The sequence below is a fragment of the Thunnus albacares genome, chromosome 2 (genome assembly GCF_914725855.1).
Source record: "Thunnus albacares chromosome 2, fThuAlb1.1, whole genome shotgun sequence".
NCBI lineage: Eukaryota > Metazoa > Chordata > Actinopteri > Scombriformes > Scombridae > Thunnus > Thunnus albacares.
Genome location: NC_058107.1, coordinates 22,893,661 through 22,965,749, shown reverse-complemented (window position 1 = coordinate 22,965,749; position 72,089 = coordinate 22,893,661). Strand labels below are relative to the sequence as shown.

Below are 72,089 nucleotides of genomic sequence, written 5' to 3'. Positions count from 1 at the left end.
ACAACAGTCAGGTGCCCATATGAACACTGAAAGAGGTTTTCCTCGCCGTAATCATTCCTTCTGTCTGGCTATTAAAAGATCCCCTTCAAATGTGCTTTCAATGTAAGTGATGGGGGACAAAATCCACAGTGTGTCCACACAGTCGTTTTATGCAAAAATGCATTTAATAGTTTATCTGAAGCTTATATGAGGCTTCAGTAGTCAGAGTTAGTCATATCAATTGGATATCTACCACATTTACAGTCTTTTTAGTATAAAATTCCCTCTTTGTGTTCCCTCAGACAGTGTTTCCTTGTTAAGCTGAGTTGGAAAAATAGTAACAAAAAGAGGAACTAAAAAAAAGACTGTAACGTTGAAAGATATCTACTTGATTTGACCAATTTGGTTGAGTGACGTTTCATATTAACTTCAGATAAACTTTTACAAAAGTTTTTGCTCTGAGGGAGGCTTGTGGATTTTGTCCCTCATCACTTACATTGTGAATGAACAGGAGGAATGATTATAGCAAGAAAAAACAGTTTCAATGTTCATTTGAGCACATGATTATTATTTTAAGACAGACTTGAAAATTGTGAACCTGTCCTTTAAGATCCAAAAACATAAATATAAGCAGACCATACAAGTCATAATAGTAAGTCATAACTCATATCACAAAAGGCCACCTGATAATTGCTCCATTATCACTTTATCTATGTTATATTAATAATATAACACAGCTCCTGTCCCTTATGTAATCAGCTTGTGTTGACATTAAATACAGCTCTTCCATGCAGGCCATCTTAAGCAATCGCAAACATTTTAACCAGGGACTCAAATGACAAACATAATCTTTCACATTTGGCCCAACAGAAACATTGAACATATGACAACATTCTTGCTTAGGATCACTAGAGGAACAAGAGCCTGCAGACTAAACACTTCTTCTAATTTGAACTACAGCTCTCACTATTAACTGTGGTTAATAATGGGAGGTTGGGTGTTAGAGAACACGTACTTTGCATTTAGAAAACATGCTCCAAATAACACGCACACAAGCAAACTGAGAAAAACATTCACAACATGTAAAAGGTATGAAGAAACGTGCTGCAAATAGGAGAACATGAGCAGATACAGAAATGCTGAAAGCATAATATTAACAGCTAAGCAAAAAACAACAGAAACGAATGAAACCAGTAATACAGCAATGCTGCAGTTATAGTCTGGCACTATAATATTTAACTAAACAGTCTGATGACACACCCTGGAATAATGACTTCTCTATTTCAAAACATTGTGCTTCAGTGCTTCTATTGGCAGACCTTGCACATCCGCATGATCATTGTTAAACAAAAGTGAACTCTGATCTGCAAGTTTGCCAGAACTGGCCAGGAAATCACACCAAAACAGGAAGCACATTCTTATGTCCTTGATGCGGGCTTTAGCGGAAGGTTATGGGAGGTGGATGCTCTTAGCTAAAACTGGCTTAGGTTTAAGATTTTTAGCGATAAATTTGTAGTCTCCAAGCTCAAGACCCCCCAAGACCCCAAGACTTTAGACAGGTCCCTCCAGATCCACAGAAAGACATTTAACAACAGTTTTCATAAGGTGGGAAATATTCTTCCTGCTTTTTGTGTAAAATCAGTGGAGTGCCATATGTTGTTTGCTTTTTGATAACAACATGCTATTTAATCACCTTCAACAGTGGGGGAGGGAGTGCACGTCTTCAACAACATCCCATAAGCACCTGTGTATATGTGAATATTACATGTCCTTTTAGGGTTCTGCTAAAAACATTGTTTTCATAGGGCTGCAACTGCCAATTATTTTCATTATCAATTAATCAAGTAATTGTTTTGTCTATAAAATATCAGAAAAATGCCCATTATAATGTCTCAGAGCCCAAGATGGTGTCTTCAAATGTGTTGTTTGTCTCATCAACAGTCCAAAATCAAAAGATATTCAGATTACTGTCATGTATAACACATAGAGTTTCAATTCCTCAGATTTGAGAAGCTACAACCACCAAAAGTTTGGCATTTTTCCTTTAAAAAAAAATGACTAAAACTATCACTCAATCCTCAGTTTAGTTGCAGATTAATTTTCTGTCAATCGACTAATGTAGAGCTGCAATAATTAGTCAATTAGTTGCAGTATGTCCAAATTATCTGATTCCAACTTCTCAAATGTGGATATTTTCAAGTTTCTTAAGTTCTCTTTGACAGTACACTGAACTCTTTGGGTCTTAGACTGTGGTGGACAAATTTGAGGACATCTCCTTGGGCTCTGAGAAACAGTGATTGACATTTTTCACCATTTTCTGACATTTTATGGACCAAACAACTAATCAATTAATCGAGAAAATAATTGATTGCTTGATAATGAAAATAATGGTTAGTTGCAGCTCTATATTAATCGATTATTCAACTGTAGTTTTTCTTATTTACAATGACTGTTGATATAGTGACACCTTATAATGATTGGTAACTGTGGGGGCTGGTCTATGTTTTACAGCATGTCTAGCATCACAACAATGAATGGGCCTGAGCGTGTTAACAGTGTCACCACCACTTCTTACAATCGTTTAACAGGCCGGGTTGCTCCTTTTTTACTCTCTCTGTGAATTTGCTATATTTATCAGATTGCAAGGTTTGCATGGGAGGAGATGCAGAGATTTAAATGCATGTAACCATCATCAGCAGCAGCCCGGCGGGAGACCAACAACTGTCAAACCCAAACGTCAACAACGCTCGTCAAGCCTTAAATCCAGCCTAGCTTAGCTCACTGAACCGCCGCTCGTAAACAGCGACGTTAATAACCTCTGCGACATTAACATCAATAAAATATATTATATCTCCGTCTTCGAGCTACAAAGGTCACCGGTGTTCAGAGGAAATAGCCGGCTGTGTCCGGCGGCGGTTGAGCACCGGGGCGGCGGACAAACACAGTCGCCTCCAACGTCCGTTTAACGTTTCGTACGTTACCTTCAGCGGATTCCCAGAGTCTCCACCGAGGCCGCTCCGTGCACACACAGCTGAATATATCTCAGCTTTGTGCTCATACGAATTATTATCGCCTTAATGAGGATATCTGTAATTGTACAGTGGTACTGAAAGCGCACTGAGGTAGCACCTTGTGTAGCACTGACGCCAGTATTACACCTCTGTGACGTGGAGCCTCTTTTTCCTCCTTCGTCTCTTCCGCGTTGCGACGACAGCAGCGGACGGGCGGCGAGCGTGCACAACGTGACGTCCCCTCCTCCTCCTTTCTCCCTCCTCATCCTACTCCTCCTCCTCCTCCTCCTTTCTCCCTCCTCATCCTACTTCTCCTCTCCTCTCCTCTCCTCTCCTCTCCTCTCCATCCTCCTCATCCACTTCCTCGGCAACCACCTCTCTCCTCCTCCTCCTCCTCCTCCTCCTCCTCCTCCTCTCTCCATCCTCCCTCATTCCGCAGGTGCATGGATGACAATTAAATATGAATAAATCCATTCTCAGGTGTGCCATTGAAATTTAATCTCCTTATACAACTGCAGGTAGGTTCGTAAAATGTATCTAGCCTAATAATCTGGATTAAAATGTGTTCGATATATGTTATATAGGCCTATGTTATGTTATGTTAGGTTAGGTTAGGTTATGTTGTGATAAATATGATCATTTTGGTAATGTATTAGTCAAGAGCATTGCTGCAAAAAAGCTTCAGGATCTGTTGTAAATCATTCCATGAAGATATTGCATGAAAACAGATTAAATTGCCCAACAGCTGATAAATAAGTTAAAATTAGCTCCACTTAGACCAGCTGCAACATAAAAAAAAAACCCTTAGCCTATCTGATTATGCAATAATTCAGTAATATGATAGTCTAGACGATAATACAACTCTGACAGGACCCTGAAGGGCCTTGAAGTACATTTTGCTGGTAATATTGTTGCATCTTTACTCAACACAACACAACAGAGGGCTGTGGATTTGTCGCCCATCTCTTCAGTGTGTTCTCTTCTCTCTTTGTGTTCTGACTGAAGGAAACAAACTTGTGGATTATTTATCTCTGCAGATTTAAATACATTCAAAATTACTGTTTGTTTGCTTAATGTACTGACAAATATGATACTGATACACTGTAATAGATTTATGAACCTGATGAAAACAGAAATTCTGCAACCTTTTAACCTCTCAGTATGATGTGTTTTATGTAGTTTAATAGATTGGATTTTAAAATACATAAACAAATGTCCCACTGAAGCTGAAAAGAGGCATCATAGCAAAACATAGCTCAATATGTTAACTGCTTTAAAAAAAGTAAAGATTTGATGAGCTCACAATCACAGAAAAGTAAACATCTTAGGTGATATTATTCCTATACTATATACATATAGTAGAAAATCTTAAAGCAAAAACTGAGAGGTTGTGTTAATCTCTTACCAGTTAACTTAGAAAACGTAAAAACAAAACAAAACATAATTTTCTGAATAATATTAAAGAGACGAAATAGATTTAAAAACACACTAGTTTTATTTGACGAAATCCCCACACAGCAAATTAAAAAGTGTAGCATTTCCAGGAATCAGAGCAAAGAACAATATTTTCACATCTTTACATACTAACACATACAGAAACCCTCGACTTACACACCACGTCCAAATCCTCTGGAGAAACACACACTGAGACAAATGCACTGTCACTAATTTAGAGTTTGTAAAATTCTTACTGCAGAAGAACATTTGGGAAAAGAAAATCAAGCAGTGTTTTTGTATCAAGAGGAAAACCACAAAGTTAACTATAAACTATTAACAGTGCAAATTGTCTTAATAGGCTTAACGTCTATCTAAACTGTTTTCCTTTGTTCTACAGCCTGTTAATTAATATTGCACACATATTTATTATACACACCTGCAGAGCCAAACCGATGCTGACATGCTACAGATCTTTTAAAGTGCTAGCTTGGGATTAGATTGAGAGCCAGCCTGCGACATATTTGGTTCTAAATTCACTACTGAAAAGCAAAACTAGGATGCGTTTTTTTTTTTTTCTAGCTGTCATGTTGAGATTAGAAGCCTTTCACCAAATTTCTATAACTACATACAACGATGCTGTGACTCCTACCGATAGAGGTCACCTTAAAAACAACGAAAAGAAGAACATTCAGCTGTTCAGTAATTAACAGGAATACATTCCGTGATGGAAATAAAAACCGTGAACCTGCCCTGCCAAATTCATAAATGCATAGACATGTTTTAAAAGATGTTCAAACAGTCAGTTTTAAAATACAGGAAGCAGGGTTCAGGTTTGTGATCTCTGAGGATTGCTGTGAAAATAACTGACAGCAACACTAATGAGACAAAAATATGCACACGGTCAAGGATAAATATTTCATTTTGAGACTGCAGATAGTTTCTGTCCAGCTAAATGTAAGAGATAGATTTTTATTAAAATGTTTTGAACCAAAAAAAAAAAAAAAAATACATCATGTGCTCCATACTTGATAAAGTCTATAACCAAACATTTAAACCGACTAATCAAACCAACACCACAAAGAAAGAAGAGGTTGTTAGTACCATTTTAAAAACACTCCTTTGACAAAAGCAGCTGAACAGGGTTACATTATTTTCCACCAGTAGTGTTACACGTCTCTTTCAAGTCCACAAGCGAGCACCAACTAATAACATGAACATTTAAGATGTATTTTATTTCACTGAAAATAATATCTCTGGATTAATATGTACATGGAAGTTAAAATCAAACATTTTGAGAGATCAGCTTATTACCTGATGTTAAAGAGAAGGCGGAGATATTAAACTGACTTTTTTTTATGAGCAAAAGCTGTAAATCAAACCAAACCTGTTTCTGTGGAGGAAAAGGTACAGTAGTTAAGGTTTTCCAGGCCTGACAGATAGAGGTAGGTAGCATTTGGGCCCCGGTCAGGGCCAGAAACCTGAGAAAACACACACACACCGAATACCATAACCCTCCAGAAATTAAAATATACATGAATTTACAAACAAACCCATGTGCAAACTGTGTTTTCCCAGTGAAGTGTCTGCCTGGTGTGCTCTCTTAAGACTAAAATATCTGAGCTGATTTAAAACAAAGCCGATCAACCACTTAGATGTCTGTCTGATAGCCAAACTCACCAGTGACACACTAATATGCTACACTTCATGTGTCTGCACTGAAGTAAACGGTGGTTTTGATATCAAAAAAGGTACTGAACAGCGTGTTTTGTGATAGCACTTTTTTTGGAAGAACCTGAAATTGTGTTTTTTTTTTTTGTTTTTAAAACTGTGTTTAAAGGCTGCTCGGCTACAGATCTGTGTGTTGCACTTAAAGTCAGCACCAGAACCAACGTGCTTTGGCTATTTGTAACAACTGCAGCTGTCAAACTGATGTTGACTACAAGTACACGATGGTCTGGTACTTGTATAGTTTCATGATGTTTAAAGTCACATTCAGTGCTGTGCAACAGACGTAAGAGTGCAAACAGTGAGAGGCTTGAAGGAACCATTCCAGGATTAACGTCGCAAGTGTGACAGACACTGTGAGACATTGATGTGCTGATTAAATCTACGACATTAAAAAAGTGAAGAAGCAAACTAGGTAGTGATCAAATTGTGATGATTGCTAACATGTGCGAGGCGTCATTCATCATATTGTGCAAAAACAGCTGACCGTAACTGTGACGAAGAAGAAAAGTAGTGTTTTCTGTGATAGTCGTGAGTAAATATGTAATTAACGAGCCACATTGAACACCATTAACTGTTATAATCTTGACACCAGTGTCTGATTGAACTACACCTACAGTAAAAACACACATACAGTATTTAAGCTGATAAGTCTTTTTCTACAATGCTTGTGCAGTGACACACCAACATCTGCTTGCTAGAGCAAACAAAGTGACCCATTTCCTAAAAAAAAAAAAAAAAAAAGGCACGAAGGCGCTAGCTTCAAAAGTAGCTACAAGGCTACAAGGCTCTCTCAGGTCCACTAAGATTACAACAAAACCTATGCTGCTACGTAGAGACAAACAGTTACAGCCAAAAGAAACAAAGACCACCCAGTAAAGTGATTAATAATTACACATATCTATAAACATAAACCTGGCAAAAGAGGAAGTTTCAGTGTAAGCTCAAAGGCGTTTCATGTTAAAACAATAAGGATTTAATGTGGCTGCAAGTCTAACTTTGCAGCCAAATTCACAACATTAACAGCGGGTTATAGCTGGCAATTAAAACCAAGTCAAATACATTTAACAGTTACAGAGACTTTGGTATGTAGAGAAGAGCTGTCACATCTATACCAACCTCTCAACACCTCTGTATGTGGACACTAATATTCAGAGTCATACATTATACATACCAGCTCTAAATAGGCCAGTCTCTGGCAGAGATCCCATTTTCACATTAAGGACCAACATCCTTGATCACATCTGCCTCAACTGACCTTCAAAAACAAAAATGGTTTGGATTGTACTCCATCACCCTGTCAATAAAACCTGCTCTTCCAAGAACATGCCAATGATTAAACAGATGCAGGTCCGAATGTAGCGACATACTCCGTCGCCTCCTTAGAAGGTCAGTCTCTTGGCGGTGATGAACTCTTCCAGTTGAACCTTGCCGCTGCCCATGAGGCCGAAAGCTGGATACATCGTTCCTGAACAATCCACCTGCCTCTCGTAAAGGCACCTCATGGTGTCGGCGTCATAAAAATACACCCGGCATGCGTCGTAATCTAGACATACACCCAGGCGTTGTGGCATAGGAAGCACGCGGTTCCCAGGGTCACCGGCCGGTGCAGCTCCTGTGGAAACGGAGGAGGATGACAAAGCCTTGGGGATGAAGAGTTTGCCCATGCCCAGGGTGAGGAGGGTGAAGGGCTGGGAGAGCTCGTAGCATGTGTCCTCGCTGCCGCTGTCATGCCCGCTATCATGATCGTATCTGGTAAAAAAAAAAAAAAAGAGGGACAAAAAGGGAGATTTTTAACAATTTGCATCAGAAGATTTAAGTCAAAGTCGGTTATAATCATGTTAAATTTGAAGCAGAGTGAGAGGCAGCTCCAATTATTCTATGAATATTGAGTTTTGGCCATTAACTGTTCAACACTGAGTTCAAGTAAAAACTAAAAAATTGTTGATCTTCAGTAGTTTAGGAATTGGCAGAACCAATTTTCTTTTTTTGTGTCAATAAATCACCAAGAAAAACTGTAAACAATATTACCCATTTCCCTAAAACAAACACATTTTTATAGTCTCAGAGGAAAAAATGCATACACACGTTTAAATGACTAAGTGCATGCTGTCTGATGTATACAACCTTGCATGCATTATGTAATTACTATAGAATTTAAATGTATTTGTGTAAATAATGTGTTCCTTTACATGCTTTTACATGGACTGATCCAGTGAGAAAGGCAGGCTTTGTCTTTGAATAAGCTCTTTACGAGTTTATACTGGCTCTCTTACATCACAGGATTAGGTATGACTCAACACACTTATCACTGTACTGAGACTGGGAGAGTCTGGTGTGTGTCGCAGTCATGTATGAAAAGGTAAAGATATATAGAATTTGTGCAGTTTAGTCTCAATTTCACTACATGACCATCGATTATGGACAGATTGTAAATGACGGGCCCTGTGTTATAAACACAGCTCACGTACCTTGGGCTGCTGGTATCTCTAGGATTGTGAAACCACTCGATCAGCTTTGAGTCAGAGGCCACTCCGACTTTAACCATGTAGGACTGCGGTTCCACCTTGAAGGCCCAATAGTGTCTGGGAAAACAAACAAATCAATTCCACTTTTTACCACAGTTTTTCCATTTTTACACATTGTCTGATTTGGCTAGGTGTATAAAATTGTCACAGTGATCTCTTTGTGGAGCAGAACAGTGTTTGTCAGTTTCTGGCATACCTTCCCTGAGAGATGCCTGTGTCCCCAATTATGTAGTCTAGTGCAACGTAGCTGCCGGTCTGCACGCGCTCCGCTGCGAGGAGGAAGGCCATGCCCGCTATGCTCTCCACAGTGTCCCGTCGTTTGTTTAGAATGAGGCGCTCCGTGCTGAATCCACACTTGTCGCTGAACAGGAAACCGAAAGCTGTATGTGCAGAGGTACGGGAAGATTGGGCCAGAGGATGGACGTATGAGCGAGAAGACAAGAGGACAGAAAAGTGAACAAGACAAGGGAAGAGGGGGTGGAGGTGAAAGAGATAATGGGACAAATAAGACATCAGAAATGGTAAGAGGAGAAAAAAAACGATCACTCACAATTCATGACAAAAGTAATTTATTCCCTCTGTTATATGTTCAGAACTGTGTAAGTGACAAAAGCTGACACATGAGGGCGCCATTACACAGTTTTTATAGATCCACAAAGGCAACCGGGAGAATGACAGCCTAATGAAACTAAATCCTCGCTCCTCATGTGCAGCCTTTATATTCCTCATCTGGATGCAATTAAATGCATTCTATTTATAGTTTTTGGGCCAAAGGGCACGATCACCATAATCTATGATACATGTAGGCTGACATGATTATGCTTGTTCACTCAACCGTCCCACACAATCTGAGTACTATAGTGGGGAAGACCAGTGTCTAGGGAAGTCCTTATTTAACTAGGGCATGATAATGATAATAGTATAAGCCTGCCTACAGGGTTTACAGACCGCAATACAAACATATAGCAGCATAGAACTGCTGCTATATAGTAGGGATAGTTATCAGATATTTTGTAAATATCAGGTTATAATGGAAACTTAAAATCTGATACCAAAAGCAGTATGTAAAAGTGTCAGGAATAAAAGCCAACTGGCTTTATTTTCTGCATTTTGGGAAAACAAAAGCTTGTATTTCTCTGATGATGGAAATCTTAATTTGATCAAAATTGTTTTTATTCACTGGCATGAAACTGGTGGTCTTAGTGCACTGTCCAAAAGTAACAGATCAGTTCAGTACTCAATATTGGTCAATTTTCAACTGTAGTATTAAAAAGTGATAGCTACATCCATATTGCAAAGGACTTGCTTTGGTTGAATTACTTTAATTTCAAATCAAATGAAGTGGCTCTTTATCAAATGGCAATTTCTTTACAGTATGTTAAAGTTGACTTAACAGCACCTGGAACAATAAACTGTGTCTCAACCACAACCAAACCTTGAAATCTTTTTGACAATGAGTCCAGTAGTCTCGGCCTCAGAAAAACTGATTTGTTATGGACACAACAGGCACATAAGCTGTTGAATATACCATACAGACAGTGAAGGACCTCCTCACAGAAAGACTTTATATCAAGACTGATTAACATTGAGAGGCAAAGATCTACGTCTTTACGTGTTGTTAAGTCTTTACAGTGAAGGTCTGGCTGAAAAAAGAAGTCTGAGCCTCCAACTGTGTCCGCTCGTGCTCTGTCATGTAGCGGTGGGTGTGTGTTTGTGTGTGTGAGCACGTGCATGTTTTGTCCTCTGTTCTTCACCCTGGTCTGAAATTCCTCCTCATTACTGACGCGCAGTGAATCCATCCGCTCAGTCTTACACGAACCACAGAGCACAGGAATGTGGAAGCTCCAATCACAACACAAATGACGAGCCTCGGACAGGACACAAATCAAAGCACAGCCGTGTCAGAGCGGGGAGTGACGTGTTCGCGTTTGCATTTGTGCAAAAACGACTGATTATGATGCAAACTCCTGCCGAGGGAGAGGGAAAGTGTGCATTCTGAGAATAGGCCGTGTCAAACTGGGACGCTGCCACAGAAAACACCTCCGCAAAACCCCAGATTTTTTACATTTATGTACAGTAAGTATAATCACTGCAAGCGGGGAGAATGTGATGAATGCCAAGCAGATATGATTCATTGATGTAGCCCCCTCACAGGGAGGATAAGATATGATTTCAAGTTCAGCAGATGGTTGGGGATGATGATCGTTTTTAATGAATTCCACCTTGCGTCTGCCAGGCAAGCTTAAAATGTCAGCAACAGATGCCACTGCAGGTTTCCTCTCCAAGCTCTCAAGATGTAAAAGATGAACAACAACCCTCCACTTTCACACACACCCACACACTCTCACACACACCCACACACACACACCCACACACACCCACACACACACACCCCCACCCACAAAAGCTATATTGGTTTCAGCCATCTGAAACACAAAAGCCATTACCATGGTGATCAACCCAAACACCATTGTGCTTGATTACCTCTATCGTGCAGGCTACAACAGAATTTAGACTTTAAACAGTGAGGCATCTGTCATCTGATAATCTTCCTAAAATCCAACACAATGCAAAATCTACTCAGACGTGCTCTGAGAAGTAAAGGGGATGGAGGAGCTTAGTCATTGCTTTGGCCAAAAAAACAGGGGCTGGTTCTCCATTAGTCAGGAGCTTAATCCTGTGCATAACATTTTATGGATTAGCTAATTAATGCACTTAGCATCAACAAAAAAAAAACAGTTTAAATTGATTAAGCGCTTGAGAAAATGTGAAATATTTCACTACATTTCTCAGACTTACTAGGTGCAGGCGGAGTATGGAAGGTGACCTCGGGGCTGTAGGGGCTGAACATGGAGTTCCTGCAGCTTCGGACTCTGAAGGAGTACAAGCTGTCAGGCTCCAGGTCACATACCACAGTGCTGGGACCGTACACCCTGTCTGTGGCCCTCCAGACCCCACTGTCCTCACTGTCCTCTTGAGACGGGGACTGGCTCGGTCCACCGAGTCTGGAGAGAAACAAACACGGTCAGATCGTTTCGATTTTTCTACGTACATTGTCTGTTGATCTACTCAATACTCCTCCTCGCTTGTGGTTATGACTTTGTATGTTGGCACCCACCTGCGGTACTCTAGCATGTGGTGATCTGTAGGTAGGTGGTCATCAGACAGCCTCCAGCAGATTGTGGCCTCGTTGTAGACTCTGCTTTGGGACAGGTCGATCAGAGGAGGGTCTGGGACTGGAGGGGAGAGGAGAGGGAAAAGAAAAGACACGTAGGAAAGACCAGAAAGAGAATGATCAATTATAAAGCAAGACAGTCGGTAAAAAGTACACAAGATATGGCAAGAGTCAACGCAGATCATCCTCCGACAAATGTATATTTAAATTTATCTTCTACGTGATAAGACACAGGAAAAACTTTTGTAGCGATTAGCCAGATGTGACGGGTCTGATGCATAAATTGAAAACCTACGAGCGCAAAGGAACTCCAGTAAAGTCCTTTTGTGTCTTAATCATGCTTAGTTCTGTACTTTAGCTCAATAACTTGGATTTAAGCAAATGAAGCAGTATTAAGTGTGGTAGAGATTAGATTTGCCGGGAACAGGACTATCCACTCACGACAATGGACAACAAGACTGTCTTGCATAATGGAGCCTGTTAAGAGGTTTTCACATATAGACTTAACTGCCAGGAAATGCACTTTGTAAAAAGCAGCACCACCACTACCCCTCTCGCACTTTACTCCTTCCGCTTCTTTAACGTCTTCACACCACTTTCCCTTCTTCATTATACTTTCTCATCCTGTTTATTGTCTTTTCTCTCCTCTTGGTGGTTGTATATAAGCCACACTTAAGATTCATCGACATATCAACACTTTCCATCCGTTCTCTCATCTATGTCAACAGCACCCACTCTAATGATTCCCTTTACCTTCTCATTTACAGTCCTCTCAGCTCATTTTTCTCTAGAAACAGAATCACATTACTTTAATCATGTAGGTCACTGTCTTTCTCTGCAAGATCAAAGCAATGCTCGACACACTTCCATCCCTTCCTCTGTGAATTCCCATCCTCATCTTTCCTCATCCTCTGCTTTCTATTTTCTCCATCTTTTCTCCAATCCCTCTCCTAAATCCGTTTTCCCCAACAGACGGATTCCCCTCACTGACCAGTATCACCGCTGCCATTGAGCTTTCTGATCCCCCAAAGTCACTCGGCTAATCCTCCCTCTCCAAAGTCTGTCTGTCCCTCGCACAGCTCTCCTTCGTGAGCTTGTGTCCTCTTGTAGTTCTGTGTATTTTCCTGTGCAACTGCATTGAGATGTTGCTAACATACTGTATTTGCAGACACAGAGAGAGTGTGTACCTAAAAAAAATGTAGAAAAAAATTATTAGATTTCCTATCTGTTGCTATGTTGATACATTTTGAGTTATTTTAGAAATAATGCAAACATTATCTGATTCCAGCTTCTCAAATGTTAATATTTTGCTTTTGTTAATATTTTATTTTTAGTTTCTTCTGTGACAGTAAACCAAATACCTTTAGGCTGAGGACTGTTGGTCAGGACAAAAGACTACATTTGAGGATGTCAACCTGGTTTTGGGAAACAGTGACCGACATTTTTCACCAATTTCTGACATTTTATATACCCAACAACTTATCGAGAAAATCGTCAGATTAATCGATAATGAAAATAATCGTTAGTTGCAGCCCTATTAGCAGCCCTAGATGAAATGGACAAAATTAGACATCTACTCCAACCCTGCCTCATTCATACCATTTGATGATCAACAGGCACTGCCCCTTACAAAAGACCATAAAAAAAGTCAAAACACTTTTTCTTAAATCCCATCACAAATCACCTTTTTATTGCTCGTCTAAACGTTCCTCATTCCCTCCTCCTAAACCGCTGAAACACCCACCCTTTACTCTCAGTTTCCATGAATAATAACCATGAAAAGTAATTAGTATTCATGTTAAATGTGATCTACTGTATTTCACATACAGCCATTCTTTATAAATCAACCAGCAGTTACACTACATGTAACAAATAAGACTTCATGTTTTCGGCTGTTTCCAACAGATGGACCGACAGGCAAAGACAAAATGGGGCAGTCAGCCATCCAACGCAGCAGGCAGCAGGTCCCCCGAGTTCAGCGACTCAGAAAAACAACCCTATTGATCACATACAGTTCAAGCTGCTGCCAGACAGACTGACACCATGGCCAAGTTAGACTGCAGGGAGCAGCTTTCTCTCAAGTCCATTTTCATTCCACAGCTCCCTCTACAAATGTGAGAGAACTAGACTCTTGTCTTATCTGCTCGCTGCACTTTATCCTGTTTTGTGATATCTATTAAGAGGGAGTTTGCCATTTTAAGTCAGTGTTTTAATGCAGTAAAGAGTTCTCATGTTCTCGTCCTGACATTTTGAGGGATCTCCGATTTGAAAGGGACATTTACACTAAACAACACATTCTTTCACAGCCTCTTGAGAAGCGGAGCATGGGGTCAAAACCCTCAGTAAGGCCACAGCTGGGTTAGGATGGATGGAAGAGCACAAAAACGGCATTGTCCGTGTTCTTGAGTCATCTCTTCATCTCTTGGATAAGCTAAAGGCAAAGAGCAAAGTCCAATACATACAGCATCATGCCCCAACAAGATGGCTGTCACTCATATTCAAGACCTGATGGTGGGACATTGATTTATATTCTTCTATGACGCTTAAGTAGAGAAAAAGACTTCTCGAGGATCACAGATGATAGAAACATCTTTACAATCAGCTGAGACGCAGATTTAAATGAGTCTAGTTCTGAAAAGTTTTTTTTCACCCCAAACACCCTTGTAGCTAAACATAAACGAGTTTTCAAGTTTCCAGTGTTATGATGGATGGGAAGTAAGCTGTGTACTGCATAAGGGCTTAGGGGCACTATCCAAAGATACTGGAATGGTTCACTGCTGTGTCATCTGCCAAGACTTCAATTAAATTACTGCAGTATAATAATGCACCTACAGCTTCTTTTCTCTCTCTGAGCTCCGACTAAGAGCATCACTAACTCCCTCAGGCAATTTAGATTAAAGACACACATCAATATGACCGCCACCTAACTGCTGCATGCAGCACTTTCCCCAAAAGGGTGCAGCAGTGATTCGTTAAGGACACATTTTTATATGAAGAACACATTTTCCGCAGTACAGGGATTATACAGAAACTGATGTCTAAGGAGGCATTATGGACACTTCAGATTGACAGCCCAAGATGGAATAAATTATTGCTGCTGTTCTGTTCAAAACCTGCAAACAAATACCAACAGAGTCATAGAAACAGCAGCATTAATTATTAAGTTTTCTATAAAAAGGTGAAACCAGATTCATTTCCTCCAATCCTCTTCCACAACGTTCTGAATGTTTTATACAATAAACAGACTTATAATTTCCTTCTTTTATTTAGTGTATCCTCTTCATAATTGATGCTCCAATTAACAAATTTGCCTGGAAGGGTCTTCAAAAACAAGTGTTCACCTGTCAAATCTCTTCTGTGAAACTGGACTTCACTTCCTTCTTGAAAACAGTACCATTCAAATCAGTTATTTACCAAACTAACGCCACTGTAATTTGCATGATCATTAACCAACTCCATTTGATAAGCAGTCCGCTTCCTTTCCACCGGTTCGTTAGTCTCGACGGAGCCAACCGTAGCCTCCGAGATAAATCTCACATCACTGATTTTAAACAAGCTAACAGGGTAGCTGTCCAGTGTGGCGACAAAAGCCCACAGCCACAAACTCATGTCACTCCCCGCTTTGTTTGTCACCAACGGTCACTGAGAAAACTGTCAGTTGTTTAGTTGCATCCACTTGAGGGATAATGGCTCTGCGCCAAAGGACCTCAGCTGTGTTTGCAATGTTAGCAATGTTTAATCCCTCTTTTTTTTTTTTTTTTTTTTTTTAACAATAAGGTCCGGTAGCACAGCTGCTACTCAAAACTAAAAGGTTTTGCTTTGTACTGACACTGACCAGCTTGTCATTAACGAGGGGCTGCTCTCACTCTTCAGGACACCCTCAAACACCAGTCAGTTGTCATTAGCTAACTATTGCTGGAAGAACTGTCACAACTAACAATGACATTCAGTCAATGACACGCATCATGTTGTCAGGTTAGACAAGTCAGACCAGAGGCATTTAAAAAAAAAAAAAGAAATGCCTCGACCAAATGTCAGGGACTGTCACTCAATGGAAACAATGTCTCAGTCTCTTACATGTCGTGCGCACCAACAATCTTATTATTATGTAATTAGGACAGGAATGTGAGTACTTTGCATAATTTGAGCCAATGTAAACACCACATGCAAAATCGTCTATTTGGGGTAAACAAAATATTTGATGTTTAGTTGTATTATATAGTACTAATCTCAGGTTTGACCAAATTTTGCAAGGCTGTTTGCGATCTTTAGGATACATGTCCAAAACATATCTGCTTTTAAACTTTTTAACTTCCTTATTTAGACATTTTTGGAGCTGTCTTAGTTATTAGAAGACTTTTGATCTCTGCTCTTGGAAGCTTTTATTGATAATTTGTTTTCTTTTTTATTGATATATCTGATAACATTTTAACCCACAAAGTAATTCGATTCTTAATAGATCTTTGAGATTCTTGAAATAAATTGAAGACTGATTTTCAAAAGTCTGTATTGTAAAAATGATTGTGCATGCACCCGGACAGTTGAAGGTTATGCTGCAATATCATCGAACACATGCATATTCCTGTTGGCCGAGTAGCATAGTCAGCTAAAACTTGTTTCTTCTGCCTTCCCCTCTCTGCCACTCCACACTGGGTACATCTAAAATAATGTAGAATAATCCTTATTTATTAACTTCTGTCGGAAAAAGGCAGTGTGTTGATGCGGTCGCAGAGGTGTGTATCCTTCCTACTACTGCTGGGAAACCACTTCCTGAGCAGTCCGGTAAAGAATAAGCCTTTGTAAAATCAGCAGACCAGAAAAAAAAACTTCACAGAGGAGTAAAATCCACTGCGAGCGTATCCAGGGTTATACCTGTTTATCCAATTTAGCTGCACACAGATGACCTCTGACCTCTTAGCACAGCTCAGATCACAGGACCCTGCATGTGATGACTAACGGTTTATTCCGACCATTTTGTCTTTTTAAAAAAAATTCGTCTAAACTATTTCGTCAGCTTACTTTTTAAAAATGGAAATGATCTGTGCTGTCCGGCCAACTTTTGCCATGGTCTAGAGGACACATGAACAAAGACCGACTTCATCCTCCGAGATGAATAGAAGCAGAAAATGTCACCATATTTTCCTGACGTGAACTGTTGGTCACTTTTTCCAGGAACTGTCACTGCAGCGTGTCCTTTAATACAGTGAATCTTTAATAAAGATCATGCTAGTTTTCATCTCACATCATTTGATTGAAATAAATGGGTTGTACCTCCGCCGAAACACATCTCTTTCAGCAGAGTCTCTTCTCTGGATGTGTTCAGCACAAACTCATCAAAGCAGGGGTCAGCTGAAGGGTGGAAAGTCCTCAGAGACTCGGTGGCCTTCTGGATTCTGAAAACATACATGTAAAAGACATAAAATGATGAAACTGGTCTCACCCTGGCCTGAAGGCTGATCTTGATTGGTGAATGGCAGCATAAATGTACTTTTGAGATCTCATTATAAATCAACAACCAACACATTCAAAACATAACTTCAAAGCTTTAAACAGCTCTGGTTGACAATTTGAGCTTTTCATTTTTACTTCAGTACTGAAAAATATATTAAATATGGACAGAGATTCAGAGGTCTGGACCAGACAAAATACAAACAACACAAATAACTTCAGAGTATTATTGCAACCCTGAAAATGTGTTTCTTCAATTATATGAAGTATGGTCCACCATCATATTTCTCATCAATCTTGTACTCTGGGGTCTTTCAGGTATTTGTACCTATATTTATATTGTCTTTCATAAGTAAAAAACAGGATTAAAAATCAAGACCTTGTCAGGAGAGAACTGTACCGGCCACAGTATCATGTTCTTGAGAGTGAAAATGTGCCCTGATTATCCAAAGCTGCTAATGGAGATCAGTTAGTCAGCTTAGAGCAGAAGAAACACCAACACACAGCGTTGTCTGGACACAGTCTTTCCTTAAATGCCCTTGAGTTTGATAAGCTCTGTGCACGTGGCTTTGTATATTTTAACACCTGACACACTCCAGTTACCCAAACACATAATCAGATTGATGCTCTCAATGCTAAAATAAAACAGACTGAGTGCCACTTGTGAAATCCGCTGGGAAGCAGTAAGCATTGCTAATGATGAGCTGTATGTATGTGGACAACACAAATGAGTCATGACAGACTTCAGTCTGGAGCTTGTAAAATAATCACATTTAGCTTCTGTAATTTGTTAATTAATTTTCATCTGATGATCATTACTAAGCTGCTTAATTATTAACTTGACAGTTTACTGCAGTTTATGTTCAGGATTTCAGTGGGTGAAAGCTGTGAATAACATTACTGTCAGGCCTGGTTCAGCTTCTTGTTAATAGGTTTAAAACACCAGCGATATGCAGGTTCACTGCTTGGCTATTCCACAGGCAAATTATTGTGATGCTTAGGTTTTGTGTTTAAAATTATCTATGGGTAATGTTATTGTTGAACTCAGACCACCATCTGAACTGACAATTACCTTTTAGTATTAGGATGTAGAAGCTAAATCCATTTTTATTCACATAAATATTTGTATTTTGTACTGTATAGTTTTGTTTTTCACAATAAGGCTTCTCAGTTACACATCGATGCCACCACTTTGCTTTCATTTGTTTTTTTTCTGACAAAAAATAAGCAGATTTGTGATATGAGAACTAAATATCTTTTTGTTTTGGTTGTTATTGTCATATAGGTTAAACATTGTTGTTCCAAGGTCTTAATACATGGTACAATTTTCTGAACTTTTCAGTCTGTTCCCTCTGAATGAAAGAACAACATATTGATCTGCTTGGTCATCATATCCACATTAATAATTATGACTCAAAATTTCTTTTGTTACCAAGTATTCATCCTCAAAGTACCATCACATTATTGCTCAGTGTCTTGAGTCAAAATATAATAAATGATTCTGTCAATCCCACCCAGGTGTACCTGACATGCAGCTGCTTTGCAGTCTGTACGAAGCAGGACTGATCCGTCTCTTTCAGAACCTCCTGAGCGTAGCCCACCAGACCACTGTTCTCCAGCATGCCCTGGTACTCCTCCACCTGGAAAATGTTTTAAATGTTTTGTTATTTCAAATCATTAAACCAGAGGCTTTATATTGAACAGTAATTTTGAAAAAAAAACATAAAAAAAGCTAATAGTATAGTAAGTAAAGGAAGTGTGCATTTCTGTAGAAGACAGTCATTACAAATGAAATTCTGTCTTTTCACTGCACGAACATACCTGGGACCTGAGTTGGTCCAGGCGTCGGTTACGGGACTGTTCGATGGATCTCAACATCTCTGATTTCCTCTCCTGCAGCGTCTCAAACAGACGCTCAAAGTGCTCGTTGGCTCGACGCTCTGCTAGCTGGCCGTTTTCCTTTAAGAAGGAGGAGTATTTATTTTCAATGTGTAAAAAAAAAAATAAAAATCATACCCTCCCTAAATGCAGAAATAATGTGTACTATACAAAATATTGTTTTCAGCAACAGCGCATCATCATTATCAACCATCACGTAGTTGACAATAATCTTATAAAAATATTGAACTGTTTTTTATACAACTACAGTTAATCAATGTTATGGTCGTGATTTTGTTGTATTCAGCTTGTGGTTTGACACCAGCTGGAGTTAAATGAACACAGTTATCAGATTTTGGATAGAAATCATCAAAGATTAATGAACCAAATGTCTTAAACAAGGGATAACATAACAGACATCACACACATCAAAGTAAAGGGGGAACATGATGGATGATCTGATCTTGATGATGTCTGCTGCACACCTGTGTTTAATCTGGTCACTGCCTTGATTGTCTTGTATACAAAGTGCCTTTTTTTTTTTTTTTCTAAACGCTTCAGCCATGACACATCGACAACGCGTCAGCCATGATATTCTAATAAAATGTGCAGCTCTACAGTCATTGTTGGCTTTGATGGCGCAACAGCTTTTTCCACTTTTGAACTAAAAGGAGGAACAACCTCAGAGGCCGAAACCCAGACATGTGCAATAGAAACCAGTAAGCAAATCCTGTGTTTCCTTGTTTGTATGGTTTGCATACTGTTTGTTTAATGACCTTCCTTATACACAAAGTTTTTCCTCAACAGAATGGTTTCACTGTACACACACACATATTTATAAATGTGTTTTATTTGAGAAATACCTATCTACAGATATAACAACTGAGCTATTACTCAAGAGACTACAAAAGTGTGATTTATCATTTTCTCATTTTGTTGTATTTTAAGATATTTTAATACAATTTATGTGCTCCTCTTAGTGAGAGGGTGACTTTGTGGTCAGAATGGGATCCTCTCCAGCTTAGGGGTCAAAGTGGTAAAAGCAAATAAAGATGATACTTACAAAATAAAACATTTAATAAGTGGTGTTAAGAAATGCTAAAGTCATTTTGCTTGACATTAAACCAATAAGTTAAATGTACGGAATGTGAACTGGACAGTAAAAATTTATTTCATACTCAGGGATTGAAACAAAAATACAGGAGGGGAAAAGGACAATAAAAGAAGATTTGATGAATAAATAAAAAAATCTGCAGAGTGTGTTATAAAAAAGTTTGGCAGCAGAATGAAAAAAGATGTTGGAGTTGCAGCAGCATGAGTCAGCTCTCTTACCTCGGTCTGATTGATGAGCAGCTCAAGATCGGTAATCTGAGTCCTGACCTGGTCCTCTTTGCTGATGAGGTAATGGATACTTTTGGCCAGCTTCTCCTGGTGAGAGAGAAGATCAGCAGCAAATAGAGTGGGTTTTATAAAGATCTTAAAACACTGACGCATGTACTCACACAGCAGTGAGACGGGAAACCAAGTCACTGAGGGGATATCTGCCCTTAAATGTGTAAAAATGACAAGGTATAGGCAGAGATTTATCAATTTGTATGAGTGATTGTGGGTTCATTCCCAAGCATCAGCATCAGATCTCACACGAGTCAACGTTTTCCTGTCATCTCACAGCATATAGGACTGCAGCTGCAAGTATTTCCTTATGAAAACATCTGTGTGTCCTGTATGACGCAATGTGAGAGCATGTTTCAGTATGTGCAGGATGTCCAGCAGCATTCAATATACCAAACAATGTCACGTACAATGATATGACAATGCATTACAGTTCATCACAGCAACTGAAACCTGAGTTACTTCCTGGCTAATGAAGGGTTCCTGGGCCGCTGAGGACATCCGATACGCCCTTCTACAATTTGAAAATACAATGTACACAAGATCATGAGGAACAAATGGTCTCATTGAATATTAAAAGCACATCAATGTTAACACACCCACAGACCAGCCAAGTGAATTTCACACAGATACTGCCTCAACTTGCTGAGCAACCTGCCACCAGGTTGGAGTTCATACCTACAAGATCAAATTACTGTTCGATGTACAGTATTTCACATATTTTCCAACCTTTTCTGTTCAAAGTTTGATGTTTTTTGTGTTGCCTGGCACTAAAATCACAATCTCCTGCCATTTTTGTCTTCACAATAGTGAAAACAAAACACTCAAACTGATTGAAAGGAATTCCACAAAAAAATCAGATGACCACACGCAAGGCCAATTAGTTTTAAGCCCGTCAGGCAGCCTGAGTTTCAGTTTCCAAACAAACAAAGGGATTGGTATCTGCGGTCGGGTACATGCCAACACAGGTACAGATCAGACATTAATATTACACAAGGAGATGAAAGATTCAGGCACCAGTCAGTGGGTGGTCAACAAAACAATAAGCCGGCTCTTAATGTTTTTTTTATTAAATACTTAAGCTTAATGAGCCAACACTAATCCCACTGAAGAGGAAGATATTACTCATCAAAAAAAAGGCTTTCAGGCTATTAAATGCAGATCTGTAAATCTAGTGACACCAGGTTGACCTACGAAGAATCAACCAGCCTCGAAGAATTTGAGAAACTTTAAAAAGAGGTTTAGCATGACGGTCAAAATGCACTTTCTCGCAGCTATATACAAACATGTTGCTCTATAGGAATTCATTGGGAAAGGAAAACGCCTTGTAAAGTATTAAACTTTAAAACTTACCGAATATCTGCACAAAATTGTAGTTACAAGTAATTTTAGTATAAAATATAAAAAGGCTGTGGGCTCTTTGCTTGGGCTTGACTCCATTTCAAGCTTTTGTTAAGTGTGCCATTGTGTGCAGGCTCAGTTTAATCCTTGTTATCATAAGTCAGTATTGTGCAAAGCTCCAAATACTCATTTGTCACCGCAGATAGCACCAAAGCAAATTCCAGTGTATTCAACAGACGACCCCCCTCCCGGCCCCCCCCCGTGAACGCACAAGTAACCAAAATCATTTTCTCTGAAACAGTAACAGTGTCTGAATGTGGCACCTTGAGGATCTTGTAGGCACTGCTCATGGATGTGACTTTGTGGTTGGCGTGGGATCCTCCCAGCTTGCAGAGGTGACACACGGGTCGTTTGCAGACTTCACAGTACATGTTCACTTTCTCCATCTCGTGCTCGGGACACATCAGCACCTGTGATATTTCACAGAGCAAGAATAAATTATACACTGCGTTGTTTGACAGAACAGATTACTACATGTTGTGTTCAGTGATCAAAAACTAGCTGAAGTGAGAAAGGAACATGACCTATACTTCTAGACAGCTCTGTCAGCCATTTCCTGAAGTGTCTTAAAATAGGAAGCTAAATTTAGCTCATTTTTTACAGCCACAAAAGTTAGTTGTTTGATGAGAGGAAGGCAAAGTGAGATATATTGACAAAGTTTAAAACCCAATATCAACATGTTAAGTTCAGTTGGAGGTACAACTTGAGTATTACGAGATCAATAAGTCATCAGATGGTCAAGAAGGCTGGAATTCCAATCAATTCAGCAGCCACAGGAGAAGATGCAGGGAAGATTGACACATTAAATTGAAATGTTTATGATTGAATGTTCATAGTTTACATCATATTTAGTCAAATGTCCCAACCTTAATTTGAATAATTAGTGGGTCAACCACCATGAATGAGACATTCACGACCATCAATTAATGATCAACAAAGACTCAGAGGGATCAAAAAGTGATAGACTTTCATTGACAACATCAGACTCCATATCAAACATTTCAAAACCATTTAACCTTTTAAAGACTGACCAATGATTAATCTATACAGGCTACTGTTTGTCCTTGACTCGTGCAACATCTTATCTCCTGAGAGGTGTTCATAGTCCAGCTGAAAAAACGATTTTGTTTGGGGGTAGAAACATAAATACAGGAAAAAGAAAATACAATATTCTACAGGGAGTAACTGTACTTGCCTTGGGCCTAAAGTTTGTAGTGGGGCCGACGTACTCGTGCTGGGCTTTGGGCGTGCCCCAGGGGTGGTGGAGCTTGAAGCATTCGTTACAGTAGCTAGCCTTGCAGTCCATGCAGCTCTTCGTAGCCTCCTGCTGCTGCGGAGGCTTACAGATGTTGCACATGATGGCGACGGCTGCGCGGGCCGCCTGGCGGTAGCGCTCCACGATGCTCTCCAGGGTGAAGTTACGGAAGAGCATGCTGATGCCGCGCTCGCCCAGGTCGATGTCATGCTGGCAGCCCGGGCATGCGATAGTGGTGACCCGGGGAGTCACAGATCCTCTGCGCCACCCCGGGGATGAGATGGAGCCTAGAGGAGGGAGACAGGCTGAAGTCAGAAAAGATCATGTGTACTATAGAGTCATAGCCTTCGGGTCACCCAGTTTCAAATGTTGCCTGAGGCCCTACATGTGAACAAAACATGTCTGTTAACTTCCAATTACGCTGAAGGAATAGTTTCCAAGAGAATAAAATATGGCCAGGAAAAATGTATAGTCTTGTTTGTGTTCGACAGATTCTGGGCCGACTTACACAAAAGCCACATTACATCATTTCCTGACACGCCAAGTATGATTTTACGGCAAAAATGACCACTTGAAATTTTGATTTGAAATTTGACAAATCGAGCCTTCACAAATAGGGCCTCAGCATGTCTCCTCCCTTTGTGCTTTATTTCCATGATGACCACTTCTAGACATGGATGTATGTAGCAAAACCACAATACAGGCAAAATATCAAGCAGCTTGTCATTCAGGGAGGGAAAAGGGTCGAGGAAGAGAGACCATCCAAGAGTACTGGGGCAGATTGCGGGAGTGATGAGAGAGAGTCATGAGGAAGATGGCGTCCTTGGAGCTTATGAAGAACATACCGTCTCTATGAGAAATCCATTTGAAGTCACTCAACATTTACTACAAGAGTGAGGAGCATTTCACAAGTGCTGATAATGATCTGGACAAAGGAAACAATTCAAATTTTCTAATAATGAGTCATCAAGAAAAAAAAATGAAATGGCACAACAGCATTTTTACATCAAATAGTGTAACTGAATTACACTGAGTAAAGTGCAACTTAAAATGTTTTAAATTAAAAAATTTCAAGCAGCTGAACTTGAATATCACATGTCCAGTTCAATGCATCAACACTTATTTCCAGATAACACGATTCCTCTTAAAGCAACACTGCTTTCAAGAGTTTCTCACAATATGGTGCTTGTTACTGATGCAGCAGCATCATAACAAGTCAGCGACACAGTAACATGAGGTGGAAACAAAAAGGAACTGTTACACAAGGTCACATCACAGACGCAAGCAGTGGGGACGGCCAAACACTGTCACCACACACACACACACGTAAATAAAGCCAGCAAGTCACTACACGGCAAAAATAAATGACAAGAATATTGCTTCACGTTTTTGGGGGACAGGGGAAGTGAGGAGTGCTGGATTTATCTCAGTTTGCAAGCCAGTATTTCCGCTTCGTTTCCGAGGACCTGAAAATTAAATCAAACACTCCTCAGGTAAGTGAAACACGGGGAAACAACTTCAAAAAAAAAACAGCACTTTGAAAAAAAGGTGCAGCTTGAGGGAAAAGCGGTGGCAGGACAGTATAACATATAAACGTGTATGTGATACGTGTAGCCAATGTGCATGCCGTGTGATCCAGTGATGTGAGCGGAAGTGGCGACTGACAGTGCAGGTACGGTTTACTACCTAGAGGTGAAAATCTGTGAAATGATCTGACTACGAACTGAACTACTGAGCTTTGTTTAACACTCGACAGCTACTCCTGCAAATCCATGTGGTAAAAGAAGGTGAAATTAACATTGTGGTGTGACATCATGATGAAGAACCGAGTGTGATGATGTTGATGAAGGTGATATGGTTTTTGTTAAGATAAATAAAATTAATTGGATGAAAGCAGAGATCTGGCATAAAGCGTTGATACTGAAATTAATGGATGACACATAAGATCGGTTTCTAACCCTGCAGATGCGGTGCGTGCATGTGAGCGTACATTCGTGTGCGTATCATGTTGGGACACCGCTCAGTGGCCGGCATATTTTTGGTCAGGACAGCAGGTGTGCGCCAACGAGAGAGGCAGACAGGAGATGCCTGCAGCAAAGTGTGTGTGTGTTGATGTGCTGATCTGCTGAGGGAGGCAGAGTCGAAGGCAGAAACTGACGAGTCACTGCAGAGCTGCTACGCTCTGGTTGTGCAAAAAAGGGGCTTGGTTTTTTTGTTGTTTTTTTTTTCCCCTCCCCACAAATCTGCGGCCACAGTTTTGACGTTTGAACAGATTTAGCATTTTAATGTTTCAATCAGTCACGACAAAGACAGTCAGTGCGTGACAGGGAGGGATTTGTATGACTGTAATTCGTGTTTAATCTAAGAATTAAAAGGAAAATCCAAAAAAATATTGTCTCATTTCCTATTCAAATAAAAACTGAATTGAATGTTCATACATTTTCAGTAAGGCTGAAAAAAATAGGTTTAAATTTAAATAGGGTTTCAAGGTAGCTCCCATTTTTGTCCATTCTTTGAGGAAATTAGTATAGAGGCCATTTCTTAAGATAATAATTCTCTTCTGTGCTTAAAATACAGAAGAAACATTTTCTCTTAAAAACATCCACTGAGCACGTCAAATATCTGAATTCGTTGGCCAAATCTGAAAAGAAAAAAATGAGTTCTCAGTCTTGTTTTTTTTGGCTGGCAACATGACATATCTCACTTCATCATTCCCAAAATGATTAGCAGCTTGGCTGAAACAGGTCTGTGTTTTTAGTGCAGATAAACTGTTTCTCAAGTCCTGATGTTTGTCAAGTCAAGCATAAACAGAAGCCTAAAGGCGCACAGATATCAGTCAGAAAATGCGAGTTAAGAATCTAAGCAAGCCCGAACATATTGTAGGTTTTCCCTCAGTATGTGTGTGTGTGTTTAAAATCAGAGAACGACAGAGCCCTACAGTTCTCCGTCTCAAGAAAGCTGCTTTTCTTACCACCATGTTTTACGAAATGAATGCAAAGCTTAGCAAGTGTACAGACACACACACACGCGCGCACACACACACACACACACACAAAAAACACCAGAGCGTCAGGGGCATACACACACATTCCAGTTCCTCTCTAACTCCTAGGAAACATCCTCACCCCTTTCGAGCCAATTTTGGCTCTTTTCAATTTCTCTTTGTCACTTGCCAGCCTCCCGTCGAGGTTTCTATCTTCCTATAAATTGAATTTCTCCTGCTTCGCTCCATGTTGCTTCTCTTTTAGTTGGCCTCCTTGTGTGCTGACTCATCACCACTTCCAGCTTTTCTCTGTTCTCTTTCCTTCAATTTCCCTTTTTTTTCCCTTTAACAAAATTAAACACCAAAAATTTGGAAGAGATTACGGAGAATAATAATAACCTGAAGCATTTTGCCTCTTTCTAGGCATCATTTTTGTCATCTTTCTTGTAATCTGGATTCATCTTATGCTCAGTGGACATTTTTAAGTGGCCTTTTGAGCTCGACTGTTGTAACCCAGCTGCAGTAAGTGTCTAACAGAGGTAAACTAAATGACGTTCTTTACAAAAACAAACTGCAGGGACTGTAGTAGTGTGAGTTTGTATGGTAGTGTTGACAAGGCTAAAATAGATTAAGTAGAGAAAAAGTAGAACCAAACTAGGGTTTCACAGGGGTTCTAGTAACACTGTACTCACTACTACAGCTACTCAATACACGGAGGCCGCGTCTACCTCGACTTCCAAACGACCTTCGCACTGTGGCTGCAAGCAATGAACAAAGAAGTGAGGTGAGACCAACAAGTAAAATGAAACAATACATAATGTGAAGTGTTTTTTAAACATCATGACATTTGGAGAAACAAAAACCAACTCAACAGTAAACTGAAGGAAAACTTGTAGTTAAAAAAAAAAAAAAGAAAAGAAAAATCTGGTTATGCAGTTCAGAGTGAAATACAAAACAGAGCGTTTAAAATATACATACAGGATGTGAACAGTAATTTAAGTACAATTAACTCTTGAATTGTGCACTTATGGTCTTTATTGGAGCACAAATCCATGCAACTTATGTTTGTGAAGCATCTTTTCAGAACCAAACAAATGCTTTGGTAAACCACATCACTGTAATGCGAGTATACTCGTCAGACATGTTTTACCAGGCTCTGGTTTACCATTTGCATGAAGGGAATAGTTTGACATTTTAGGAATTATGCTTAATCATTTCCTTGCAGAGAGTTAGTTACTACTCTTGTGTCTGTAGCTAAATATTTAGTTACAGCCAGCAGCCAGTTAGCTTAGCTTAGCACAAAGCCAAAGTAGGGGGAAACTGCTAGCCTGGATCTGTCTAAAAGGTTAAAAAAGAAAAAGAAATGCCTACAAACCACTCTAAAGCTCACTAACTCACATGTTATTTCTTGTTTGCTTTTTTTTTTTTAAATTAAGTATAGTGTATCAATTTATCAGGGCGCAGCAACTTACCAGAATCTCCATTGTTCGCCTGGTACACTTATGACCACAAGACCTCAGGGCAACTTTTTCACTTTTTTTTTAACAGATAAAACTAACTAGATACAACATATTAATTTCTGAGCTTTACAGGCACCGATAGGCAGATTTTATTACCTTTAGATAAATCCAGGCTAGCAGTTTCCCTCCATTTCCTGTCTTTACGCTAAGCTAAGCTAGCCGGCTACTGGTCATGAGACTGTTATCAATCTTCTCATATAACTCTTGGCAAGAAAACAAATAAACATATGTCTCAAAATGTTGAACTACTCCTTTACGATCACTTACACTCTAACTTCATAGTGCACCTGTCAAGAGTTAGCTGTCGAACATACTTTAAATGCATCATGCTGTTTGAGCCCCGGTGACATAAAAAGAAGATGAGGATAAGAACAGTGCTAATGAAGTTTATTAACCGCCTTCCTCTGTCCCAGCACAGCAAGGCCTGTCCAAGCTGCACTCTGATAAATATAGCCAAGTCTTTTCTTTCTCTGCCTTCACCTAATCCCTTATTCATTCCTTACAGGCTGGTTGCGTCACCATGACTATCAATGATCTGATCTCCCCGTGTTGAAGGCGGTGTGCAGAATTAGTCGGTTGTTCTGTTTGAGAGGTAATGTGCTCATAACGTCCTTCAAGGTTTTCTTAATATTCTTAACACACAGAGAATTTGTGTTTTGTAATCGGGTGATTAAATGCACTTAACACGGGGACAACCTTACTGAATAATCCCCAAGGGAATTCCAGTTGTATACAAGCTGTGAATACTTCACATTAACCTAATGAATTTACAGTTCCTTGATATACGACACTGCTCAATTACCTGAAATCACATTTTCAAATCATTTAACATATCGTACAAGAATTCACCATTAGTCAGAGAATATACAGTGAGGGAAGAGTTGAGTGGTTTTCAGCATGCAGTGAGATTTGTTTACCCAAAAGTAGGATTTGGTTATTTCCTGCGTTAACATATGCAATCCTGGCTGTGAAGAATAAGCTCATTCAGGTTGAAGAGGGGGGACTGAATGAGGGATACTGTGTCCGAGAGCCTGGTCTCAGCAATTTTGAACCACGGCTGAATGGCGTTCCCAAAAAGTTGTTCACCTCGCTGTGCCCCTAGGATCGTTTCAGATCTGGTGCTCTGCTAAGGCTCTCTGTGCTGCTCCGAGGACACTTGTCATTTCAGCTGAATGGATACTACTTAACGCCAGCTGTCACTCAACTTCATACAGGGAACATTTAAACATACATTTAGTCTATTTAACACCATCCTGACTCACAAGGAAATCACTTATTGTGTCCCAGTTCCATACTACATGTGTACTGTATGTACATAGTCAATATGTACTATATACAGTAGCCTTTATGGTGCAACCTTTTAATCAGTTAGTATACAAGAAATCAATGTACTTAACCATTTACCAACAAGAAATTATACAATACTTGATCGCTGGATGTCGATCAAGCTACAAATTTAGAAAGCCACTGCCAATTAAATGTGAAAAAGACACAAAGAAATGTTTTCAAAAAATTCAGTAGTTCAATAGTTATTTTGAGGTTTTCCTGAAGCTGTGTCAGCACCACCCACGATTAATTTCTCAGCAGTCAGCAGCTCCTCCGTTGTCTTTGTGCATTAGTGCACATAAACAGTAACACTCAAATCAAGCATTTTTCTGTATGTACGTATACTGACTGATTTGATTATTATTTATTTTGTCACTTTTACATTGTGAATGCCCAACATACTCAAAGCCTGCTAAGAATAAATGTGTAGTATGGAACTGAGACACAGTTACTGAAAATGTGTGAGTGTTTATCTTCAACAGGAAACCTATAAGAGCACATAGTAGATCATAAGTAAAAACTTCTAATGCCATTAATATTGTGTCTATTAATATCCCCTCTGCCAAGTCCTGTGTTGTGTCCCAATTCCATACTAATAGAATAGAATTAGTATGTAGACACAGCTCTAGTCTTGTCAAGAAGAGTGGACAATCGCACAAATGAGGCGACGTCTTGATGGCAGTGGCGTGTAGTCCAGAGCTTTCAGGAGGCAGAGAGGCAGCCTGGTGCCCCTCCAGGCTGTTCTCAGGGCTTAGACATTGGCCTGATCAAGCTTGGCTGCAGCAGCGACATGTGTTAAGCTGTGAACTTCTAAATGTTGTGACAAGGTAATATAGCTACCTGCATCCCACCACCACCCTCCCCCTCCCCCTGACCCTCCAGCTCAGCGTTGTTCTGAGAACCATGTGTTTTTAACCCCCCACAGTGACACTAAAGGTGGCTTTTTTTTTCTTGGGGCAGCTTCAGGTTGCGTCCGACACAAATCAGATCCACAGTGAGGTTAAACCCGTGGGAAGACATTCTGAGGTAATCTGAAAGAGGCTTATTTCGGTTAATCAAGACTGGTGGTGAGTCTGTCCGTTGGGAAAAGGAAAGTTCTGTTATGCTTATGGCTTCAGAGACCTAGGCACCAATTTATAGATTATGTACACATGGCGAAACACTTTGAGCATTTGCTTACTAAGTCTCAAATTACCACTCTCTTTTTCAAGTGGATTTTATTTGTCCATCTCATGTACATTCACATATTTTTATGTTCATTTCATGTCTTTTTTTGATGTGAAGCACTTTGAGCTGCATTTTTTATCATTGTCATTGTATTTCAGTCTAAGGAGTGCATTTATGGAAGAGCTGTAGTGAGGAACTGAAAACATGGTAAACGCTCAGTAAGTTAAAAAAATGTTTAAAAATAACTTAATGACTTTAGTGGTGAAATGAATGATCAGAAAGAAACATTGGCATAGAAGGACAGGGTGCAGGATATGTTATTAGTTGTTTTGTATTGTTTTGAGGTCAAATTTGATGTGTTGTTAAAAGGTTTAGCATTATAAGCTGTAGCTTCAGCCTGCACCTTTTGTGTTGTTGTGTTGTTTTCAACTGTGGTATCTGAGTATCTGTATGTGTGTACATGAATTTGTATATTTATACACATCTTAATTATTTCTGTTAATGATTGCAGACCAAAATAACTTTCACTTTCAAAAGGAGCTTATAGTTGCGCTTTGTTGACTCGTGTGTACATTACTCACACACACACATACGCCTGTATATCCAATAAAAAGGTTGAGTGAAAATGATAGCTACTCTTCTCTCTGTTCCTAAAAACAATTTTCTAATGAATACATGAGACCTTGCATGATTGAAGGGGATGTTTGGTGCCCCTGGGCCATTGGAAGCAGACAGTGAGGACAATTAGGGCTTGAGAGAGCTTGTCAACATTTCTTTTCTCGTGGTAGACAAAAACTACAGCATGTCAAGTTCCTCTGCTGTCTCTTTAACGAGGCCTGAAAAAGCAGACGGGATTATAAGGAAGAAGTGATGACTGACTGACGATGTTATGGCAGAGCGAGAAAATTATTAAAATCACTTTACGTTTGTTCTAGTTTATCTAGGACAAGAGGAGGGGCGACGTCTGCGCCACACTAAAACCCACATATCATACAATAATGCTTGGCCCATTTTTTTGTCTTGGTTTCTATAGGCTTATTCTCTTATTTACATGGGTTCAAGAAATCCTCTTCTTAGTGGCTACTACCCTTTTTGTTTGTTATGACAGAGAATATGTCCTTTAGTGCACATATTTCTTTATTTGAGAGCAAGGATTTGCTTTCTTTTTAAGCCTTATGTCCTTTTCTATAGAGGTTTATCACAGGCTGCAGCCATTGAAACCTGTTGAATGCAGCTACTTTGATGACAGCAGAAGTAAAAGTGAAGCTAAGTGAATCTGGATGAAGGTCATGTAACAGGAAGTCGGCTTTACTGATAGAAAAACTCATATCGCCTTCCTTTGGAGGCAATCACAAATGGCCCAAGATGCACTTGATACTTGCATTTCCTGCATTTCCAGCAGCTGATTATTAGCTTCCATCAGCTCACGTAACAAATCACTTCATCACCGCCCCGCCCCACGACAGCATGAGCAGCACGAGCCTCAATACGCTGCTGCTAATTGCTTTAACATTGGAGATATGAGAGGATGCGTCGCAGAGATCCACTTTTCAGCACTCATAAAAGCAACACACACATCTTGGTGTTCATTACATCTACAGATAACATGAATAGTTTTGATTCCTTACCCCGAGACCCACCTGATCGCACAAGCCTGTCTAGCCTCTCCATGGAGGGGGAGGGCACCCTGGACCTGGGGCTACCCGGCAGGGAGCACTCGGAGCCGGCATCAAAGGAGTCCTCATGATTGAGCATCAGCAGCTCTCTGACACACTTGTGGCAGACGCTGTGCTGGCAGGGCAGGATCAGAGGGTGGGTGAAGAGCTCCTTGCAGATCGGGCAGATCAGCTCCCTCTCAATGTTTTTGATCGGGACCTGGAGACACGGAGACATTAACTTATAACAACGTCTAACAGGGGATGAGGGCGACTTTTAGAAAACAGAAGATCAGAGACGATCAGTCTGAAATGTGTTTGGCAACAGGATACAGCTTTCTTTGATTCTCAGAACAATAACCTGTTATTAGGATATTTCAAGGGCAGCTAAAATGGGCCTATTGTCTTCACTTTAAGTTGTCAAAACAACATTTTGCTGTGAAATGGGAATACTTATGTGTAATTAGATTATTTCTATATACTTTCAACTTTTAGCTGGTATACACAGAGACACTTTCTTTTCATTCTCTTTTTTCCCTCTTGGGATTTATACATTTATATCGCTTTTTTGAGGGATTTTTTTAGATATACATCTCTATCCTTTCTGTTGTTGCACTGCTGTGGGCTGGAAGGAACAGCATTTCGTTTGGTGTATGCAAATACATAAGAAAATTACAATAAACTAAAGGTTGTAGATAGATAGATAGATAGATAGATAGATAGATAGATAGATAGATAGATAGATAGATAGATAGATAGATAGATAGATAGATAGATCCACTGCTGTGACAATAACAACCAGCCATGATGTCTTTACCATGTTTCTGTTGCATTACATAAGACAGGATTAAGCCCAGCTAAATATAGACAAACACTGAAATACGCGATTCCACGTTATAACATTTACACACGTTTAAAAACTGTTTCTACAAATCTCCAGCCTGAAAACCGCCCCTCTTCATCAAGAGATTGATCAGCTCATTTATTTCAGGTGTTGTGATAAAACTCTTCATCCTCCTGCTGCTGTCTGAACACACTTTATTTTAAGGACAAACGCCTCCGCAACAGGCGTTAAAAGACGAGAAGGATATAGGGAGCTTGAACAAGACGAAGGCAAATAAAGCTTGTTGAAAGCTAATTGTTTCATAAAACTTATGAGTCACTGAATCAATAATGAATGGGACACGTCTAGCTCTGCTGATGAAGTTTCCTACAATGTCCGGTCTCTTTACATGCGGAGACGCTACAGGCTGTGAAACAATGACGACTCCACATCGACAAAAACACACGTTTTTCAATCATCTTCCAAACACTAGAAACCCGCTCCTGTCGCTCACTTACCGCTGTTGTGCTGCTGCGCCGCATCTCTGCAGACATGATGAGGCAGAAATTGACGCCTGCGTGTGCGAGTTAAAACACCTTTTTTAATTTCTGTTCGGGCTAAAAACAACTTGTCGGACGCGAGTTGGAGATGCCGACAGCGCCGGCTGAGTGAATTTAAATGGAGTGACGCTGCTGTGGTGAATCAGCAGCCAATTCACTGCTGCAGTGTGTGCAGGCGGAGACAGACACAGAGGGGGTGGGAGGGAGGGAGGGAGGGAGGGGGGTGGAGAGAGAGAGGGGGGAGGGTGAGAAAGAGAGAGAGAGAGAGAGAGAGAGAGAGAGAGAGAGAGAGAGAGAGAGAGAGGAGGTGGTGGGGGAGGAGGAGGAGGAGAAGGAGGAGGAAGGGTCTCCATAGGAACTGTTGCCTTCCATGTACTTCTTCTTTGTTGATTTTTTAGAGGCGGTTTGCATCTCAAAACGTTGCATTACTGCCGTCTACTGGATTGAAAATAAGACCCAATTCTCTAAATAATAAATAATCTAAATCATTATATATTAAATAAATAAATACATGAAGTTCTTCCCCGTCCCTCATCCCATCCACTAATGTAACTTCTCAATGTAGGCTCTGAGAGGGGCTAAAAGCCTCTCTCGCCATCCGCTGCACTTCCTTCTCCAGTAATTTCGACAATTTTCAAAAACTCGCTGCATAAACAACTATCTCTATTCTCTCGGATTTCCTTTCTACCTCAGCGGCACAGTTAACCACCATGGCCAGAAATGCAAAGAACTTAAAGGTGCAGTGTGTAGCATAATTTAGTGGCATCTAGTGGCTAAATACCCCTCCCTCTCCCCTTCCAAACGTGTAGGAGAACCTATGCTGGCCGCAAAACTCACGTAAAACTTGAAAGGCCCTCTCTAGAGCCAGTGTTTGTTTTGTCCTTTCTAGGCTACTGTAGAAACATGGCGGTGCAACATGGCGGGCTCCATGGAGGAGGACCTGCTACCTATGTAGATATAAAGGGCTTATGCTAAGCTAATGAAAAACACAATTCTTATTTTCATGTGATTATACACAAATTAAAACATACTTATGAATATTATATTCAATTTCTGCCAAGTCTGTTACGCTAGATGCCACTAAATTCTACACACTGCACCTTTAATCTTATCCTTATAAAAACAATATTTATCATGCTTCCTACCTGATTTGTTTTACCTTACTTATAAATCTTTTTATTTCTAGCTGCTTCCTCATGTCATGTAAGCCTTCTCTTGGACCTGACCCTCAGGACTTCTTCCATCTCTTTCTTTCTCCGGTCATGCCTCATGACTCCCCCCACATTGATTACATTTGGGTTCTTTTCCACAGTTTCTTCTGCTGCACTTCTCATGTCCACATTTACCACATATCCCCAAAGCTGTGTCCACATTTCCAACAACATCTCCTCTAAACAGGTTTGGGAGCAAAAGGCCTTACTAGATAACTGATATGATCTAAGAATACTTTGTCAGGCAAGATGTCTGTGCATTGCACTCACAAGCACAAGTGTTAAACTCGTGGTGGGACTATAGAGGAAAAGTAAAAGCAGATCATCAAAGTTTTAGGATTCATTCTCTGAGTTTATTTCATGCCAATACATCCAGTTGATGATGAGATAACTTACTGAAAAGAGAAACTTCAGATCTGCTGGTGATGCTAGTGGAAAAGTCAGGGGATTACCAAAGTTATTAGGATTCACCTTCTGGCCACCATGAATGTTTGTACAAAATGTTATGGCAATCCATCCGGTGGTTGTTGAAATATTTCAGTCTGGACCAGTTTTGTGAAATGACCAACCAGGAGACAACATTTCCATCCCTATAGCCACGCAACTAGCATGGCTAAAAACCAGACTAAGCCTACAATATAGGCTACATCAAGCATTTACTATTACCAAAATGAAGAATGGAAAATAAAATAAAAAAGGTACTAAATACAATATACACCAACATAAATAGTATGTAACTATTAAGTTATTGAGACAAAAAATGTCACAAAGTGAGGAGACAATAAAAAATTAAATAGGCCACAAAAAATTAGCTGTGTTAGCAGCATGAAATCCGGTAATTCAACTTGTAGCAGCAAAGCTCGGCTAAAAGAGGGTTAACAGTGTGACCGACTTGTTGTTGATTAATTGTTTCGTTCTGCTGAGAACAATGACTGAAGAATACGTGTCCACATATCAGTAGTCAAAATTTCTCAAGTTCCACACACAATCTTATCGGTCATTATTTATATAAAATAACCTACAGTAAGTGACTGTGGGCTACTGTAGCTCACATAACATGTCTATACTTTATAAAACGGGCTGAAGTTAATGATCCATGAAAGGGGCTCATTTGAGCTACAACCTCTGTTCACTTTACAGGCTCTACTAATGTGCAGGTCTCTTGTATGACGGCAGGGAATTTATGACCTGCTAATTACTTGCTGCAGTGCCACTGAATGGCTATAGTTCATTTTATAGTACATGTGGGCTCTAGCAGGTCAGCCCAACAATGTTTTAGTTAAAGAGCAAATGGATGATGTATGAACTTTTGGTAGTATTGAAAGGGAGCTGTAAGTCTCGAGTAAATAACGTGTATATAGAAAACATTGTGCAGCAGCACAAAATGAAGTAGATGAAATGTTTGAATTAATCTACTGGCCAAAATGCACAGTCACTGAAGGCACTGCAGGCCACGTTGGGACTGTGGAGTCCTTCACTTTTCCGAACCCATTATTCAAACCTTTCCAGCAGCATTTGTTGGCAGCAGACAATGCAGGCAGTTTCAGTGAGTACTGTGTAACTCCCTACTGGAGACGATCAGATTCGATACATCCTGCCATATTTTTTGCAACAGTAAAATACTTTTACTGAAATGTCCTGTGCGTGCAGCCTGTAGGGACCCAAAGGACCCATGAGGACTGTGAAAAAATCATCCAGATGGCAGCATGAAACTACACATGATTTTGGAGATGTGAGATCTACTTTTAATTTTTTTGAACAAAGGGCTCCTGAAAATTTCAGCATTGCCTTTTTCTGGCCATAAAACAAAACATCATGAAGGTGGACTGTAGATTTTGGTTGTTAATACTAATTTAAGATGATAAAAAGAGGTTCAACAGCCTTTCACGCTGCCACTAGAAATTTAAGCTAGTCACTCTGTAGAACAATTAGTATGTGTCCACACACAGTGACTGAAATGGATACTTGAGGGCACATAATGTCCTCACTGTCTCTTGTTCCGTGTTTTGTATCATGAAACGTGCTGTAGCCTTCATAGAGCCTCTCACACAGGAACATATAAATTATTAATTTTGCTTTCAGACCTGATGATTCTGAGATTTTTTGAGATATGAGTTAACCCTTTCATCCATTTAGCAACATAGGTCTGATTTAAAACACATCACTGAATACTGTGAGCATGCCAGCGAGTCAATCGAGTGCCATATACAATCTGCGTCTCTATTGCATCATATAAAACACACACACACACACACACACACACTGCATGCATGGTTGAGTTTCAGAGACTGTATGAAGAGGAGAGATGCTGGCTGTGAACCCCCCCCCCCCCCTCCCATATCTCTATGCAGACACACCTCAGTAACCCGGTGCCCTGTCTCACCACACAGCTGCTGCCAAGTGTCCCACATACTGACAGGAGTCTGTGCCCTGCCTGCAGCACCATCGAACTACAACACACTCCGTGACTGAAGCCTCTAATTAACCTCTTTATGTTCACGATTTTTTCCTCTAAGAATAGAGGAGAGGCCCTGAAGCCACAAAGGCTTGGCATAGAATAGAATAGAGTAGAAGAGAACAGCATATGTGTGTCTACTAAATTAATACAACAGCAGAGAGCCTATTAACACCTCAAACAACGTGGTCGCATATAATGTGAATAATGTATGTCAGCACTTAATATATAGGCATAACACCTGAAATGATGTTTCAGGAATAGAACAGAATAAATTAGAATAGAGTATGTGTAGGCTCAGTTTGTAAAGGAGGGTCTATTAATATTTTAGATCAGATTACACTATTAGAATAGAGAAGTTATAGTGGTGCATCAGTACTTAATATGTATGATATAACATACTATAATATATATCAATTTTCAGTAGAAAATAAGAGAATAGAAATAATAACTGTGGCTCTGTCTACTAACTATTACAACTAATAGAACAGAATTGGGCTGATTTATAGCTTCATCAGATCATTAGAGGTAATATAGAAAGGTGAGTAGATAAGTATTGTGGAGGCATATCAGTATACTTCATATCTATAACCCAATATAATACTGTCCATCAATGGTTAATTCAACTGAATAGGGGTGGTGTGATCAGAATGGCAGACACACACCTGAAATCATGTTACAGAAAAAGAATATAATAGAACATATTTTTTTAGACAGAGGTCTGGGTTTGTCAGCATCCTTCTCCATCCTCTGACAGCCCTGCAGGCCGGCGCTGCTGCTGCTGCCGCTGCCGGAGCATGATGACAGACATCCCGCTGCTGTCATGAGGACCGTAAATCATCCGGATGAGACTCACCTCGCCCCGCTCGATCCGCTCAACGATGCTGGCGAACTCCGTCATATCCTCAGAGTCCGACATGGCTACAGATGAGGATGATGATGGCGGTGGTGATCGATATGTATAGCGAGCAGCCAGGGTGCACGGTAATATTAACAAAATATTAGGGAGAAAAAAAGACAAACTGCAGCTGCAGCTTTTAAAGGAAACAGGATCAAAAAGCTTCACAGGGGAGGTGAGATAACGTCAAAAGAGAAAAGCCGCTCCTCCGACCGCATCCTCATCACCATCCTCTCCCTCCCTCTCCGTACAGGCTTATGAGTGTCCGTGCAGTCTACGGTACATGCGCCGGCTGCGAGAAGCCAATTTTATTTTAGTTTGCCTCATCTTGGAGGGAAACCCCGCCCTCGCCTCTCCAATACTGTACCATCTCCCTGCTTCTCTCTACATCATCCCTCAGCGGCGATGTCTCGCCTCACAGAGCTCTTTGTATCCTCCTGCTCTGACATTTATCAACCCGAAAAGAATGACTTCCGTTTTTTTTTTTTTTAATTCTCCCATCAATCACTAGAATATAATCGTAATCTGTGTCTGAAGATTAAAGAGGCGCAGTGGGGGGTCTTAAATCTGTTGTGCCGCATTCAGTCAAGTTGGGCATTTACGCATGGCTTGCAGCGCGCTCATGTGTGCATATGTTTGCTTTATATGCGCTCATTTCTGCTCATTGCGACCCAAATATGTGACTGCATCTCTCTAGTGTTTTAGTGTGCTTCTCTGCTGTTGGGAGGAGTTGTTCTAACGCTTCATGAATGTGACAGACTCAAATAGAGACCCGTTTTATGCATGAGCCGGAATGTGAGGCGACTGTGAGGCCGGATTAAGTTTGCGCTTTAATTTTTCTGGCAATGCCACTTGTTCCGCGTCACCAGATGGCCTCACGGCTTCATGCAAACATATTCCACCCCATTGAGCATGTGGTGGGGGGACAAACGGGCAGTCTGTCCTGACGGAGCAAACTGTGCATGAAAAAACTAATAGGCCAACTCAGCAACTGACCAGTGTTTCCAAAAGCTCTCCAGCACTCAGACGATCAGGATTACACGGTTTACAACATGGTTTACAACACTGCTATCATGTTTCCATCATGTCTGTGACGAGGAATCTCAAAATGGACATTTTATTTACTTGAAATTGGGATAGAATTTACCACTTTTCAATAAAGGCACCATAATCAAAAGGTTTCTAAGTTGTAAGTAATGACTTTATAAAGGGTTAATACCTCATTAACTAAAGCTGTATATATTATTAGTGTAGTATTATTACTTTTACAAGTATTTCGCCATGAACCAAATTATTGGACAATTAATGTCTGCACCAAATTTCATGGCATTCAAAGTTGTCGAGACATTTTACTCCAAAACTACAAATGTCAAGCTCGTGGTGGCGCTGTAGAGCAAAAGTAAGGGGATCATCAAAGTGATTCAGATTAAATGTTCGGGAACCATGAATGTTTGTACAAAATGATTCATCCGGTAATGTTGAGATATTCTCTTGGATTGTGCTTCAGATTCTGCAGCTCTTTTCCAGAGGTGGTTGAACAGTTCACTCCAGAGGTTTTCCAGGTGAATTGAAAACATTTTAACAACCTGGTAACACAAAAGTTGTTCCCATTAATAGCTTACAACTGATCAATAAAACATTAGTAAACAGACTATTAAGCCTTTATAAAGTCAATTACAACTCATAACCCCTTTATGAAGGTTGCCTCATTAGAAAGTGGTACCATTTAGGCTCAGTGATCAAACAGAGCATCTACACTGGTAATTTCCAGCCTTTAATGACCATTTTAATAGACTCCTGAGGCAAAGATGAGCCCTCAAGTGTAATATCTGTGGAAATGACACTTGACTGACCCGTTAAAAGCCACACAACTGAGCCACAGTGCTATCCGCTTGACTGAATAATCAATAGAACACATTGATTATTGTGTTTTACTAAGTATAATTGATTCAGGTTTAATAACTACAGAGAATACAGCTGTTATATAAGCATATATAAGGCCACCCAGGGGCCTGTGGATCATTAGAGATGAGTCATTCATATCACATGAGAGAAACATGCTGTGCTTGTATACTTGTGTGGTAGCAACAACTCTATACAAGAGATGATAAAAACAACACGGAAATCAAGTCGACAATGACAGCAGCTTCAATTCTTCTGCAACGGATGGAAGAGAATCCGAGTTAGTTTTTTTTTTCTTCCAGATTTTAACTTGAGATGTTATTTCTTGAATCATTAACCACATTTCTCTCACTCAGCCTCTCCTACTTGCAGAAGATATAAGGTTACATGTCTCATAAAGATCCCTGTTGAACATGGGGACCATCTAACCACACCCAAACTACAGCTGCAGCTGGCTGTCAAGGGAACATCTCCAGACAATTTAAATCTGGGTTGGCCTGTATTCACCGGGGAAGAAAAATAAACTCCAAACTCCTGTGTTTTCCTTTTTTCCCCCTATTATTCGCCAAATGTAAAAAAAAGTGAGAAATAGCTGGTCAAAGTATCCTCTACATCCAGACTGGATGACTACGTGCCACTAGGCCACATTTGTCTGGATAATATTACCTTATCAGTGCCAACAATGATGTCTGTGACTGTGATATGCAGTGTGGGCCTGCATGTGTGTTTGCATATGTCCCCTGTATCCAGTGAAAGTCCCCTTCCCCCGAGGCTTTTAATTATGTCTTAGTCACTGAACTAGCAGAGAACAGATTTAAAGAAAAATCATCATGTTACTCTGAAGCACAATTCATCCAAGTGCAGAAAAATGAAAGACATTTGAGGCAGATTAGGGAACAAATCTGACCAGTTGTCATCTTGGAAGTCAAAAACAGAGCAACAATAAATCTGAGTCATTGAACCACAGAGTAAAGGCTGCTGGGAGAGGAAAAAAAGCTTCATACAGATACATTGTAGCACGTGACATGCAATAGTCAAAACCCTGATGAAAAGGTCTCACTTAATGGAAATAAAAAGTTAGCTTAATTAACTTTTATTTGTATCTTAATTGGAGAATACATGACAGGAAAATCCTTTTAAACATCTGAAAGAAACATGGTGTACATGATTTTGATGATCCTGACTGTATGTTTAGCTCCTCAATCATTACGTACTCTAATGACAAAATTATTGTTTTGATTTCCATTAAATTGGCAGCAAATCTTACAGGTTTTGGCGGCTCCGCAACCATTCCTCTGAGGCGCATCCGGACACATTTAGGGTTTAAATGAAAGATTTATAACATGGTTTCCTCTAAAATTACTGAACACACTCAGGCTCCTCAGAGGTAAAGCATTTCCTTTTTGGACACAAAATAAATTGCTCACTATTCAGTAATACAATCTAACAGGTGGATGAAATTTACTGGGCACAATCATGTTCCCAAGGGGATATATATATTATTATCATTATTATATTATTTTCTTCCCTTATTTGACAGTGGACAGTATAGAGGTAGACAAACAAGCGGTGAAATGGAGGCATGACATGCAACAAAGGTCCCCAAATTTGATACCAAACCAAATCTATGATCTTAATGTGCAAATGTGCAAAATGGAAAACATACACAGACGAAGCAACAGAGACCAAAACAATTGCAAGAGTAAGTATGTGTGTTTATTTACCTTAAATACAGTACGCACTGCCAAGCTAGAATCAACATTACTGTCCTCAAATTTAAAGTTGAAGTACTATGATACATCACATATTAATATTTGCATATCCAATTCCTCTAACCGTCTCACTAATGTCACTGTAAACATTTTTTTTTCAGCTTGAGCACTTGCACAATATAAGTCACATATTTATAGACATTTACATATGTATCTACACTCAATATTTCTACATAGCATAGAAAAAATAAATTCCATTACATTTATTGGTACATTATTTATCAATACATTATGTATATTAGTTGATGATAGAGCAAGGGCTCATGATTGACTGACTGCATGAGACATTTTGGCTGCATGTCAGATCACTTTCCTTTCAAATCCCTGGCCATCCAAACACTGCAGCTCTTTAAAAGGTGCTATATGTAAGAATTGGCCACCTGTCAAATTCATTCTCCAAACTGACTGGGGACAGCATGTCTCCAGAATTGGGCTGTCTGTTAAGTTATGCTATGTTAGCGCTGAATCAATAGTGCATTAACTAAGTAACTAAAGGCCTTTCTCAATAACAAGTACACCAAATTCGGGCTTGCATACTTGCTGGTTCAGACTTGGCAAGTTCGACTCAGGAGTACAAACTTCCAAGGACAGTAGGACGCAGTACGATCATTTTTCAATTGGAACAACAGCGTACTTGCTGACAGCAGCAGCTCAGCTTCAACACAACTACCTGACTGTACTGTGACAAACTAATCTGAATTCAAAGCTCCATTTACACTTCTTTCTCACAAAAAATAACCTCATTGACAGAGAGATGCAGTAAATGATGTTATGAAATCCAAACTGTTATGTAGTTTAATAAATTAAAACATGTAAAATAGACTGATCTGTTCATTTTAATACCTTTAATTTTACTGAAATGTGGTGTATGTCTGTACATATAGAGCCCCAGAAACAGCGCTGTTGTTCTGTCCAGTAAAAACATGAAGCTTCATTTTACATTCAGACAAACTAATGTTGCAGCTATGATTGTTAGATTTCATCTGTGAAACCGACATTTATCATCCAAAAGGAATTATATCATATATCAAAATGCTAAGGAGACATTAGAGCCAGTGGTAAATTACCAAAGAGCTGCACAGATCAGTTCATCTGACCATGTTCTCCCCAGGATGACGACAGACGTTGACCTGCTGATCATGTCAGGAGTTGGGCTGCTAGCGGCCGAGATGACCAGCCGGTCTCACCCAGCCAGTGGCTCCTCACATCTCCGAAAATGTTGCAGCAAATTTCCAGACACATTATTTGGATAAACTGACCATATGTTGGTAATCTAAATGGTCACTTTCTCGCCTTAAAAAATATTAAAACTGGAATAAAGTGACATATTAGTAGTTCTAAAGTGAAAATTACAACAGCTTTTCGCCTGGCTCAAAATCTACGCCATCGCTGCCGGTTGGTGTGAAATGCACTCTGGGATACTTGGCTGTTCCAAGCCCACACAAGTCAGCTCCTGATGTATCCTCGATAAAAACAGGCAGAGCAAGTACACATCCGGGCATTTGGATTGTACTTGGCTGGATGTGGACTTTGAAGTGGAACAGTACTTGGGCTGCGACTGATGATGTTTTACAAGTATAGACAAGAACGCAGATTGAGAAAGGCCTTGAGACTTTGACTAAGTATGATAGCAATATCAATTCAGTGCTAACATTGGCTAACATTTGCTTGAATTAAACTAACCTTGAAGAAGAAGTAGCCTTCTTCTTCCTCTCATGCTGGACTGAGGGCAGACTGGATGCTACAGTGACTCACTATCAAAGTGAGGTACAAAAAGTGGTACTACGAGACAGGATGGGCTAAACTAAAATTCTTACATATGGTTCCTTATAAGTGCAAAGCCGTGGTCCCCTCTTTTTATGCTGTTGGACTGAGAGTATCAACTGCAGTGGGATATGGCAAAAAAGAGTTGCAATAAACCGCTGTATAGATGCAGCTTTCATGTGCAGTAGTCTTTATCTTTCCTTTTTAAAAGTCGAGTAAGCATTTCTGGGTTCTGTCTCAATGAATTCTTCCCTCCTTCTGGAAATGCATTATCGATCAGAATTAAAGCCAGAGTCAGGGAAACAACTTCTACAGTACCAGTAAGTCTGTCTGATTAGATAAGTGAACTGTACAACGATGGGAGCAGGAAAAAGGTTTACAGTGTAAGGTGTACCATTTCCTGAATGTTTCTAAGGATTTAGGATACACCTTTCCTCCATCCCTTCCAGACAACACTCATCTTCAGTGCATGTTTTGATGGAAACAGTTAGAACTTTGCTAAAAACCAATTTAAGCACAGTGAAAGGAAGAAGAGAGCATTCAGAGAGCAGTGACCCAGAAAAATGCTACATGAGGCACATTTCAGAGAGTCAAGTTTGAGTGAGCGGTCTTGCCATGTGACTCGGCCTATGTACAATAAGGACAGAAACTCAGCCTCAGGAGCTCCAATAAGGAGAAAACGTTCAGGCTTCAGAAGATGCGTGGGAGACAAGATCATTCAATTTCAATCGATCTGGCTCCACAGCGGTGCAGCAGCAGTGGCTGTTTGTCTCCAGTGCATTTTAAAGTCAGGAACCCACTCAAAATGACTTAAGATTGAGGACAATTCATGACTAAATTACAAAAAGACTGATATTCATCATATTATACTGAATACTCTGATGATTAAAAAGCAATTTTTGTTTGAATTATCACATTATTTGTGTTCTGAGGCTCAATTCAGCAGCTGCAACAAAAGTCATAGTTTAACTTAACCGAAAGGTGAAATTATTAAAAATAAATTGAGGTGAGAAAATAAGAAAAGTGTGAGTCTCCATCAAAAGATATTATGCTAACAAATATTAAAAAAACAAACAAACAAACCAAAAACAGCAAAAGAGAAGTCTGCAAGATCAGCAACTGTAGCAAAGCTCACAATCTTACACAAAACAGTAACATAAAATAATACAATATAGGATGTAGTTAGCTAAAATGCTATTGTTCTTGCACCAAAACAGGGCTTTATAACACTGGGAGTTTGGCAGAGAGGAGATTCCAGCCTCTGACAGTTTACTTTTAATAATAGATGGATAAAATGATTTATTTATTCACCTCTCCTCCCATCTTCTCTCCTTTCCTCTGTCTGCGTGGTCTGGTTTCTAATTCTGCAAAAGAGGGCAACTTGGCGGGAAGGCAGACGAGGCTTCGCCAGCGAGACGACATTTTTTTTTTTTTTTTTTTTTTTTTTTTACAGCCAGTCAAAACACAGCAGATTCCTGCAGGTAACATGTTGCAGATAGGCCAATGTATTCACTGCTCGTGTCCTGCTGTGACATTGTCTCCTCCTCACTCGTCATCCCAGGGAGCAGGTGTTTGCTGTGACAGCGGTCTTTAAAATGAAAGGGTGTGGCTTCAGCAGGGAGCTTGAGGAGTCAGTGAAGCTGGAAATGTTGCTCACTGGGAATCGCAGCATTGATGTGATGAGGAAGCAAGAAAACCTGGTTGAGCTCAACTCAGAATTTCAGTGCTCATGTGTCACCACATTTGGGATCGTATTAGGATTCAAAACTATAGATCATCCATCTGTAGCTCAGCTTAAGAGCAAGAAGGCTGGTCTCTTGTATGAGCTGAGCCTTGAAATATCAAGTGGCTTGAACTGTCTGTGAGCCTCTGTGCAGACAGTGAGTAGTGCACCAGGGATAAATGGTAGAATTACAAGGCTTAGTCAAAGAAATCTTAAGGAAAGTAAACATTTCAGAACTCAAATATTTGACCAGCATGTCAGACAACGGTTGTTTCTGTAACTTGACTCTGGTGGCACACTCTGCTCATTGTTCTTTGTTTTTTTTTACCTGCCTTTCTACCTTTCTGTTCTGAAAATAACAGATTCCTGGTGTTAAGAACAATACATCTCCTCGGAGTTATGATGCCACTGTCTCATCTTCCTCCTATTGATTCCAAGCTGGTTAGTGCCTTGCAGGGAATATGGAAGCTGGTGGAGTTCAGGAGTCATGGGGATGTCAGAAAAGGATCTGCTGCTAAAATGGACAGTTACTGCCTTGCAGGGAACAAAGATTTTCCTTTTCTTACCAAATTCCCTCATGAGGCTCCATCTTTTTTTTCTGTTAGCCTCAGGAAAAATCTGAACAATAAATTAGGTTTTATGTGATCTATGAAGATAAGGCCTGTAGCGAAGCTCATTTTTTAATCTTTTTTCAACGAGTTTTTGAATTATCTTCCAACAGTCATAGATTTTACCCTTAAGGTGGTTGTTGGCTCTTAGCTGCCTCTCTGTTTATTGTGCCACAGCACTTGCATTACCATTTAAATCTCCTCTTGATCACTAAACAAAGCCAGCAGTGGTGAAACCAGAGAGAGCTGAAGGGCGAGGCTCAGGAGAGTAAACCTGCCAGGCTGGTATCACCTTTGGGACCGGAGTGCTTGAGGCTTTGAAGACGTTCAAGAGCAATGTGAGGACGGAGATGTCATGAGGGCAGAGAGGCAAATAAATACTGTATATACTGTTGGGAGGATACTGCATTGAGGTTGTTTTTGTCTGAAAATGAAGAAAAATGTTCATCTAAAGGAGTATTTATCTTAACAGTTTCCAAATATCCGCCAAAAATTACCACTGTGCCCATATTGGTTTGTGAATAAAAGTGAAAAATCAATCTGCTTATTTATTTGTTATATTTTCTTTAAATACAGGGACATTATTTAGCACAAAACAAAATTAGACAAGCTGACTTAAAAAACCTTCAGCTGCTGAAGGTGCCAGTTACCCCAGAACCTTTTAAACACATAATTTAGATGTTCCATAAACCTGCTCTGGGGTTCCCTGTCAAATTGTGAATAAAGTTGTCTTCGGGGATGTTTCTAATGTTCATGGGAAGCAAGCCTGTAGTGTTCATCTTTGACTAAGAAGTTTTACAGCAGATGTGTCGACTGTGATGATGAGGCTAAAGGTTTGTCTACACAGGAAGCATTTCAGCTGCGTTTTTCAGTCGTTCGTCTGATGGAACAGATACGCTTCGGTTTTAAATCAATACTATAATAGCATAGCAGCTCCTGTTACACTAGCGCTATATTCTTGTAACTCAAAGCGTATTTTTACATTTCAGTCCATTTTCTTCCGTATTACAAACACAGCGATTGTATGATGTGCCTGAACGCATCCCGTGTAGTCACCGACAGTGGACTCAAACTGCTGCTCTTTTCAAGTGCTGCTTTTGCTACACAGCCTATGTAGACACTGCTTCCAAAATTTCATTTTTTAAAAAAAAGGTAGCGAAATTCAGGCATCTGAAATGTCTTCAAGTCACTAGTGACTCAAATTTAACATTCTGGCACATAATTTTATTCCCACAAACCACAATGCACATTTGTATTTACTTTTGTCTACTAATAAAAAGGCAGCAAAAAAAGTGTGGTTTATATTGCTTAACAAAAAAGTCGCTTTAGATGGACTTAAAATGAGCTCCCCGAAGTTACCACTGTGTAACTGGAGTCTTACAAAAACTTTCCTGATTCCTGAAATGAGGAGGCCTCTCAGATGAGTGACCTAACGTCTTCCAGAAACACAAGTCCAGTTGCCTCTGACTGACTTCTATTAGATGTTCCTGATTACCGAACCTGTTCAGAGGCAGAGCTGTGGATCATCCTTCTGTCAATGCTGTCTGGTACAGCTGCCAGTGTTGTCCCTCCATGTCTGCTGCAGCTGCTGGAGGTGCTGAAAGGCTCTCTGGGTGATGTTAAGAGCTGGGTGGACCTTCCTCAGGCTGGGCTCTCCGATCAGAGACAGACCACACAGCCCTAAGTAGGCATGGAGAGGGTCTGGCAGACAGGAAATAGAATGAGAAAGGGTGAGAGAGGAAGGATAGAGGTGGAAGAGTGAAGAAAGGAGGGGAAAAGGGAAAACTAGGTCAGAGATGGTGAAAATGTATCAGCACAGAAGCACCTGCATATGACAGCGTGAGTCTGTAGACTTCAGAGTGATTAGAGCTACGGCAATGATGGTTGTTGTCACCTCACTCTCCATTACTGAATCAATAAAACAACAATCCCATTTCCCATTATGCAAAAGCTTTCTTTTTCTTGTACTGCTCCTTTAAGTAAATATAAATTATTTATAAAGGGTGGCCCCCTGGCCCCTCTGGGATCAGGGTAAAAGCTCCACAGGCCAGTAAATGGAACAGTAATTGAATTATAATGAAATGACAGATCATTGGACATGGACATCGGAATCAATCAAAGCACCATTAGCTGTATCAATCAGGATTCTTAGTGACTGACACAAGGTTATACAAATGAGATGTCTGCATTAGTCCAAGCAGGGCTGCAACTATCATTTAGGCCATAAAACATCACAACATTGTGGAAAAACTAATGTCATTATTTCCCAGAGCCCAACATGACATCTTTAATTGTCCAAAATCAAAAAGATATTTAATTTACAACTATACAACAAACAGAAAAGCATCAAATCCTCACATTTGGGAACCTTCAATGAGAGACGGTTTTTGCTTGATAAAAGAAATGACTAAAACGACTGAATGATTAATGAATATTGTTTGCAGTTTGATTTTCTTATGGATTAACTGACTATTTGTTTCACCTTTAGCCCACATTTTGAGGTGAGACTTTTTATATGAATTGCAGTTTATAGTATTAAGATCAATTTGGTAACTCAATCAGTCTGGTTCGAAATTTTGGCCTTTGCTCCATATAATCCCAACTATTCCTACTCTGAACACTAAGATGACCTGAATGCCTGAAAGAGCAACAGTGAACCTGGTTGTGTCAAATGTTCAAAGTGCATTTGGCTATATGTGGACCACCTTCTTTTGTTCCTTTTGTCTTGTTATTGTCACCTTCCTATCTTCCCAGACCAGTTCCTGTATGGCTTAAGCTCTGCATGACTGCCCTATTCAAGTATACACAACCCTAATGCTAGAATCCTTTCATTTCCTAAAACTCTCTTTTGTTTGGTAATATTTACGAGGCGTTGTCAATACAGCGCCTGTTTTGCCTCTTTGTTTCTTCCAGCCTATCTTCCCTGCCTTCTTTCTGTAACATGAGGAGCTCGATCTCCTGTGTCCTCGGGCTACCTGTGAACAATCGACTCATCAATTACACATTACAAGGGCAAGCAAGAACACACACACACACACACACACACACACACACACACACACACACACACACACACACACACACACACACACACACACACACACACACACACACACAAACATGTACATCATTGAAGGTTAGGGTTACAAGAGTTTTTCCATTGATCTCAAGTACAACTGCCAACTGCAACTCCACCCTGACCTCTTCACACCTGTGGAGGGCAGGGTAGGAACTGGCCAACCAAAAGAGAGAAAGACACAAAGAAGACTTTGAAACTGCTCTTTCTGTCCTTGAGGCGAGCTACTGAAAATAAACAGCAACAATAAGAAAGAACAGCAACCTCTACAAATTCACCCAGTCCATGTGTGTATTGTTACACTTAGTTTCCACCATATTGGCAATCAACATGACATTTAACCCTCCTGTGTTCTACAGTAGTGTTAAGTGCATAGGATTTGCATCACTTTTACCTAGACACAAATCACACTGCAGATACACAAAACAACACTGACACAAGATACATAGAAACTAAGGCAGCATTCTGTTATTTGCTTTTCTCTAGCATCTTTTTATTTGCAGTTTATCTGGTGACTGCAAATGTCTACTGAAAGATGTTCCTGTAAAAGCCAAAGCTTTGAGTGTCAAAGTGTTTACCTGGATGGCTGTCTGGCCACTTAGCGAAGCCTCCCACCAACCGATCCTGTGTGGACAAGATGAAGCTCCTGTTCCTGTCAAAGTTTGTATATTGGAACACATCTAAGAGCTAGGACAGCAGAGATGATGTAGTAAGAGTAGTGGAGGAGAGGAAGGGAACAATAGAGACATTATTCAATACCAATTAGAAATGTTGATTATTGTCAACTGGCTATTTAAGTAGTTTAAAATACATTTGCAAAGCCAAAGAGATGCTAAGCATGTTGTGTTTAGAAAGTGAGATAATGTTGATTTCCAATATCTATGTATACAAATACTATAAGGAGAAAACAGCGAACCTCAATGTTTGCCATACCGTACTTCGCTATATACAAATATTTTGTGTGTGCACATTTGTACCTCGGACACAGTTTTGACCCAGAAATTCACAGTTTTGTTGCATTGTGTTGTTTTGTGCATTTGAATGTGTGCCTGTATCCCTCGCTTACTCGAGTATGTGTAGTGCAATAAAAAAAAAGCCCTGTATTATTTTATGCATCCTTTTACTTTCAAAGCGATCAAAGCAAATACTTAAATGCACTAAACATGTTAACGCATGCAGAGGATGATTATGCATGTGTTTTACACCAGTAAGTACCTCTAGCGTAGCTCCCACCCAAAAGGAGTAGCATGTGTCTACAGGTTTGTTGGGGCGCCCGTGGAAGCCGCTCTGCTGCCTCATGATGCACCAGCGTCGAATTCTGTCCAGCTCCCGCTGACTCAGTGCCTCCTCCAGTCGTCCCATCAGACACAGAGAGGCTATGGCACAGTACGTCCAGCCACCTGGACAACACAGACAGGTAGGCAGGTGCATCAGACACATACAGTAAACATAGACAACTTATAACAAATTCATCCAGATTAAACGAGAAAACTGATTTCCGACAATGTCATAAAATTGGAAGGCGAGCATTTCAGCATTTCACCCTGACATGTTTTAATGACAGACAACTAGATGATTACAGGGCAGAGCTGTAAAAACAGAGGGTGTGTCTGTGTGTGGGCCCTTTCCTTGCCAAATATTTGATTGCATGCTGCTATTCTCACTTTCCTCCTTGCCTTGGAAGTTATCACAACATGGAGCTACCTTATGTTTTGTTCATGAAGATGCAGCTATGTGCGTGTGTTTGTGGGGAAAATGACTGCTATGCCTGTATTGATATACTTCAATATTAAAGAACTGAGGAGTTTTAGCAGGAACAAAAGACTGCTTTGGCAGCCCTATAAACCTTTGAGTAATATAAGGATTTGTTTTACCAGAATATTAGTCTTAACACCAAGCACTCAATGTAGCCATTAGTGTCTTGGACAGTAGAGTCATACAAATATAAGTGCGCTTATTGATTGATGACAGGCTGTTATCAGTACTTTCACAAGAAGCAACTATCCATCACCCTCTACAACCCAACTGTTAACTGCTTTTATTATCACAATGCCTTTAACTCCTCCGCACACACCATCTGTCGCTGCTTATCTGTGTTTGTGCATGTTCATGTGTGATTGAGACAAGGTGGAGTGAAGTGTGTGGGCCAGGAGTGTAAATCTGCAAGCATGTCACGTCTGTCTACAATCAACTACGTCTATCTCAATATCTGCTAGAGGCATGTTAAGATCAGAGGAGATAATATAAATCTGAATCAAAGACAGCTCTGGGAAATCCAAAACCATTTACCCTAATCTTAGGTTTGGAACAATCATATGACCCCAATAGCCCACCCTAATACTTAGTTATAATCCTTAAGATTTTCATGAAATCAAATCACATTTTTGATACTATTGGCTGGTTGCTGTATCGCCAGCAATAGCCATTCAAAGTATTTACATTCTGTAATTACCTCTCTATATAGTAGTTCTCATTGCTAGTGGCGGAGTCCGCCATTCCAGCTTGGGATTCAAAATGCCTACCTACGCACAAGACATTCACAAGGAACAATGCATGGATGTAATCCAGTGTCACTGTTTCTAATTTTATCTCTCATCAGCCTCACTGTTTATTGTTCACTCTCCTACAGCTGTATCAGAACTGTGTTAAGTTACCGCTAATGCAAACTGAATGTTTTGTGCTGCCGCTGCTTCACATTGAAAGCATTCAACTGGCGAAACCCTGGGGAGCAATCACAGGACATGCAATGTATGCAATGCAATGAATTTGTCACTGAGGTTAGTGCTGGCTGCAGTCGTTCATGTCTTGATCTGTAGACACATTTTTGCTGATCATTTTCAGTTCTTTTTGTCAGCGGGTTATTTATGTTGCAGGGAGAAATTGACTCCTTGAAACAAAAGACTGACATCTATATTGAAACAATGCAAGTTCATTTGGCTACACTGGAAACAGTTGTAGCAGTTGCTCTTCTGTTGTATTCCTGTCAAAGCAGCTGCTCGACAAGCGTTTGCTGGACCAAGAATTCTGGGACCATGCCCCTCCTTTCATTGATACAACATAGTCTCATCTAAACGTGACCGTTTTCACCCATGAGCAGCAGTGTTAATTCATGGACATCTACAATTGGGAATTTTTCAAGTGATGAAAAAAGAACCGTGCTGTCTAATGAAAAACAACAATAGTACATAGCCTAAAGCAGAAGAAAATACTGGCATCAAAGAAGTAGTAAATTAAAAGGCGACTTAATACGTAAAACAAATACATTTAATTTCTAATCCTGGCACATTGTTTCTGTAATACTATGTTCCATGTATTGGACTATACAGTGGCTCAAAAACAAATATTTGCACACAACGCAATGTGAGAGTCTGCGCACATTTAAAGCGCAGTGTGGGAGGTCTTGATGCTGAACAAACATACACTCCACGGGTGGATGGTAATGAGCATCTACTGTATGTCTACTGATGTGTACTCAGCCCTCAGACAGAGAGTTGGCTGGGGTGCACAAGTGAGCAGAGTCTCAATGAAGCCTGTAATCATAGAAGTTGAATTTATCACAAGTAAACAAAGCACTTAGATGCACCAGGATATGCCCATTTATAGCAGTTTTATTTTTATAGATGTAATCCATATATTCACTGTCTGTCACACAGTTGTCACAGGAAACGCTACCTTTACTGTGTCAAAAAGGCGACTACGGATATGTTCCAAGCTGTGCTTTGAACTGTAATGTGTGTGTGTGAGTAGGATGAGGGCTTTTGTGCCAGAATAATAAGGTTTAATTTGAGCAGGGGAGGGATTAATGAGGACAATGTATCTACAGAAATGGATTTTAATAGCTAATCCTTTAAACCAGTTACTCCCATCAGCCACTTTCATGCCCTCCACTACAACATTGCCAACACGCCCACAAATGTTTGGATCCGATATGAACCCTTTCACTTAAAAATCAAAGTGATATTCACATGTCAGACTTCTGACGGCTGTAGGCTGCCAAATGTGTACATTTCTATTCCTCTAGTGTGCGGAAAACTTTCAAACTCACATTTCTGATGTCTGTAACTATGAGAAATAATATAAACCATTAGAAGATGACTGTACTCACCATGCGACTCCCGCCCAGCTCCCTGGCCAAAACCATTATCATATGACTGTGTAGAGAACAGAGAAACAGCCATTCAATTACCGGCAATACAACATCTAGCAAGAAAGGCTATTGTTCCAGGGGAAAATGATTAGTGCTAGAGAAGATTGAACTGCACTCATTTGTTGCATGTACGTATTTATTCATACGGAACCTTTTTTCAAAATGAAAAAAACATTTGTGAGCCATAATTTAAAATTGAATGTAGAGATGTCACTGCTGTTGAAGAACTGCTCAAGTGTGATGTATCACTCTTGAAATCAATCTTGAGGTTTCCCATTTTTTTTCTACTGGTCAAGTCACTGCAGGATGCATCAACTGCAGTGGAGGCTGGTCCATAGAGGCAGAGGAGGTTGATCCTCCTCTATTTTTTGAGAGGCAAGAGGGAGATCAAAATATAAAAAGAATATTTGGTTGAAATAAACCATTACCAAATCTCAGTATTTATAAAGTATTTTTTCTCTCTTCTTTGGAAAAAATCCATTACTGATATTCTATTTAAAATGCTTCAACAGCGACACCTGTGGGTGGGAGGAGAAAGAGCAGTGTGTGGAGTGGTGGGGGAAGTGGTGGTGGGGGGGCACAATTGGTGGAGGTGGAGTGGGGGACAGAGGAGGACGGGTGCCTGCTGACCTCCGCAGGGCGGGATCTCTTACATTGGACTCAATGTATTTCATTTTTTGTCATGCTAATCTGTGATTGGCCATGACACGTAAAATGACGCTCCAAGGGAGGATGTCCTCCCTTACCAATCAACAACCAGAATGCAATTGACATTGAGTTGGTCCAATGATAGTTTCCAGATTTCATCTTCAATTCTCTCCACTGTAAGGCAGAGTAGCAGCAGTAGATAGCTCCTTGTGTTAGCCAACGCCACAGTTAGCTTGTTGTAACAGCCTGAAGGACTATTTATACATCCATGGAAGGACTGTTAAGGACTGTTGTTAAGCTAGCTAGCTGTCTGTGCAGTGCAGCAGCAGCAGGATGCTGCCGGTGAGGCTGGAGAGAGAAGCAACTGGAGAAACAACCAGGAGACTTAGCTTGTTTGTCATTGTTGCTAATGATATCAGACTGGTTAACCAGCAGCCACAAAGTTCTGTTAACTAACAAACAGGATGACCAACAGCTACAGATGGACGTTATGACATGAATACTTCATCTCCATGAAAGAAAGAAGAAGACATCAGATAACATGAGTCAGATACAGCTTCTCTCTCTCTGTCTCTTTGGTCGCTAATTTAATCTCTGATGGTTTAATGTCTCTGTGTGGCTTTTGTGTGAATTTATCTCCTTAACAAGAATGCAGCAGAGATCATATAATGTGTTGTGGGTAACGTTAGTTTGCTTGTTGAAGTTACAGTGAACTGTCTGGATTCACTCATTCATTCGCTTTTAATTGAGTGGTTGTTCAGTCACCTGTTGATGTTGTATGATTAGTGAATGAGTGCAGGAGGTCTGGCTGCTTGCTTCTGACAGTTTCTTTAGTTCATTTTAGGCTGAGCCGTATATTGAGTAATAAGCTTAAAGTAGCTAGAATAACAAGTGTTAACTAGTGGTGTAAGGGATTGTAGTTGATCCGTGATCCGTACGGATTTCTGCATACTAAGAAAATACATAGGAAACACGTGTAAATTATGTGATATGTTGTCTGTTTTTGATGAGAACATAAATTTGTTGTCACAATAGAACAGTACTATAAATTTGACTTTGACTTTGTTGGTAAAATGACACATTTGATCCACTCCATGGCTTAAATGAGCTCTTCTTTCTTTAGAGACATTATGGATATGCTAATATTCTTTGAAGAAGCAGCCTTTTCACCACTCAGGGGTTTTTGTTTTTGAAAGCAAATTGTTTTATTGCCATACAAAATTGCCCCCCACCCCTCGGGTTTCATCAGGTGGGGAACAATGATATAGTTTGATGCGGTTTGTTGTAAGATTCCATGTTGGTTTTCCTCCTGTCCTCCCCAATTTTTTGAGTCACCAGCCGCCACTGATTTACTGTAATATATTTATGTAATGCATCAATGTATTTTATTTTGCCTTCCTTCTTGCATTCATTTGTGATGCAATGGAGTGTCAGTAGTCAGAAATTACAAAATATTTGTCATGACGATATAACAACATACACTAAGAAACAGAAGTCTAACTTTGTTTTGTTTTGCAGTTTACATTGTTGTTACATTGTCATTTTGTTAACCAGTAGCTACAGTACACTATTATTTGAATTTGTTTAGGAATTGTTACAAAAATAGTCAAAGGTCCCAGATAGGTTTTTCTTATTTTTCAGTCTGAAAGAGCTTTTTAATGGAACAAAGCAGCTAAAAATAACTGACAGTAATGAATAAGTACACTCTATTACCTCGTTTTGGGACTACAAATGGGGACTTGGTATTTCTGTTCACAAAAAATGGAACAGGTTTTCATAAACCTGGATAAGTTACACACTTGCTTTAAAAAGACCTTATTTATCCTAAAACTGTGCCAAATTTTGAAGCTATTTTATGAAAGACACTTCCTATTATAAACAGCGGTTCCTTAAAAAATGCAAAAGATCTACAACAGATGGCTGTCACTTGGGAAAAACTAATAGGGTTGACTCCTTGTCTGTCAGTGTGTCAGTGTGTAACAATAAGGTTGGTAAATGGATACCTGGCGCCAGGTGAAACTTCAGGGTGGCTGGTCAACTTCTCTACTGTTCAAGGCCCTTTTACACAAAACCAACCATCATCTGGTGTTTTCTCTTATATTCACCATCAGCTAACTCGCACTGCCAAAGACATTTTAGAATCCAACCACCAGTATGTGGCCAGTGACTAAATATACTTCTCAGTCATGATTTACAGTTATCTGTTAACTAATTAACATGCCTCTCTTTTTCTCTCTCTCTTTTAGTGTTTGTGTGTGTGTGTGCGGGTGTGAGAATGCTGCATACACACCCGTGCGCACAATACAGACACTATGTAATGAAACACTCTTGTGTTAAATGTTAAACTTGAAATAAGCTGGAGGTTTAGAGGCGAATGGGATCTTCTCTCTTTTCCTGGGACTTGAGTTGTAAATGACACAGAGATGACTACCATGAAGACAACGCCACTTTGATGTGTCTGACTCACATTTGATAGAAAAACAAACAGCGAGGCTAAAATAAGGGTTGAGTCAGACATCAGTAAACAATGTAACAAAAATATCACTCAAGTGCCACATCATAAACTTGAAACTAGATTTTTCCTGCTGGCAGGGTGGAAAAAACCTCTGCTACAGCTTTAGACCATGATGCACCGCTCAACCCCCTCCATTTATTATAAATGAAGTATTTCTAGGCAGAGTGCCACCTTCTGAAGGTGGGTGGCCTCATTCAAGTGCAGACGCAGACACAGAAGTTGTACAATTGGAGGCCGTCCCGCTGGCTTGGAATACAGCTCTCACTGTTTTATTGATTAGAGGTAAAACAAACACTTTGCCTCAGTCTAGGTTTTTAATATCTACTCACCAAACTTCCTCTGATGTACTCAATGGCCTTCTGGATGTCCATGCCTGACCAGTCATCCAGCATGTAACAGATACTGGCTGCACAGTAGATAAACCGTATGTCATTTTCACTTCCCTCTGGCACTGCGTAGAAACTGGAAGCAGGAAGATGCACAAACATAGAAAGCTATAAAGACAGGAAACTTACGCAAACCGTTGGAAACTAGCTGAATAAGTATATTTAGAATTTGTAACATTTGAGACATATCATGTTAACTGCTATGAAAATGACAGCTTAAATGTTCAATCAGTATTAATTCTGTTTGAAGATGGTGTTACCTGCCAAACGTGATTTACACAATGGATGTGTGTGTGTGTGTGTGTGTGTGTGTGTGTGTGCAAGTACTGCTGCAAGAACAAACGTGAGTTAGTGTCAGTCCACATTAAGACCGCTGGTCTTCACATGACCTCAGGTGTATTTGAGTCAGAATGAAAGTGCCAGTGTAAATCAGAGTGTAAGTGAAAATTTGTGTATGTGTGTGTGTGTGAGAGAGAGAGTGCACTGACCTGCCGTCCTCTAGTTGCAGTGCTCTGAGACCAGCCAGGCAGGCCTGTTTGTTAACGCGGCTCAGGTCGTCTCCCAGTATTAGCAGTGAGCACAGCCCTGTGTAGGTCATGGCTACATGGCCACTGTCGTATGGATGGAGCACCCCTGGACCCTGAACAAAATATCAAAACAAGATATTATTGATACAACTGCAGTGGAAAGGCAAAAACAAGAACATTACTATAGATGTAAAAAAAAAAAGCATTTAAAATCTGATAACAGGGCCAAACAGATTAAGTATTTAGCTATTTGCAAACAGCTAAATAGACCTCTTGGGGAAATTATTCGGGTTTTCTTTGCCATTATACACAACTATGTCTCCATGGGGAGCAGTAATGAGAGTCAATCAGTAATGCAAAATGGGACAAATATATCTATTACACTGACTGGTAATATTAAAGCTGCTAGAAAGATGCTTATAACTAGAAATGGCCTAGCCCCCCTGATGTGAAGGAGCGGGCTGGTACAGTAATTTAAACAGCATCATATAAAAATATTTTTAAGGATTGATTCAGATGGTAAAAGAGGGAAGATGGGATCAAAGCAACAAGTACACATTGACCCAAAATATGTCATTAAACTGCTGTGGATGTGGATTTTATATAAAGGTACAGGTTTGTAGATAGGTCTGGAAACAGTGCAGAATATGGAGAGGAAGTACCTTGGTGCTGTAAGGAATACCAATATGTGACGATCCTCGAAACCCACAGCGACTTAGGTTGGATTCTGGAAAAGATCAACAGTGGAGGGCATTGTGTACATTGTAAAAATTAAGACAACTGGGACAAGAAACCACTATTTTGTTTCACTGTCTCACAAACAAGGTCTCATTCTGTTTACACTGACCTTCAGTGAGGTGCAGCAAAAATGCACAATGAGGTGACCTACTAGTGATAAATACAGTGTGCTGTTGCCATCTAGTGGCCATAAGAGGAACATTATATATGACAGGACCCAATAAACAACATGTCATATTGCAAAGAGTGCACAAAATGTAACGATTTCAGCATATGACAATTTAAGCATTCTCAGATCAACATTTTGGCATGGGTCACATAACATATGTCAAGATTTCTGACTATGAAATGCTCAGAAAAAATCAATCATGTTGCTCTACATCAAATGTTAAGCTCTCTTATTCTTGAGTTTGTACTTTGCAAATCTGCATTCGGTCAAAATAGAAAAGTCTATAGTATTAATGTATTTTCAGTATACTGATGGAAACAAAACTGCCTGCTTTTCAATTCTTATTTCAAAAACGTACCTACCAAAAAACCCTACCTAGCTGTATTTTCACATCTAATGACAAGAAACTTGCCAGACACCAAACATATGGCAGCAGCAAAAATGAGTCCAATCAAGCACGTCTATCTCGACATGATTTCTGTTGATGTGTTGAATAATTAACTAACTGGGCATCTAAACAGATGGCACAGAGTGGCTTGTTAAGAGACAGAAAAAAAACAAGTCATTAAATATTTAGAGTCAAACTTTCCTTAATGAACAGAGGTACAGTTGGAGCAGATAAGGTGAGGAGGACACCTGGAGGCCAATAGCTGTTTTAGAATTCAGCAAGTGTGAAAATATTTCAGACTTTGAAGTTTGACTATTCTAAAGTTGTGAACTTGACTAGACTTTTCTGAAACAAAGGCTCGAAGAAAATCTGGCCGTAACCTAAACTTGTCCTGAGCCAACAGCGCCCCAGCTGCCCTCGCTCACTCCCACCCTGATGAAACCATCGACACTTTAACAAATACATTCCATCACATTATTAGAGTCATCTGCCTGACCTGAAATAAGTATCTTCTGTCCTTTCCACAAGAAGCACCCGAACATTATGACCATTTACACACAACCAACACCACTAAAGTTCTCTATTGATGATAATTACAGATGATGTGTGTCCTCTCGGAGCCTGCCCATAATGACAATACAGTCATATACAGTCTCACATATATAGTGAGTCCATATATAGAGATATATTCCCCTTTTGAAGCTAATCTCTGTTCTACTAGAAAAGTATATTCTCTAGAGCTGACACAATCAATCAATTAATTGATTGACTGAAAATGAATTGGCAACTATAACTATGCTAATCAATTAATTGTCATTTTTCAAGCAAAAATACCAAATATGTCCCAGTTTTTTGTTTGTCTCAGTCTTATGTGAATTGTAAATTTAGTGATTTGTTTTCTTTTTTTACTGTTGCTCAGACTAAACAAGATGTTTGAAGACATCATCCTAAACTTTAGGATATTGTAACAAGCATTTTTCACTATTTTCTGACATATTATAATTCAAGCAATTTATTGACTAATTGAAAAAATAATCTGCAAATGAATTAATAATGAAAATAATTGTTAGTCATAGCCCTAATATTTTATAGAGGGCTTTTATTTCAAGGGCTCACAATGGCTTTTCTGACCACAGTCTAATATAAATGGATCTCTATTATACTGGCAAGAAAAATTAAAACATCCTGCCATTTCTGTAAAAATAGACCCCTAATTACTTTTTAAGCACTCAACAACTACAGCTCCCCCGAGGCTTTGATGGTGTTACTGTCTGACTCACAAGAATGTTGTTGTTGAAGCTGACAGGCTTTCATCCCATTTGCTTTCTTATTTATTTGAATTTATGTACCAGATTAAATTTATAATGCTGAAGATCAGGGAAAATGGGTTGATCTTTATTTACACAGACTATGTTTACTAAATTTGTTAAAATAATCGAATAAAATTCCAGAAGTATATCTGTTGTAACAGCTGTGTGTCAGAGGTGATTATGCTTCATTCAACCTATTCACAATGTAGTGAGGGTGACACCTGCCTTTGATTTGCTGCTTCATGTTACGCTTCATTATGTCATGCTTATTGGTAACGATTACTTGCACAGTCGGCCTTGAAAACCGTCGTACTTTGGCCTCCTGGGAGGGTGGGTGTATTGGAAAGCTTCACAGCATGCAATGGGGCAACAACTTTGTAAACATCAGCCTCAGTTTATGCACCATTCTGCAACTACGACTAGAATCTGTTTGACATTTTGTTCTATTGTTATTTCAGATAGATACTTTATTAATTACAAAGGGAAATTGAAGTTAGTAAGTGTACTATATATATTGAATTGGCAAATCTAAATCACTCTGAATTGCTGAGTGCTGCTAAGAGAAAGCCCTTCTGGCCACAACACAATTATCAGCTAAAATTCAGCTTATTCACACGATGACATTGAAAAGACCTTTTATGGATTTTATCTACTCTTTTTGATTGCTTTTCATTCCACGCTCCCATTGAAAATCCAGAGGTAATCAGGCATTTTCCATTGTTGGCCCTAAACTGTGGAATAGTTTGCCTCTCATCATTAGATCCTATACCTTAAACTGATATTTTTAAAAACCCATCTTAAGTCTCATCACTTTTCTTCAGCCTTTTAATAGTCATCATGAAGACATGAAGGGTTACTGTTTTTATCTTATTTATTTTCTATCTCTATTCATTATTTGTTCTCTGTGCAATGGTGTTGCGTTTTTAGGATTTAATTTTTATTTATTTTATTCTGCATTTTTTTATTTTTCCCCTTGATCCTCATAACTTTGTTTGTGTTTTCATTTTGATTGTATTTCTCAGTGTCTGTAAAGCACTCTGGTCAACTTTAATTGTTTTTAAATGTGCTCTATAAATAAAATGACCTGACTTGATTTTTTTTGTGAATGGTGAGAAACAGGATGTGTGGCAGGAGACTTACGGTCCTCTGTTGGTAGAACCTGTAATGAGTAGATCCACTCAATCATGATGTTCCTATCAATTACATCCAGAGCATCCAGCACATCCAGACCAGACAGGGCAAAAAATACAATAGTCAACCTGGAAAAGGAGGCACAGAGCAATCTTATGAATTTCACTTTATAATACTGATAGACAAAAAGAAAACAGATTTCATCATGAGTGCAATGTTAGAGCTATGCAACAAATCAAAGGTAATGTAAACTGTGACAGTGAATGGTCACATTAGATACCTGGGTGATAAAACCTAGTTCAAAACAATGTTTTAAAGAATAAAGTTAGGCAACGTGGTTGGTCATCTAGTCATTATTTAGCAATTGGTTAAGTTCAGCCGATGATATTTGAGCCAACTGGCGAGATGTTTGTTTAGTTTACTAGTTAATTAAAACCCTGAGCAATTTAAGTCTACTTTACCTGAAGATCACTTTCAAGTTAATAATAAATATACTCAATGTGTACTGCACTTGTCATTCGTAATGAATCTCCAGGTGCTACAGCATTAATAACATACAACACACAACAGAAAGAAAATATGGAAAGCCTTCCTGAACAGAAAGCTTTTTAAGCCATTTTTTAAAAAGAGTTAGCCTATGTCCTATGATAATATAAACTTCTAATGTTGACTCATACGTTGAACGGGGCGTTGTGCACCGTTGGGCAGTCAGTTCCTTGTTTTACAGCCAATCTGTCATAACTTCACTAGCTCATGTTACCGAGCACACTAAGCTAAATGTCACTAGCCTCCATTCAAAACCGTTGGTAACGGCTAGCTTGGCTTGCTAAGCTAAGTAGCACTAGCCTCCATTCAAAAGCGTTGGTAACGGCTAGCTTGGCTTGCTGGTCAAGTTCTTCAATAAAACAGATAAACCTGAGTAACGTTTTTCATTTCAGTGAACTCACCTGGTTGTCTCCAGGGAGGCGTATCTCTCAGGTAACACCTGAAGCGTTCTCTGGAAGAATCGTACATGTCTATCTCTTAAAAAGTCTATCTGCTCAAATTCTTCAAACTGGCTCTCCTCTTCCGCCATCTTTGCATCCGCACCTATGAGGAATCTTTTCCGGTACGTGCATTTTTCAAAACAAAAGTTCTACAGTACGGCGCACTGTGCAGAGAGAGAAATTTGGTGCACTTAAGCAAAATCACAATTAATACACAGAATAACATGCAGGTTTTGCGTCGTGGACACTGTCATGTTTCATGATGCAACCTGTTAGGTCTCTAGCTTGAGAGCTGTGAATATCCAGTAACAGTGACTGTGACCAATCCATCACAAACCAGTAAAACACACCACTAGAGGTAAGAGAGAAGTTATGAGAGACCAGACAAAACTGTAATGATGATCTTTTATTTAACCCTTACATACTGTTCAGGGTCAAATTCGACTCATTTTTACATTTGAGAGCAGTAAAACACCCTAAACACTTATGCTCACACTTATGACGTCTTCTAATGTGAACCAGAATATACAAAAATGGAAATATTTAAATTTTTTGAAAACATTTTTGTGCAGCTGATACACATATTTGTAGTGTTTGATCCATACTTATTTAAAAATTCACAAATCACCATTCAGAAATATTGTTGCATTCTTCACATTTAATGTCATTTAATGTCACATTTAATTGAAATTGTTTTGTTCTCCTGTTTTAAGTAACATCACAATCTACAATTTACAATCACATAAACAAAAAGTGTAAGAACTCTCTCTGCTCTCTGAAAGCTTCATGAAGGATAAATCACTCATTTATCTGTGACTGATGAGGTATTTATGAGTAAGTATAAGGTAATATTGTGACGGGTCAGAATATGAACAGTATGTGAGAGTTAAGAGAAAAATTCCATAAACGTACATCAGTTCAAGTGATAGATTGTACAGCAGGCACACAGTAGATTCAAATAAAGGCACAATCTGTTGTTGAGGCCACATTGTAGTGTTCATTTTAACTGATTTCTGTAAACACAGAAAACTTTTTTTTTAAAGTTTTTTTTTAAGGACTGTTTAGTTGGCTTCTATTGTTGTTCATCACAGGCCTTGTCTCCAACTGGGAACAGCTCTGCAAAAAAACAATAAAACAAAAAAAGATTTCAGGGATTGCATATTGCATTGCAAATATGCATTCAGGATGGACAAAATCAAAATAAGTTATACACTGAATTAACACCTTTCTAACATAGTCTCAGCAAAAAATATATACTAAGATAATGTTTCCTGTCATCTTGTCCACACTGTAGATTGTGAATCAATTAATACTGAGGCTGCAAAAAATGATAAAACTACAAACAACAAATAAAGAAACACAAAGCAACGTTAAAATACCTGATAACAAACATGTCTTTAAGTCAACAAGCAGTCACTTGTAATTACCTCAGTAACTGCTTGATAAAAAACCTTAATAGACGCCTGTAGTGTGCAGTAAAAGTATAGGCAATCTGACCTGTGAAACATCTGTAGCACAGGTCCTCCTCCTGAAGGTCCGATGTTTTTCTTTCGCTCCTCCCATCCCTTGGTGAGACGGGTCAGTCTGGACGGGTCTCTGCTGACGTGACCATCCACCTGCATGAGGAACAAATAAACATCAACCTCAACCACAAACCTGTTTATTTTAAGGTTGAAATAATTTTATTTTGAGATAAAAAAAATGTCTTTTTTTCTGAGGCTCTCTCTCAGTACCTAGGTTATTAAGGTAATGAATGATCAAGTCCTTCATTTTTTTTATTGCTCTTGTCATATATGACCCTTACTTTCTCCTTTAATTTTGCAGCGATTCTCTGATGTCTCTCTTCTTCCTCTTTTTCCTTCAGCTGTTTCTCCTGAAACTTTGCCTCCACCTTGTGAAGATCCTGCAGAAAGGCAGAAACAGCATCAGTAATGCAGTAAAACTTGTGCAGGAGCTTTATATATTTACACAAATATATACCTTTATCTACGAACATTAGCCTTTAACCCTTACATTAACCCTCATATCCCATAATAACCTTGCATAACTAAAAAAAGTGCCCTGACACATAAAAAGTGGCTTCTCAGGCGCCCTGCATTGAAACCTACAACTGGTCTTGGGTTTCTCTATCTCTCTTGTTTCCATGATTCAGACTCCGTACCCTTTCACTGAAGCGTTTGATGCCCTTCGCTGCCTCCCTTCTCCTCTCATCCACCTCCCTCTGTTCCTCCTCTCTTCTCATCCTCGTCTGTTCCTCCTCCTCTTCTCTCTTCAGTCGTAGCTGCTCCTCAATGGTCAGTTTCACTTCTAGCTGACGACGACGCTCCTCCTGATGAAACAGAAATCATTTTGACTTGTGAACATGTATAGACAAATAACCATAACTACTACCTAAATTACTTTTCACACATGTGCATGTGCGATGTACCTTTGCCCGTCTCCTCTTTTGTATCTCCTCAGCAAGTCTCTGCTCTTCCTCCTGTTCCTCTTTCCTTCTCTTCTCTTCCCTCCACTCCTCCAGTCGCCGTGCCGCCTCCCTCCTCTCCTCCTCAGCCCTAAAATAGAAGAAGAATATAACAAGCTAAAACAGATATCACCACAGTGACAATAAGAAAGATTATGACCAAATAAAGCTTCAAACAGTAGCTTTATTTATGGTGAGAAAATTAAACCCTTTTGGTGGTCATGAGATCTGAGGGTGCATTTCACCGCTTTAGCCATAGAATCAATGCCTATTCCACCTCGTCAATCAGTTTTTTATTGTATTCTACTTTGGACTGACTTGTGTTGCTCAGCCTGGATCTTGGCTTCTTTCACCCTCCTATCTGCTTCCTCCACCTCCTCCTGGCTCTGTATCCTGGTTTGGCGGGCCTGTTGCTTGCTGGCCTTCCACCTCCGGATAGCCTGAGGATGAAAACAGGTAGTAAAAATGAAAACCACAAAGTAATTAGAAGGCAGTACCACAGCTTCAAAATAGCTCTTTCTGAGCTCCTGGCTATATTAAGTATATAAAGAACAATGATATTTCAAAATGAGATTAACTAAATTTAGGTTTGTAAGCGCTGCAGGCACACTGTTGAGAACCAATCAATTTATAGTAAAGGTTGAACTAAAATTATATGTATAACTTGTGTGGATTAAAGGCGATTGTGCCCCTGATTGTGTTTTTGTGTGTGAATGTCGCTGCTACTGTCACAAACTATTCAAGTGAACAAGCAAATGTGTTCTTCACCCACAATGATGTAGGCCTTTGTCAAAACTATAATGATGGTGTGGCACTTACATGTTTGGTTATTATATGTCCCCATCAAGATGCTCACAGCTTCATGAGGGCTGTTATGTTTACTATACACTTATGCAAGAGGTTTGTTTTCCTACTGAGCTCATACATGTTTTGTCACAGTTCCTCTACCTCTCTCTTCCTGTCCTGTAAATAGATCAGCTCCTGGTGCCAGTCCTCATGTTGCTCAATCTCCTCCAGTGTTTTACCAGGCAAGTACAGTTTGGCCTCTTTCCTGTAGGCTGGTTGCCCACTGTGCTTCGTCCAGACCTGTAAATCAAGTAGATTCAATTAGTTCAGACAAGAATCTCGTGGAGAAGTGTCCAAATGATAAGAAGGACTGCCAATCAGCTCTTAGCTTAGCGTCTGCTTAAGTTGCCTGGAGCAAAACATTTGAACACAATCATTTTAAGGAATGGTGATCAGTGACTGTGTGGATTGCTCTGTAAGTTGAAGAGAAACAAGAATTTCCACTACAAGAGAAGTTATCTAAACAGAGTGACAACAGTATCTTACCTTGAGGAAGGCTTGGTGGTCATACTGGTCCCAGCCACCATGAGGGCCTCCTGTCTTCTGAAGGAAAGATTCCAGTGCTCTGACCTCTGCAGGGAGATCTCTGTCCAGTGGTTTGGTCTTTGGAAAAAGACAATAAATGAAGTCTTGCATGGGTCAGAGGACTAGATGCGCGTTAACAGAGTTTCAGTGGGCACAGGATAGACGTTTTTCTCTCACCTCCTAAAACTATGTAAGACGGATTATATAAACTTTCTTATGATATCAGAGACAAGCTTACATGCAGAAACCTGTTTGCTGTCATCTTCCAAGTCCTGTCTGAGCTCAAAAGCAGTAATATCTCATAATATTTATTTATCACACTGCAATTCTAAGATTCCTTACTGAAACACAAACTCAGATCTCCATCTTTTCATTGCATAGATGACAGCTGAGACAATACAGAAAAGGGGGGAGGTGAGGAGACACAGACCTTCACAGTGGGAGCTGTGGGTAGTTTGGCGCCTGATTTGACAGCAAGGCTCCAGTTTTCAATCTTTTTCTCATAAGCAGTGATCTCCTGTCTACAAGTCCTCTCCTCTTTCAAAAGATCCTCAAAGCTGAGAGGAGCAGAGAAAGACAAATGACAACTAGTAATAATATTTTCATTATAGTACATATATTCATTCTCAAAACACAGCATTGCCATAAACGTGGCTGTATGTAACGTTTCGCTTTTTGATTACTTTGAGAGTACTGTGCTGAGTATTGATTCACAGATTAATAAGAAGTTACACAATTTTAACGATACAAATGATGAAACAATGTAACATTTATGATTTTCCTTCATCGATGTAGTCAAATTTGGCAGGAGAAAATTAATCATTCAATCAGTATTTATAAAGTATTAACTTTTTGGGGAGTATTTTATATTTAAAATATTACAAACACCTGGGATTTCAGTAAAACTTCTCTCACAGTGTCTCAACAAAAATGTAACATTATACATAAGTTAAATGTAGCATTCATGGAAGGGCTACTATGTTGACGTGCATTACATTATATAGAGGTTTTATATTTTTCTGGTCACTGAGTCTAATGTGGTCCTTTGTTGTTTGGTGTGTGCTTTTACCATGAGCGCTCCTCCTCTTTCAGGGCGTTGATTGAAATTTCCACCTCTGACATGATTTCCTTCAGTCTTTCAATCACTGAAAACCCAAGTAGAAATGTAAAACCCATTATTAATCTGTGCTAAAACTGCTTATATTGCATAGTGTACTAATTTACAACAGCACCTGGAATATTGATATAACAGAATGGCATAAATATTGATATACTGAACAAGATGGCTGAATGAAAGGTGTAACAAAATACTATGATTTTTGTTTAAGGTTCTACAAATAAAGACTGGAAGATAAACAACTATTATTTTAATATATATGGCTGCTTAACTGATATTACTTACACTCAGGAGTTGGTTTCACGTCTATCAGCTGTCTCTGAAATTTCCTCACTCCATCATGAATCTTCGCTAGCTGCTTTTGAAGATTTGTCTCTAAAGGAAGACAAATGAACAGAACATTTGTAAATCACAGAGGTTAAGTTAAGTGACTCCACTTCCAGGGAATAGTGAGCAAGGATCACACCGCTAAAGGTAACTGGATATAAGTGTATGATAATAATACTGAAACAAAGCCCTGTTCACCCTGCCACATTAAAACAACTGGAGGAAAGATTATACTAATGCAATACAAAAAAAGACCCACTCTCAGCTTTTCTTTCTTCCTCCAGCACTCTCTCGTACTCCTCCAGTTCTCCAGACACATCTGTCCAGCCATTCTTTCTGCACTGAACACTCAGTGTCCTCTCTTTCTCCAACTTTTCAATCCTGAGAAGAGGAAGAGGAAAAGCTCAATGTGGTGTGTTACATAACTGACCAGTGAAGACAGACTTCATGCCTAATGGGGTTACAATGATTTACAAGAACACAGATTTGGTGTTATTGTGGTTTTGGTGATTTGTTACATTTTCAACACAGCACAAATAAGGAATGTGCTTTACTTTTCAGAGGTGAACTTTATGTTGAGGCTGTAGATGTGTAGTTGGATTTCTTTCTATTGTATGATATTCCTGTGATTTGGTCCGCACGCTGTATCCATGCGGTGAAGGTGAAAAGTTTGATGAATCCAAATAAAATGATTAAATAGCCATGAGAAGCTAAACTTACTGCCTCCTGGTCCTCTCAGCTTCCCTGACAAACTGTGCAGCTTTCTGTGTGGTCTGCCTCTGATCCTCACTGCAGACTGGGGAGGATGATGTGCACGGCTGCTGGACACTGTCTCCCTCCCCCTGCTCATTCATTCAGTCAAGACAAAACACGAAAGCTGATCACAGTGTAATACAAAACAATCATTGCAATTATAAATCAGCTTGGCAAGATCCTGAACGTGTCCGATAATAGAACGTCTAATTGGCACCACAACGTTAGGGGTAACTAAGTGATGTAATAGGTGTCCATTGTCGGACATATCAGGTAATAGGAGACAAACGCATGAAAATAATTACACAACTGTATGATAAGTGTTCATCCGACTAGTGGTTTGTGAGTGTAAAATAAAACTATGACATCAGCAAGCGGTTTCCCTCATAGACATACTGTATATATGTCTATGGTTTCCCTCCCACTGTAATTTAACACTAACTTAGCTAGCATTAGCTAACAATCTTGGTCTGTCGTCAGTCAGTCGTTCAACAGTGACTACTCAGCCTCTCCCGCCTTTCCAACACATTTTAAACATTTGAAATATTGTCAAATGACCACTAACTATTTGTTAAGTTTTCAACAAAGGCAGTAAAATAGTTCTGTGATAGTTACCGAGAAACGTTTATCGGGGCAACGGTTGGTTGCTAGGGAAGCCATGTTTAACTGACTGTGTAAACACAACCAACTTTATTTAAAAAGGCGGCGTGCTTGACATTAAAAGAAGTCCTGTTTGAAACCAGCAGAGGACGCTGCTTGTACAGTGTGTATAACCTCAGGACTGGACTGGACTGGACTGGACTTTATTATGGATGTATCTTATTATACATCCGTTTGTTCAAACGGCTGCATAAAGCGAGACAAACCTAACAGAACCAGGAGTCTGTAACCATGACAACAGTTTTATCTTCCACCATATGGCTTGTTTCCAAGACCACAATTTTTCCTTAATCTTAATCGAGTACTTTTATTGCTTAAAGATCCCCTCCAGACCTGTTTTAAGATGTATATAAAATACTCTACTTTGAATATTAATCAGTGTCTGATGGTTTTTCCACAAAAAAAAGTTCAATGACCTCATTAAAAACCTTAAAATTACATCTCCTCCTTCTCCCTCATTAAAAAATACCAGAATCTATGAATATGAAAGTATTTTTCATTTCAGAAGTTTAACTGCTGGATACAAGATGTCTCCTACTTCACTGTAAAGTCCATTATCAGTGTTTGTGCACTGGAGGCTTCAAGTTTCCCTTAAAACTGATTTTCAGTGAGCACAGAGAAACTTTCCACTTTCAGCAGATAAATGTGAAAACAGCCTTCTAGTGTCAAACTCTGCACATACATCATTCTGCACAGTGAAGCTCAAACATCCAACTAAAAGAACAAGAAGAAAAGAATATTTTTGAGTGGAGGGGGACTTAAAGCTTATGTACCTACATACTGCTTTAAGTAGTTTTACATGAGGTATGTCTGAACCAGAACCATCATTTTTGACTGGAAACCAAAAAGAAAAAATATTTTGATTTTTTACTAATTTATTTATGGAGTCAGCTACAAAATTATATTATCTGTAAATGTTTACTTCCCAACATGAAGGTCAAAATGATGTTTCAAAGCCTTCTTCATACTTTCTGAAAAATAGTTCAGGCATAAAAGTGATCACATTTAAATATATATGTGATGAAAAAAAAAAATAAGCATGTAAAATACCCACCATAAATTCCCCCCTGGGTTACTAAACTCCCAAATTTCCATTTAGAAAATACTGAGCGGGGCCATTTATACCACTGAGGACACAGAGGTCATGGCCTCAAAATATAGAGATTAACAACCTGAAGGCAAGTTAACATTCTGCAGTTACGTACAAATAACACATAATGGGTTTTGAAGACTAATTCTGATATTAGTCTAAATATCTAGTTTCTGACGCCCTGCCAATAAATATATGTTTTAAATTTGATTGCTTCTTTTGTGGAGTTGCTCTTGGGAAATTTTGATTTATGACCTAAAATCAACAGCAACAACAGCTCTGATGACCTCAGTTTCCTTCCTCAATTTGGTAGCTACAGATCTGTTAAATAGAAAAAGACCTTTGCCTTGACAAGTACATTTTGTCCTGCATGAAATTCAGTTCAATTGTTAATTAAATGTTTTTTATCATAAGTGGGATAAATAATGTAGTATGATTTCAGGCTAAAATGTGCATCCTTTTTAAGTTTCTACTCAAAAAACAAAAATCTAAAATACTTAGATAATACGTCCTTGTGACCCAGATCTTGAGGTACAGAAACATCTGGCTGTCCCCTGCTACAACTAGATGGTTAGCGTTACCTACGCATCTCATTCTCTCAAATATCTGCCTATGTTGTCTACCGAGGCCTTGGTTATTTCTGTAACAGCCTTTTTATGATGGCCAGTAGCTATAATTATTACGAGAGCTGGCCAAGTGACAGTCAGAGAGAGAAAGAGGGAGAGAGACAGAGAGAGTGAGAGGGAGTATAAATAGAAATCTGAATCCATTATTGAGTGCAGATATTGGGGATGGTCTCTCTCATGGGTGCAGAGGCAGAGTTGTCAACGCAACATAAATAGCAACCGCTCTCCTTAATGAAGAGTGTTACAATTTCCTGTCACATCCTCAGCCACAGGAACTCACTTAATTTGATAAATGAGGCAATCAGATGAACTTCGACCGGTTGGCATAACAGATCAGACAAACATGCAGGGATATGGTTGGGGATTTCCAAACAGGGTACATCTGGGTACAAAACTTTAAAGTTAGGCCAGCTCTGAAATAGACTCCCGGAAGTATACAGCAGATTTTTTTTTATTGTCCTTTGTGTGGGAAACATTTTGACTTGGGTGCCTACTTCGCGATAAAATCTTGTGGGAGAAAGTGTCAAAAAAGAGACAAATTACAACTTAATTTGTCAAAAGATCTTAACTAAAGGTCCACATACTAGCTGAATGAATGGAGTTTGCCCAGTTGTCATGGAGACAGCTCAGCTGTCATCGCCTGACTTAAGTTAACAGGTGGTCGTATGACTTTTGTCTTTCCAGCCACCTGTTTTGACACGGCCAGGGGTAGAAGATGCATTTAGATCTTTTACTCCAATACAAGCAGCAACAACACAGTGCAGATATACTCTCGATTCAAAATTTTACTCAAGTACAAGTACATAAGTATTTGCGTCAAAATACACTTCAAGTACCAAAAGTAAAAGTACTCATTATGCAGATAGGCCCATTGCTGAATAAAATACATTTTATAGAGCTGAATTGTTACTATTGCTGCATTAATGTGTAAGCATTACTTTGTTAAAGTAAATTTTTAAGAAAAATGCATAAATTCTTGTTTTACAGCTTCTTAAATTTGAATATTTTCTGGTTTCTTTACTCCTATATGATAGTAAACTGAATATCTTTGGGTTGTGGACTATTTGTTGGGACAAAAGACATTTTAGGTTACATCTCAGGCTTCAGGAAACATTGATCGTCATTTTTAACCAAATTTTATAGATCAAGCAACTGATTGATTAATTAAGAAAATAATAGACAGATGAATCGATGACGGAAATAATCATTACTTTCAGCCTTTAACTGAATTATTTAAGTACAGTACAAATACCTCACAATTGTCCTTAAGTACAGTATTTGAGTATATGTATGTAGTTCTTTCATCATTACTGTCTCTCCAAACTGTCCTAAAACTTTACATTTGTCAAGACTGAACTTTCATATCAAAACCTGAGTAGAATCAGTGTATCCTTGACCTGGTGAGTCTGATATAAAATAGCAGATACAGGCAAGAAAGAAAGTAAGTTAGAAAGAAATGACCTTTGACCTCTTCTTAGGAGCTAACAGGCTATTTGGAAATGTTATGAGACGTGATCCCTGTAAACTGAGACGTCAGTTTTGCATTCCTGGACGTTGGAGCTCTGAACTTCTCTCCCGCCAGTTCTGTGAATTAACGTGCTTATTTATGACTTCTGCCACTGTGTTTATGTGTGTGTGTGTGTGTGTGTGTGTGTGTGTGTGTGTGTTTGGTGGGAGTTGTGTTCCCACTCTCACACCACAGGTGAGTGTGTTTATCCTTCTGTGGTCCTGGCTGCCGACCTGTTGCTAAGAGTGTTTTCAGTCAACACGCCTACTTTAATAAGGGTTAATTATGTTTACAAACACAAACACACATAAACAACACCCACACCCACCCACCCACACACACACACACACACACACACACACACACAAACACACACACACACAATTTGTTCTGACACCTGACTAGTGCTGTAATTGTATATGGTGTTAAAACGCAATATGATCCGGCTCCGTCCAGCACATGTTGGGCACGTTAGACTCAGATATTGTGGGCACATGCCTTCGTTTGTGTGTGTGTGTGTGTGTCTCTGTGTGTGTGTGTGTTTGTGTGTGCAGTAA

At 39.6% G+C, this 72,089-nt stretch overlaps 4 protein-coding genes across 8 annotated transcripts in view; all 4 read right to left on the bottom strand.

The window, feature by feature from the left end:
• ccser1 (coiled-coil serine-rich protein 1) overlaps positions 1-3,177 on the bottom strand; it is a 122,294-nt gene extending 119,117 nt beyond the window's left edge. For 2 of the 4 annotated variants that reach the window (XM_044373876.1, XM_044373884.1), the window contains exon 1: positions 2,961-3,176. The gene's annotated coding sequence lies outside the window, so the exon portion shown is untranslated. Of the gene's footprint in view, positions 1-2,960 lie in introns of all 4 variants that reach the window. The other 2 variants (XM_044373861.1, XM_044373869.1) reach the window with 2 other exon arrangements.
• Positions 3,178-4,462: 1,285 nt separating this feature from the next.
• On the bottom strand, positions 4,463-33,455 carry trim36 (tripartite motif containing 36). Its single transcript, XM_044373848.1, is given in 14 exon segments — positions 4,463-7,618; positions 7,621-7,904; positions 8,624-8,737; positions 8,877-9,060; positions 11,480-11,685; positions 11,799-11,916; positions 17,127-17,248; positions 18,828-18,943; positions 19,125-19,262; positions 20,514-20,609; positions 22,238-22,384; positions 23,170-23,516; positions 31,866-32,100; positions 33,222-33,455. Coding segments are annotated over 14 exon segments (2,349 nt in total). The 5' UTR covers positions 33,258-33,455; the 3' UTR covers positions 4,463-7,412.
• A 9,916-nt stretch (positions 33,456-43,371) lies between these two features.
• On the bottom strand, positions 43,372-61,743 carry pggt1b (protein geranylgeranyltransferase type I, beta subunit). Its single transcript, XM_044373837.1, has 9 exons — positions 61,579-61,743; positions 60,641-60,759; positions 57,558-57,622; positions 56,857-57,008; positions 56,312-56,444; positions 52,778-52,823; positions 49,888-50,072; positions 49,251-49,359; positions 43,372-47,297 (listed from the first exon to the last, which is right to left on the bottom strand). Exons 1-9 carry the CDS (start codon positions 61,704-61,706, stop codon positions 47,131-47,133), a joined length of 1,104 nt encoding a protein of 367 aa, XP_044229772.1. The 5' UTR covers positions 61,707-61,743; the 3' UTR covers positions 43,372-47,130.
• A 512-nt stretch (positions 61,744-62,255) lies between these two features.
• On the bottom strand, positions 62,256-68,348 carry LOC122970791 (coiled-coil domain-containing protein 112). Of its 2 annotated transcripts, none has more exons than XM_044337050.1 (14): positions 68,265-68,348; positions 67,617-67,741; positions 67,156-67,277; positions 66,855-66,944; positions 66,522-66,597; positions 65,883-66,009; positions 65,414-65,530; positions 65,030-65,167; positions 64,400-64,521; positions 64,046-64,172; positions 63,779-63,946; positions 63,422-63,520; positions 63,115-63,233; positions 62,256-62,733 (listed from the first exon to the last, which is right to left on the bottom strand). In XM_044337050.1, exons 1-14 carry the CDS (start codon positions 68,307-68,309, stop codon positions 62,703-62,705), a joined length of 1,506 nt encoding a protein of 501 aa, XP_044192985.1. In that variant the 5' UTR covers positions 68,310-68,348; the 3' UTR covers positions 62,256-62,702. The 2 variants fall into 2 exon arrangements, with proteins under 2 accessions (XP_044192985.1, XP_044192992.1); XM_044337057.1 differs by having other exon boundaries at positions 67,617-67,738.
• Between the last annotated feature and the right edge of the window lie 3,741 nt (positions 68,349-72,089).

Excerpts from the sequence above, each read along its gene's own strand:
- pggt1b (XM_044373837.1), bottom strand. The coding sequence starts at position 61,706 with ATGGCGGAAGAGGAGAGCCAGTTTGAAGAATTTGAGCAGATAGACTTT. Across the intron at positions 57,623-60,640 it reads GGTTCTACCAACAGAGGACC|AATCCAACCTAAGTCGCTGT; the intron begins GTAAGTCTCCTG and ends GATCTTTTCCAG. Across the intron at positions 57,009-57,557 it reads GTATTCCTTACAGCACCAAG|GGTCCAGGGGTGCTCCATCC; the intron begins GTACTTCCTCTC and ends TATTTTGTTCAG.
- LOC122970791 (XM_044337050.1), bottom strand. The coding sequence starts at position 68,309 with ATGGCTTCCCTAGCAACCAACCGTTGCCCCGATAAACGTTTCTCG. Across the intron at positions 63,234-63,421 it reads CTGCAAAATTAAAGGAGAAA|GTGGATGGTCACGTCAGCAG; the intron begins GTAAGGGTCATA and ends TTCCTCATGCAG. Across the intron at positions 62,734-63,114 it reads GTGCTACAGATGTTTCACAG|AGCTGTTCCCAGTTGGAGAC; the intron begins GTCAGATTGCCT and ends GTTTTTTTGCAG.